General features: G+C 37.2%; 6 protein-coding genes across 10 annotated transcripts in view; 3 read left to right on the plus strand and 3 right to left on the minus strand.

The window, feature by feature from the left end:
- Window positions 1-15,302: 15,302 nt before the first annotated feature.
- On the plus strand, window positions 15,303-25,457 carry cyb5r4 (cytochrome b5 reductase 4). Its single transcript, XM_083558691.1, has 17 exons — window positions 15,303-15,473; window positions 16,982-17,100; window positions 17,299-17,452; window positions 19,308-19,408; window positions 19,606-19,690; window positions 20,458-20,493; window positions 20,658-20,724; window positions 20,969-21,026; window positions 21,189-21,282; window positions 22,109-22,141; window positions 22,413-22,535; window positions 22,656-22,796; window positions 22,918-23,067; window positions 23,211-23,361; window positions 23,914-24,000; window positions 24,159-24,320; window positions 24,537-25,457. Exons 1-17 carry the CDS (start codon window positions 15,419-15,421, stop codon window positions 24,589-24,591), a joined length of 1,671 nt encoding a protein of 556 aa, XP_083414817.1. The 5' UTR covers window positions 15,303-15,418; the 3' UTR covers window positions 24,592-25,457.
- A 2,936-nt stretch (window positions 25,458-28,393) lies between these two features.
- Window positions 28,394-38,162, plus strand: yme1l1a (YME1-like 1a). Of its 2 annotated transcripts, none has more exons than XM_083558666.1 (18): window positions 28,394-28,551; window positions 29,701-29,844; window positions 32,002-32,185; window positions 32,311-32,412; window positions 32,585-32,694; window positions 32,911-33,058; window positions 33,194-33,301; window positions 33,903-34,076; window positions 34,165-34,317; window positions 34,463-34,595; window positions 34,683-34,745; window positions 35,697-35,809; window positions 35,906-36,061; window positions 36,160-36,311; window positions 36,408-36,534; window positions 36,613-36,686; window positions 37,611-37,697; window positions 37,802-38,162. In XM_083558666.1, the coding sequence occupies exons 1-18, from the start codon at window positions 28,519-28,521 to the stop codon at window positions 37,943-37,945; spliced, it is 2,205 nt and encodes a 734-aa protein (XP_083414792.1). In that variant the 5' UTR covers window positions 28,394-28,518; the 3' UTR covers window positions 37,946-38,162. The 2 variants fall into 2 exon arrangements, with proteins under 2 accessions (XP_083414792.1, XP_083414793.1); XM_083558667.1 differs by having other exon boundaries at window positions 33,194-33,277.
- Window positions 38,163-40,112: 1,950 nt separating this feature from the next.
- Window positions 40,113-47,875, plus strand: pks1 (polyketide synthase 1). Its single transcript, XM_083553568.1, has 6 exons — window positions 40,113-40,413; window positions 40,496-40,649; window positions 40,774-40,934; window positions 41,121-41,324; window positions 41,945-42,126; window positions 42,220-47,875. The coding sequence occupies exons 1-6, from the start codon at window positions 40,365-40,367 to the stop codon at window positions 47,680-47,682; spliced, it is 6,213 nt and encodes a 2,070-aa protein (XP_083409694.1). The 5' UTR covers window positions 40,113-40,364; the 3' UTR covers window positions 47,683-47,875.
- A 1,434-nt stretch (window positions 47,876-49,309) lies between these two features.
- On the minus strand, window positions 49,310-57,139 carry fasn2 (fatty acid synthase 2; the record flags this gene model as incomplete). The annotated part of the gene is made up of 6 exons (XM_083552538.1): window positions 49,310-54,932; window positions 55,037-55,218; window positions 55,883-56,089; window positions 56,181-56,341; window positions 56,813-56,966; window positions 57,082-57,139. The coding sequence occupies 6 exons, from the start codon at window positions 57,137-57,139 to the stop codon at window positions 49,386-49,388; spliced, it is 6,309 nt and encodes a 2,102-aa protein (XP_083408664.1). The 3' UTR covers window positions 49,310-49,385.
- A 6,309-nt stretch (window positions 57,140-63,448) lies between these two features.
- The window catches only part of rdh12l (retinol dehydrogenase 12, like), a 127,161-nt gene continuing 119,212 nt past the window's right edge, over window positions 63,449-71,397 (minus strand). The window contains exons 2-8 of one of the 4 annotated variants that reach the window (XM_083552087.1): window positions 66,153-66,205; window positions 65,788-65,900; window positions 65,422-65,577; window positions 64,391-64,495; window positions 64,086-64,295; window positions 63,776-63,968; window positions 63,449-63,633 (exon numbers count right to left, since the gene is read on the minus strand). In XM_083552087.1, coding sequence (XP_083408213.1) covers window positions 63,531-63,633; window positions 63,776-63,968; window positions 64,086-64,295; window positions 64,391-64,495; window positions 65,422-65,577; window positions 65,788-65,900; window positions 66,153-66,166 — 894 coding nt within the window. In that variant the 5' untranslated portion in view covers window positions 66,167-66,205 and the 3' untranslated portion in view covers window positions 63,449-63,530. Of the gene's footprint in view, window positions 63,634-63,775; window positions 63,969-64,085; window positions 64,296-64,390; window positions 64,496-65,421; window positions 65,578-65,787; window positions 65,901-66,152; window positions 66,319-71,397 lie in introns of those variants that run through there. The other 3 variants (XM_083552085.1, XM_083552086.1, XM_083552088.1) reach the window with 3 other exon arrangements.
- ddx61 (DEAD (Asp-Glu-Ala-Asp) box helicase 61) overlaps window positions 67,824-71,397 on the minus strand; it is a 7,101-nt gene continuing 3,527 nt past the window's right edge. Inside the window, exons 5-14 of the mRNA XM_083565035.1 lie at window positions 71,269-71,397; window positions 70,735-70,881; window positions 70,488-70,582; window positions 70,182-70,304; window positions 69,941-70,069; window positions 69,708-69,824; window positions 69,538-69,601; window positions 69,358-69,459; window positions 68,916-69,118; window positions 67,824-68,746 (exon numbers count right to left, since the gene is read on the minus strand). The exon at window positions 71,269-71,397 is cut by the window's right edge and continues 1 nt beyond it. Coding sequence (XP_083421161.1) covers window positions 68,919-69,118; window positions 69,358-69,459; window positions 69,538-69,601; window positions 69,708-69,824; window positions 69,941-70,069; window positions 70,182-70,304; window positions 70,488-70,582; window positions 70,735-70,881; window positions 71,269-71,397 — 1,106 coding nt within the window. The 3' untranslated portion in view covers window positions 67,824-68,746; window positions 68,916-68,918. The remainder of the gene's footprint in view (window positions 68,747-68,915; window positions 69,119-69,357; window positions 69,460-69,537; window positions 69,602-69,707; window positions 69,825-69,940; window positions 70,070-70,181; window positions 70,305-70,487; window positions 70,583-70,734; window positions 70,882-71,268) is intronic.

Consider the following 71,397-nt stretch of genomic DNA (forward strand, 5'->3'; position numbering starts at 1 on the left):
ATATATATATATATATATATATATATATTTTTTTTTTTTTTTTTTTTTATATGGGTTGCACTGGAAGATCTTAAGTGGTCTGATATAGAGCACTGATCTCAACTCTATTGATCACCTTTGGGATGAACTGGAACGCTGACTGCACCCCAGTCTCCCTCACTCTACATCCGTACCTGACTTTGTTTAGACCCTTGTGGATGAAAGAGCTCAAGTGAAGATTAATATAACAGCAAATAGGGTATACATGTGGAATGAGATGAAATACGATCAAAAGATAAAAAAACACATGAATCTATGCTCGGGTGTCCATAAACCTTTGTACAAATAGTGTAACTGTAATACTATTAAACCATAAATAATATTTAATAAAATGTAGTAAAATTCAAAATGCTATAAAAATGCAGATTATTTTACACTACTAAATTTAGCTTAACCTGTACAAGCAGAAACATATGATCTTTGTAATCTGTTACTTAACAATTCATTTTCATTTTAATGTTTTTTCCTTTGTGATGTATTAAAATAAATAACATAAACAATGAATCCACACTATGGAAATCCACAGTTAATACAACGTACACAGACGTGATATAAACCGATAAACCACACAGACGTGGCTATAGGCATCTCCGAGGAGTCTTATAGGTTCAAAATGTTTGCTGTAGGCAGGTGATATAATGGTAGAAGGCTTATGTTGGACATCATTACAGACACTCTGCATTAGGGTCATGTTACTTATAGACATAGCGGGTGATCTGTGTGTAGACACGCTGGGATCTCCTATCACACTGAAAACTACAGATCCTTTTACAAGCTGTGAGTTATTGCATGATGGCAGGAAGGACAAACAGAGCAACAGGGGGGTCGGGAGAGAGGCGGCGGGGGGGGTGGGGGCTTGTTCGGAAGTTTGATCTGAGTTTAGGGGAAATTGTGGCATCGTGGAACGAGAGAAGAGTGTGTGCTTTGGATGAAGACGAGTGAACAGGCCGAGGTGACCTGTGTGTGTGTGTGTGTGTGTGTGTGTGTGTGTGTGTGTGTGTGTGTGTGTTTGTGTGTGTTTGTGTGTGCTTTTGTGTGTGCTTTTGTGTGTGTTTGAGGAGAAATTCAGTATGGTCCTGGCACCTCTGACCCTCTACTCCGCTACATCTTTATTTCATGGCTGACAGAGCGCATGCCAACGCCACATATGGAATTCTGCCTGCACCTGATTTATGGCCCTCAGCTGCTCCAGCCACTCCAGCTGCCAGCTGCACATCACATGGAGCTCTTAGTGAAGAAGAGAAGAAGTAAAGGAGTACAAAAAGGGAGGAGCTGTAGAGGTGAGGGACAAGAGAATAGAATGAGATAGAGATTTGCAAGAGAATAATATGAAATTGGACGTAAACTAAAAAGCAAAGCTTACAGAGATATTGGAATAATATATATTCTTTAGGAGAGAGAGAGAGAGAGAGAGAGAGAGAGAGAGAGAGAGAGAGAGAGAGAGAGAGAGAGAGAGAGAGAGAGAGAGAGGGGGAGGAAGGGAGAGGGAGAGGGAGAGGGAGGGAAACAAACCCCAATGGTAAAGAAAGTCATCTAAATGCAACATCCATGCTCACCATTGATCTGAAACCTGCTAGAAAAAGCAAAATGTTTGGCTTATTTTAGCCAATTAGCTGTGAGAGAGCCTATTGTGTGCGCACTATTGAGCAGTGCTCTGCTGAAAGTGCTTATTGTTGGCATGCTCAATGAGGGATCAATGGCATGCCTGTGATTGGATTAGCCAAGTAATCGATTCACTGCACTAATATATTAACAGGGTAATTACCACTCTCTCTGAAGGAAGAGCGATGTGCCATCATGTTATGCTGTTAAACTGTAGACAGTACAATCAACACTTACTGCTTAATGCCTGGAAATGTCAGCAACACTGCTGAGTTGACATGGGCTATGCTTAGCCTAGCTGCATGTTGATATATTTGGAAAAAAATAGTAATAATGGCAAAGCTTCATGCAGTAAGGAGATGTTTTAGCTCTAATGAAATGGAGAAATTAGATTATGGGGCAGAAAAAAACGATTTCATATAGCTATAAATCCTAATATTCCTCCAGACTCTTTATTCACCCCATATAACACAAGCGGGAGCATAGAACAGAACATGCCCTGAATAGAAAAGAAGCATGACTGCAGCCTGAACATTATACCCCAGTCAAAGCTTAAAGCATCTCAGCTGAACTGAACAGTGGAATTGACAATACTAATCAATTTATATGCACCACACACACACACACACATACACAATATTATTCAATATTATTTGTAATAATTGTGACTGTTGGAAAAAAAAATCTAGCTGTTTCCATAAGGATGTCCACTTTGTTGTATGTAAATAATATACATTTATTATTTTAAGTGAGACAAAATCTGATCATCAAACAATTCAAGTGAGTTTATTTATAGTAAATATAATAATAAAAAAATAAAATAAAAAACACAATGGATCAGATGTTGAGCTCAATTAAATATTTTGCTTAAAAGAAAGGTAATCAATGCAAGATCCAGTAATAATTTTAGATTTATATAACGTTCTTCAGGTCCAGTTAAGTCCATAAGAATATATCAAGTCCTTTTTAAAAAAGTTAAAGCATTTAACATTGTATACCACTTGGTGAAAACAGACTGGTATGCATCAGATATGACTTTCTAAACTTTTTCCAACAGTAAAAATAAAATAAAACCTCGAATAGTGATTAAACTAACAGCAATTAACAGAATTAACAGTAATGTTCAATGCGCTATTTTAGTCATTTTACACTCAATTACATACTTTGACACTTTAGATCAGGGGATATTGGGGTAAAACATTTTATTCCATTTTGGGAGAAACTAAAGAACCAATTGTGATGTCTCTTCTCTTGCACTAATTCGGTCAAACAAGATTCTGAGCGAAGAGGAATTGAGTGAGCTTCTGGGAGTTTTTTTTTTTTTTTTTTTTTTTTTAATTCAGCAAATCATTCTCAAACACTGTCACGTTTTGGAGCTTCAGCACTCCTGTTAACTGTTTAAAGGGACTTTGCTCCTTTGAAGAGCTGTGTCTTTTGTGTGGGGGTGGAGACTGGCTTAGCTGAACTGCTTTGTATTTTCTCTAGGCCTTGTTCTTTTGGCCACCATATGGGGAGAAAAAACAGCCATATAAGTACTTAAGCAAAGTTTATATTTGCCCAGGAATTTTCAGGGCTTTGCTTTACTTTAGTGGAAAAACAATAACCACGCAGACGGGATGCTGTGATTATAAGCACTTATGCAAAGTTCATATTAGCAATGGAAATTTTAACCTTGGCATGTCCATGAAGCTGTAGTCCTACATAAAGCTTGATGGTTTCGAAATCAACATTCCCCTCCTTGCACCCCCCATCTGCTTTGTGCTTCTGTGCTTCAACATTTGGAAACTTGTGTGCTGCAGAGCTGGAGAAATGCTAAACCACAATGACTGTTTTCATCTCTTCCCCAGACTGCTATCAGTTTGTACTTTTTAAACTCAATCACTGCTCAAGTCAGATGTATAATTTCAGAGCACTGATGTGTCTGATATTTTTTTTTATTGTTATTAACTACAGATCTGGTCTTTTTTTTTATTTTATAGATATCCATTAATTATCTACTTTAAAAAAGACAGCTCTAAACAAGTGTTGTCCTGGGGATTTATTTGGAGAATAGTTCTGGTTTGTGGTTTTTAACTCTATTTCCTCTTGGCCTGCAAACCAAGAGCTGCTCTGTTGTGTTGAAGACTGTGGAACTAAACCATCATTTTCTAATATGTCTTGAAAAAGTGTCAATTCTCTCAGTATTGAAAGTGAAAGACACTGTATATATCTAGTCATTAATATATCACTGATAGTGACTGAAGTCATAATTCATTTAACTATTTTGAAAATGTAAACATATTTGTTGAATTTACAGATGAGAATTCAACAAACCATTTTATACCATACTATAATTCTATAATACTATATTATTATAATATATTATAATATACTTCAGCTTAACATAATAACTATATAATAATACAGTAATTATATTATAATTTAATATAAAATAATTATTGAATTATAATATAATAAATTATAATACAGTGTATAAAACTATTAGAAATTTACAGTAATACTGACATTATTACTGTATGACAGTTTTCTTACATTATTACGTTGTTACTAATATATTATTTTGGTAATAATATTAATACTGTTGTGAGTTATTTTATTACTAGCTCATAGTTATTATGTATTTATATATTTACTAGTTTGTTTGTAGTAATTAATTTGTATTAGCAGGTTAAATATGTTCATTTACTAGTTGCAATACTCCAAATAAAACCCATTTGGAAATGACTTAAAGCATGATATTAAAAAATAGTTTCTTTTACACAATCAGCAGTGTGTAATGCTGAGATGCACTTTATTATATGTAATGATTTAATGAATGCTGGAGAAATTTACAGCTATGCATTGTTGTCCATATTTTTTTTTTTTATATATATGACATGTTTTAAATGCAATGCAACATGTCTTTCTCCTTCAACAAAAGCAGATTATTAGATTTTCCAAGCCTCCTCTTTTGATTATGTTTTTTTCTTATATTGTTGATACTTGAGCCAATTAGGTGTCTGCTTACATCATTAAGTTGCTTTGTTAAGAGTGCCAGTGTAAACACGGTGGCATGATCTGAATGAACAAATCTTATTTAAGACGCAAGAGAAGAAAATACATTTTCTACAATTATAATTAAACCATTTATTGTGTTTATTTGCAGATAAAATATGGAATGATAAATCTATACATAAAATATACTGTATGTGTATTATCATTATTATTATTATTATTATTGGAGCTTATTCATTTTATGAAACGAGTGTGTGTGTGTGTGTGTGTGTGTGCGTGTGTTTGTGGGCAGCACATAAGAGGGGGTGCCGGCTTTTCATGTCAGTCTACAAATTCTCACAGATATATTCCTTTCACACCACGATCTCTTGATTCTCTACTATTATGTCCTTTAACATTAATGGAAAAAAAAGCACACATTATGGCCATTGATGCCCTTCAAATGAATGCTTGTTTTCTGTGTTCTGGACCATCTGTCTGGCACCAGACACAGAGAGCCATGGCCATGGCCATCCTCCCTCCTACCTCCATCTATTCATGGGGCTTAACCAGGCGTGTGATGGGCCCAGAATACCAACTACTGGGCCTTCAGTGATCTTCACTGAGAGAGTGGAACCTGTGTGTCTCATCCCCACGTCCTACCCAAGGAGGGTAACCGAGACATGTTGCCACGGCGACTTGGGAGGTCAGAGGGCCCGCGTGAGAGGTGAAAGAGACACAAAGGGACGAGCAAGGGTCCATCTGGATGAGTGACCTGACATAATTAGATATTAATCCTTCACCAAAGTGTGTGTAGAGTTGGGTACTTGGGGGTACGGGTGGAGAGAGAGAGAGAATAAGAGATTGTCAGCGCTAAACGCTAAGCTGATTAGCCAGGCATGTGTTTGCTATTGGGCTGAAGTGAGCTTGGTGCAGTGAGGCATTGGACGAGTGTGTGTGTGTGTGTGTGGTGGTGGGGTGAGCAGTGTCTCTGGTATCATCTGTCTACTTGTTTCAATTGACATTTGTTAAAGGGGAGCCCTGAAGTGACGGATGAAGGAAAAGAAGGATGAAGAAGCGAAAGAAGGAATGACATTCTGAGATGCCATGGCGGACAGATGGTGGTATGTGGATGAGTGGGCCTAATGCCAACCTGGCACACAGATGTCCAACAAACACAATGTCCTTTAAGCAGGTACAAGTCTTAAGAATGGTGGCAGGGGTTGCCATCTGTGTCCTTAATTCTACTCACTAATGGTAGCGATGCCAGAAATTATCCCTCTATTACCTCCTGTCTCAATTGTCCACTCACTTATACTTTAGTTAGTTGTCCTTTTAAGGCATATTTAGCTATATAATTAGACTGAGAATAAAGATTATGATGGAGTTTATATGTCTTTCAGTGTGACATTAGTAATAAGTTTATTAATACCATGGCAACCAAGCCACTGTCTTGTGATGAACTGGTTTAAGGGTCTTGATCCAATTTGGTGACCCTTATGTTTGGGGAAGGATATTTGGAGGTCTTGTAAAGCTACTGGCAGCAACAGGTCAGAGGAACAGCATTAAAAAAATGTGTGTGTGTGTGTGTGTGTGTGTGTGTGTGTGTGTGTGTGTGTGTGTGTGTGTGTGTGTGTGTGTGTGTGTGTGTGTGTTAATAGTCGGTGTGCTTTTTGGTATCTCATGTAATGAAATGAGGTTTAATTTTCATAAGGAAAACAGCCACACGCGTCACTGCTGAACAATAGAGAGCCTGTTAAAGAGAGTAAAGGCGAGTTAAGCGCTCTCAGCTGTGCTTACAGTGTCAACCTGTTTACCTGCACGTTCACACTTGCAGCCTGGGAGCCTCTATTTATCTTCGGGGTGTGAAATTTCACTCCTACTCGTTACTATACATAAACCTTGTACTTATCAGGGACAGGGATTTTATTACTGTCTGTAGTAGGGGTGTGTTTTTTGTGAATGAGGCTGTTGGAGAAATGCACAGTGGCAGAGCAGCGAGTCTATTTGAGAGAAAACTGCAAGTTATTTAGGATGCTCATGCAAAGACAAAACAAACAGAAAGATGAATAGATGGTACTGTCACTTTGCAGAGTACAGCCCTGCTTCATTTGGGAGCTTTTTAATCGAAAATCTTCTAGAAATGTCATTTCATGCCTTAATTTTTTTAAGTTATAGACAATTCAAGGAATGATCACAATTACATCATTGAGTGCTGCAGGCTGTAGTACACTGCTGTTGTTTTTACTAAGCAGTCAGTGGAGGAGTTGGAGGAGGTGGTTATTTCATAGTAAGAGGGGTCTGCCAGCTGTACTCCTGCACTGCTCACATTAACACTCAGCTTGACTTCATGCCCAGCAGGCATAAATCACAGCTACACTGTGCTACTTCAACCAGTGCAACAGTTTTAGCTGTATTTTCTGAAACAAAGAATGTTAAGTATTTTAAATAATACTTTATCGCCACAGTAATGTGTGTAGAATACAGTAGAGGTGAAGACAAAAATCTTATGAGGAAAACCCCCTAGCCACCCACCCTCCACCCAAAATATGCCACATGCAAAGTAAAATTTGAAACAGTGTGTTCAACGGTTTTGTACATACAACCACTTCCAGCTGTGTGCATTTATTGCACTTAAATGCAAATGATTTACATTTCACCCAGAATGTCTGGGCAGACGACTGCACTGCGGTTTTAACTTGGTTTAGGAAAATCCTGTGTAAGTAATTTGGAGAGAACAGGCACCAAATGATTAATCTCATAATTAATTGAACAGAATGTACTCCTCTTCTGCTTTCTCTGCTGTTCTGTGGGAAAAAAAAGTAAAGGACAGTTGCTGTGTTTTTGTTGAACTAATTATAGTATTATTAGTAGTGTATAAATTAATTTCGTATTTATTAAAACCTGAACTAACTGTGTAGCTTAATGATGTTGATACATAAACTCTTAAATGGAAATCAATCTATTTTATTATATTCTTGCAAAAAACTTTATTTGTTATTTATTTATTATTTAGGTTATTTTAGATAAATGTATAGCCTCTACCATGCTATCTGTTTTTATGTTGATTTTTTGTTGTTGTTGTTGCTATTAAACTTGGATATATTTTAAACAAATGTGTCAATATGGTATTAAAAACTGTAAAAGTAAAATAATTAAGTAAAAAAATATTTTCTTTTATATTCTAAAAGAGTTCAACCATTTATATGTATTGTCTTATTCATTCTTAAAGCAATAACTTAAAATCGTAATATGCCTTCCATTTAATTATCATGGACAGTGTATTCTCTCTGATCACTATCTCAAAATATAAAAAAAAAAAATTGGTCTAATTTTTTTTATTTTTATAATTGGCCTTTCTGTTCTAGAATTGTCTGTTATAGTTATTTATTTGGCAAATTTCTCTGACTTATAGCCCGTCCGATGAACAACATATAAATTATAGAGTTTTGCATTGCACAAAATTTCAGGATTAATCCAGGTTTTCAATTTGCTCTGTCCATTTAAAAAATGCAATTATAGTAACTAGCGCTAGGCTTCTTCTTCATAATCAATCAACAAATCAAGACTTTCTCCTTTTTCATTTTGCCCCTTTATTGTTTATGCCCTGAAAGGCAACTCTCATTTCCAAAGTTCGGTTAATGAGGAAGAGTGTGTGGGAGAGATAATGACATTTGCTCGACTGATTATTATGCTCTGTACTCTTGATAAAGCCTGACAGCCAGCCTGCACGCTCCACGCTGAACAACTGAGTTCACCGAAGTCATCTAATTACCACAAGATTTGAATATTTAAGGTGGGCCATTCTGTTTAACCCATGACAATGTAGACTATTTACTGTCAATATGAAAACCCACACACATATACATTTTCTTTTGATATGACACATTATCTATTACAGCTCACATTCAGATTTCAATGACCGATAAAAACCATTCAAACTTAACATGATCACTGATTTATTTCGTTTCTGCTAATTAAAAGTAAAGTGCCTCCATGTGTTTTTGTAGGATTTATAAAAAAAAACATATGGTGTTTAAGTTCAAAGAAAGTTCCAGTAAATAAAAACACATTATGCCAACATTTTCCAAGGCTGATGGAGCAGCTTTTCATCTTCCTCAGGGGCCAGTGTCAATCTGTTGTTTCAGAACATGTGCCTTAACCCTTGCGGTTCTCCCACACACAGCAGAATCAAAGTTAGTTCAAAATGAGGCGAGGCCTCTATTCATCTCTCATAACTACTACCAGAGCAGATACACACCAGGACCTGGTGCAGAGATATTAGAAAATTAACCAGTTGATGTTACTAGTAGCATAACCATTATTTGTATGTGATGACTAAAAATAGCAGTAGTATGCAGTTTATTAGCTGTCAGTGTGAACTGACATGCTTGATATACAGTGAGGAAAATAAGTATTTGAACACCCTGCTATTTTGCAAGTTCTCCCACTTAGAAATCATGGAGGGGTCTGAAATTGTCATCGTAGGTGCATGTCCACTGTGAGAGCCATAATCTCAAAAAAAAAATCCAGAAATCACAATGTATGATTTTTTTAACTATTTATTTGTATGATACAGCTGCAAATAAGTATTTGAACACCTGAGAAAGTCAATGTTAATATTTGGTACAGTATCCTTTGTTTGCAATTACAGAGGTCAAATGTTTCCTGTAGTTTTTCACCAGGTTTGCACACACTGCAGGAGGGATTTTGGCCCACTCCTCCACACAGATCTTCTCTAGATCAGTCAGGTTTCTGGCCTGTCGCTGAGAAACACGGAATTTGAGCTCCCTCCATAGATTCTCTATTGGGTTTAGGTCTGGAGACTGGCTAGGCCACGCCAGAACCTTGATATGCTTCTTACAGAGCCACTCCTTGGTTATCCTGGCTGTGTGCTTCGGGTCATTGTCATGTTGGAAGACCCAGCCTCGACCCATCTTCAATGCTCTAACTGAGGGAAGGAGGTTGTTCCCCAAAATCTCGCTATACATGGCCCCGGTCATCCTCTCCTTAATACAGTGCAGTCGCCCTGTCCAATGTGCAGAAAAACACCCCCAAAGCATGATGCTACCACCCCCATGCTTCACAGTAGGGATGGTGTTCTTGGGATGGTACTCATCATTCTTCTTCCTCCAAACACGTTTAGTGGAATTATGACCCAAAAGTTCTATTTTGGTCTCATCTGACCACATGACTTTCTCCCATGACTCCTCTGGATCATCCAAATGGTCATTGGCAAACTTAAGACGTGCCTAGACATGTGCTGGTTTAAGCAGGGGAACCTTCCGTGCCATGCATGATTTCAAACCATGACGTCTGAGTGTATTACCAACAGTAACCTTGAAAACGGTGGTCCCAGCTCTTTTCAGGTCATTGACCAGCTCCTCCCATGTAGTTCTGGGCTGATTTCTCACCTTCCTTAGGATCATTGAGGCCCCACGAGGTGAGATCTTGCATGTAGCCCCAGTCCGAGGGAGATTGACAGTCATGTTTAGCTTCTTCCATTTTCTAATGATTGCTCCAACAGTGGACCTTTTTTCACCAAGCTGCTTGGCAATTTCCCCGTAGCCCTTTCCAGCCTTGTGGAGGTGTACAATTTTGTCTCTAGTGTCTTTGGACAGCTCTTTGGTCTTGGCCATGTTAGTAGTTGGATTCTTATTGATTGTATGGGGTGGACAGGTGTCTTTATGCAGCTAACAACCTCAAACAGGTGCAACTAATTTAGGATAATAAATGTAGTGGAGGTGGACATTTTAAAGGCAGACTAACAGGTCTTTGAGGGTCAGAATTCTAGCTGATAGACAGGTGTTCAAATACTTATTTGCAGCTGTATCATACAAATAAATAGTTTAAAAATAATATATTGTGATTTCTGGATTTTTTTTTTTAGATTATGTCTCTCACAGTGGACATGCACCTACGATGACAATTTCAGACTCCTCCATGATTTCTAAGTGGGAGAACTTGCAAAATAGCAGGGTGTTCAAATACTTATTTTCCTCACTGTATATTTAATTTCATTTTCTCCCGCTTATCCGTAATTCGGGTCGCGGGGGCAGCAGTCTAAGCAGGCATACCCCGCCTTCGACTGCTGCCCAATCCTCACAGCACCGTCCCTTACGGTCCCTCCTGCAGGTGGTGAGCCCACGGGAAGGAGGCCCCACGTCACTCCAACGTCACGGACCTCGATATTTCCCTCGTAAGGGACCCCCGGAGCATAGAGAGTTAAGGGCCTTGCTCACGGGCCCAATAGTGGCAGCCTGGCGATACCGGGGCTCAAACCCCAGACCTTAACCGCTGGAGCCACCACTCCCCCAAATAGTGGCTTGATATATATATATATATATATATATATATATATATACATACACACACACACACACACATATATATATCTGTGTGTGTGTGTGTGTGTGTGTGTGTGTGTGTGTGTGTGTGTGTGTGTGTGTGTGTGTGTGTGTGTGTGTGTGTGTGTGTGTGTGTGTGAATGCATTGTAAAAGTACATTCATTTTGCATGTCAATCAGGTAAATTCAGTAATTTTTTTTTTTTTTGCTGGAACATCAGACAAAGTTATTCAATGAAATAATTGCATGTTCTTTTTGTAAATTTTTCTGTAATTTTAATTCTCTGCAATTACATTTTTTATCTTCCTCTGCTCCGCCAAACACACACATACACACACACACACAAGAAAGAAAATTAGTTGCATCAGAAAGCAGATCAGCCGATGGTAGTCAAAAGAAGAAGCTTAAAGCTGTGAGTGACAGCTCTCATCTCTAGATAGCGAGTAGTCTGGACTCGGGTTTACAGGGGATTATAATGAAACATAACTGTTTATTCAACCTCTCTAGCCACACAACACACTCAAATCGCCGGTTATGTTAAAGTCTGTGTCTGTGTGTGTGTGTGCATGTATATCTGTCACAACTTTTAAAGCAGCGCAGCACTGGTTCTAAATGTACAAACATGCTGGAGTTGTTTTGAAAAGTTTAGGGAATCTTGTGCAATGATGTGGGTTTTGTGATATTATACAGATTAGAATTTATATTGTATGACAGGCAGTGTTAAATGGGTCATAAACATTTATAGTACATGGCATGAAACGTTGTAAAAGCAGCATTCTGATCCTAATTCTGGAAAAAAAGAGAGATTTATTTGACGTTAGTGTACATTCTTAACACAGTAATATGTTTTTTGCTGTTTCGCTTCAATTCATTTAGCCTGGGCTATGCAGCTGCAGTGTGCTTCAATACATAATTTGTTGAGTTATATTATGGGATTTGGTCTTGTCTTCTGGGGGCCAACTATGGCTATGAATCTGGATGTAGGAGATCCCACTGCTTTAATTTTACTATGGCTCAAGAGTTTCTTTGTAATTAACACACATTCCATTCATGCAGAACTCTCTTTGGAAGAATACAACATTCCAACACATCAGTCTCCACTTTTGTACACATCTATCATCAGTATGAGTGTGGTGAGTGTCAGAGCAAGACAATTTGACCGTGAGAAAACATTTACTGTTATATATCGATTGCATTTAAAAATCATTTTCCTAGCCAGGAGCAGACAGCATAAACAAATCAAAGCTAGAATTAAAGGTGGATAGTAAGAGCTGTGGGACAGCATCATGGGCTGTGTCATCGATCTATTTTTTTCTCCTCTCTGAACCTTAGGTCACAAGTCAGACATGATTTATTGAGTTCTGACCTACTCATCTGCAAGGTCTGCTATTCTCTTTCGGACTAAAGCCATTCGTTTCAAAGGACTTTTGCAGTCTTGGCAGCAACACCGACTTGGTCTGTGGTCACTCAGGATGAGGCAAGAGGTCAAAGGAGAGACCGATAAAACATGGGCTGTTGATGTGAGATGCCGGAAAAAATACATAAACTGAAAAAAATACAAGAAATTCATCTCTGTGAGTTAATAGCTCATTATGAGTGGGAAGTTGTGAAGACTGATTGTTAGCTATGATATCATATTTAAAGAGAATTTAAGCATATACATTTACATTCTTTGATTATTATGGAACTAAAACAATTTACTATAATTTGCTCAATATAAGATACAAAAAATATATTTTTATCTTAAAATCTTGTTGCATATTTTCTAAGGAACACATTATCTTAGACTGTAAGTAAACGGTGTTCTTTATAATCACTTCACATGTGCAATAATGAAATACCTGGCTCAAACAAATGCCCCTTATGGCCTTCTATTTTTGTGGACCTTCCCAGGTCAGACAATATAAATGTGTTAGGAACATCATTGTCTGGCAAAGTTATGAAAATAAAATATGCAATATTTTTCAACAACATTTAGACACAAAGTACTGAAAGTCAGCCGGCCCCTTTATCAATTCAATGTGCTCTGTATTGTTGCTATGGTGATCTAGTCCATGCTTACCACATGGTGGGCTGAACGCACGTGAAAGATTAGGTAAACCTTCCATTTAATTGTCTCTGATTTGGTTAGAGGAAAGCTCTTTGTGGATGTTACCAAATGATCAAGAGAGAAAGAATTAAAACAATGTTCTAATTTAAATTCAATCTGAATGAAAATAAAAGGAGAGCAGCTCAAGCACTTTAATATAGTTATCATTAAATCTGGGTTATAATTTATTTATGGAGAAAATAAAGGGTTTGCAAATAAGTGCTTAGCTGACAAACGCTTAAAGGATATACTCTGAAATGACTTTAAATGAGCAATAGTGGAAATAAACACCTGGCAAATTCTCAGACTTTTTGGAGTAAAAAAAGGGACAAGTGAAAACTTTTTTTTGTTTGTTTTTTTTTGTTTTTTGCATGGATGTGCTTGTGTGTAGTCTTGTTGCCCTCCTGGCCCTCTTGGGCTGGAAAACCAAGGGACAGTGATGTTTATGGAAAAAAAAAAAGAACTCTGAGCTGTCCAGCACCATGCTAAATGAGACGCGTGACTCATCAGATGAAACAGGGGATTAGGTGGTAATGATCTGGCAAATGGTTTTGAAATTGTAATTATCTACCCTGTGCTGTTGTGCTTAGACTTAGTGTGTGGGTGGGGGGCATATGTGTATGTGTGTGTGTGTGTGTGTGTGTGTGTGTGTGTGTGTGTGTGTGTGTGTGTGTGTGAGAGAGAGAATGAGAGAGAGAGAGAACGATGATGAAGGTTAAAATGTAAATGATTTTATCCAACTAAGTGCTTCTTTTAAAAAAAAAAAGAAAGTTCCCTGCTATGGAGTGGTGTTATCAGTATTGTACCGATGAATATAGCAGGCGTCGTCACTGAGCCATTGATCTTCACTAAGTGTAGACAAAGAGGATGCTGAGCAAAGATTGCTCTCGCTCTGCTCTCTCTAGCGTAAACACTTGACCTGACCAATCACTATGTTACCTGTGCTACTCCCCTCAGCAGTGCTTGAGCACTTTAGAATGTGCTAAAGGAGAGCCTCAGAAAGCCCTCTAAAGCCTCCCAGGTGTATTATATTTCAAATATGGCACAACACTGTGAAGTAATGCATATTCATTATCTCACTGGCCATTTTATCCATGTCCGGGGCCCAGAAACCCACTATAAAGCACGTACAAAGAACAGTCAGGTTCTTATCTTTAAAAGGCTGTTACTTTTTGTGAAGAACTTATCTGAGCTCTTATATGAGCCCCCCATTTTTTTCTTTTAAATCGTATTTTACAAGTTTGCCTCCTACTTCCTCCCATCTTCGATGTTATGTCATGTTTAAGTCAGTGGTGCACCAAAACCTAGAAATCCCTCTTCAAAACAATTGCACAAATCTCACATTCTTAGGAGCAATGATTCCCAAAATGAGTTGGGTAAGAAGAGGATTTAAAAATCAACTCATGCATGAAATGAAGTGTTGCTTTATTTTAATGGTTGACTGCCATCTCATGCATAGTGTTAAACTGCTCATAGGCTGGAAACTGGAGGACTACTGCCATCTTGTGGACAGCTGTAAACTGACTTTACACTGGTTGTGTCAATACCCAGTGTCCAGGAAAATAATCATATACATTATATATACACTATATGAACTATAAGATTTATTTTATGTGTTTTTTGTACATCCCATTCCACATTTAGTTCCTATTTGGTGTTATAATAATTTAAATTTCAATGGCATTAGTAAAGTCAGGTACTTATGTAGGGTGAGGAAGTCTTTATTTCCTCGCAATATTAAACAGGCCAAATTTCTCCCTATATGAAAATGTGGGTATATATATCCACGTTTAATATATCAGTAAATATATTTATTAAAAATGATCAATTTTGCTTAGTGTGCAGTTATTTCCTTCAGTCTTTATAGAACAGTGGTCATAAGTCTTACAATGCTGAGAATTGATTACAAGATTATAGTGAAACAATTAAATATTAATGTATTTCTTATGTAAATGGATATGTAAGTTCAACTATTACACTTGAATTGCAAATGCATCAATAGAATTATAACAATTTCACTAATGACTTTTACATTGACGTTTCTCTTAATGGCTTTTACCCAGATCTTATTGGTGATACTAAGCAGATTAAGTCATGAAGAAAAGCTCTGTACCAGGATCTACAAATGTCCCCTCTACACTCTTATGAAAGTACCGTTCCCATGCCACACTGGGTGACTTTTAATTAAAATGTGACTCTGCAACTAGAACGATAATTAACCTCACACAGATAATCTTCTTGATACTAACAAAAAGACAGAGTTTGGGTAAAATTTTAAATTCCTGACCAATGAGAAACATTCTAATGAATCCGGGCCTACACGAAAATTGATGGAATAATAAAAGGAGAAGAGGAGAAAGTGGGAAAAAATGAAGATGGAGGACAAGAGATGTTTTCCATGTTTGCTTTCATCTTTGATTGAAGGTCAGGTTGGATTCTTTCTTATTTAAATTCTGATTATCAAATGAAAATGGCATTATGGGCACAGTAGCATCAATTATATCATTTTAAATAAAAACTTGGATCAGAATGTTTCCAGGTGGGAAAGTACAGGAACCTACAGGAATAAAGAACATTTATTAATGCAATTGAATGCTCATTGTTTCTCTACAGAAAAAACATGAATAATGATATTAAAAGTATCAAAAGATTTCAAAGATTTTTTGTATTTCATTTGTCAGTGGATTTACTGCCATTCCACTAATTAACTTATATACAGTGGAACGACATGTTTAATGGTTGGAATTAAACACCATTACTGTTTTGCTTGGGTCTTATACATTAATGTGTTTTTCCAGGCCAGAGGTAAAAAAATATTACAGGAAAATGATGCACATTATTTCTAGGTGCTGCCTAGTAATCAAGTTCCTACTGATATATATATATATATATATATATATATATATATATATATATATATATATATATATATATATATATATATATATATATATATATATTACTGTTGAATCTATATTTATTGTACTGAATGAATGTAATGCATTTCTATATTTGTATAGTCGCATGGAATTTCAAGTATATTACATGTTACATGGGACATTTATTACATAAATGGGACTTCAATAAAATCTATACTGCATTTAAATGCAAAAGAAATCAATTTACTAAAATAGGACAAGTTTCAAATAACAACTAAAGAAAGCATAGATAACAGAGACAGTCTTTAAAAATATACTGTAGATATGCTGGGGATATAAGGAATGGGGAAATGTACACGACGTTTATAAAAGCGTCATAATTTGTATTTATGTCTCAGATACAAAGTGTGCTATAATTCCTCCCAATATAGTTTTAGGCTAAAAGAATCCTAAGTCTGCAGCCTAGTGAACCCGTATTGATTTATATATTGATAAAGACTACAAAGCACTATTGTATGGATAAGAGCGTCTGCTAAATGTCAAAAATATTTACATTTTGTTTAAAGTTGTTCTGAATATTAAGTAAATATTCTTTATAAGTAATTCCAGTGAGGCAAAATATAGTGTTATTGTGGTTTTACGCTAGGGGGCGCTTGTGCGTGTGATGTCGTCATATCTCTGCGACGTTTATTTGGGAACAGCAATATAGTGACGCCAGATTCTTGCGCCCTAGGTCGGTGTAGCTTAGCCTGGTGCTAACGTTATTAAATTAGACACAACTCAGTCTCAACAAAAAAATAATAATGTTGTTTACAAAATACATATGTGTGTGTGAGTTTTTTCTGTAGCATTTTATTTGGATTAATAACACGTGGGCGGTCTGAGAGAACTGGAGAGTAGCTTTAACTGGTCAGAAAATGGTAGATAAACTATTAGAGAAATGTCCCAACTTGATCTGCTTTAGAGGAAGAAACATTTCACAGCCGTGACATTTCCGCTTGAGTAAGGTTTGTTGCTTGCTCAGACGTCCGATATCCCCTGCTGTAATTGCAGTGTTTCCCCGGAATCTGAGCTGGTTTAGAAGAGCAGAGATGCTGAACGTGCCCTCGCAGGCTTTCCCCGCAGTAAGCTCTCAGCAGCGGGTCTCTCCGGCCGGCCAGCCCCGGAACAAGGTCTGGATCTTCTCCTCTAATCAGTGTATTGTCTGTTTCATCAAATGTCATCTATGTGTAAATGTACACGATTTTTTTCCATGACGAATACTTGTTGATCCTGTAGTCAACCAACTTTGACCACTGCTTGAATTGATATCAATTTTAAATAGAATAGTTTTATAATAGAATTCACTATAAATGTATTTGTATGAGTAGGTGGCTCTGAAGCCAGGTCACAGTCTTATGGACTGGATCAGGGTCACCAAAAGTGGCCGTGATCTGACTGGACTGAAGGGAAGACTAATCGATGTAACAGAAGAGGAACTGAAGAAACACAACACAAGAAATGACTGCTGGACATGTATAAGGGGTGAGGCCTTCAACTCACTCAGGAAACAATCATGTGACTGGACTTCTTGTTAACAAAGATCTGTTTGGTTTGTTTGTGACACTACTTACCCTTAACTTTTTTTGTTGTTGTTGTTGTTGTTGGAGGATAAACAGCTTTTATCGGTTGGTTATGACACAACAGGTTTTTTTTTCTTCCTTTTTTTTTTTTTTTTAAGGGAGCTATATTTTGTAGAATTTATTCACTTTGATCACAGACATGAGTTTATTGTCTATTGAAAAGAGTTAAGGTCCAAAGTTTTCTACACTACTTCAAAATACTGCTATATATTTAAACATGTTAAATTATTTTTTACTAAATTCAGCATGACAACTGTCAGCTACCGTCTATTAAAAACAAAAAAAAAAAGATTTTAAGTTGTTCAAACATAAAGCTTACTTACTACTTTATTAAATGAACCAATAATTAAAATTTTCTTATTTAATTACTGATGTGCTATTGAGAGAAGAAGTGACCATCTGTAAGCAACAGTATGGTTTCATGCTGAGGAAGAGCACCACAGATGCCTTATTTGCTTTGAGGATGTTGATGGAGAAGTATAGAGAAGAACAGAAGGAGTTGCAGTGTGTATTTGTGTATTTAGAGAAAGCGTATGACAGAGTGCCAAGAGAGGAGTTGTGGTATTGTATGAGGAAGTCTGGTGTGTCAGAGAAGTATGTGAGGGTGGTGCAGGACATGTATGAGGACAGTGTGACAGCAGTGAAGTGTGCAGTAGGAACGACAGACTGGTTCAAGGTGAAGGTCAGGCTCTGAGCCCTTTCCTGTTTGCAGTGGTGATGGACAGGTTGACGGACGAGGTCAGAGAGGAGTCTCCCTGGATTATGATGTTTGCGGATGATATTGGTATTTGTGGTGAGAGTAGAGAGCAGGTTGAGAAGAGCCTGGAGAGCTGGAGATATGCGCTGGAGAGAAGGGGAATGAAAGTCAGTAGGAGAAAGACAGAGTAAATGTGTGTAAATGAGAGGGAGGACAGTGAAGTGGTGCGGTTGCAGGGAGAAGAGGTGGAGAAGGTGGAGGAGTTCAGGTACCTGGGGTCAACAGTGCAAAGTAATGGAGAGTGTGTTAGAGAAGTAAAGAAAAGAGTGCAGGCAGGGTGGAGTGGGTGGAGAAGAGTGGCAGGAGTGATTTGTGAGAGAAGAGTATCTGCAAGAATGAAAGGAAAAGTTTATAGGACTGTGGTGAGACCTGCAATGTTGTTTGGTTTAGAGACAGTGGCATTGAGTAAAAGACAGGAGGTGGAGCTGGAGGTAGCAGAGCTGAAGATGTTGAGGTTTTTGTTGGGAGAGATGAGGATTAGAAGGGATTAGAAATGAGTTTGTTACAGGGACAGCCTATGTAGGACATTTTGGTGACAAGGTGAGGGAGTCGAGATTGAGATGGTTTGAACATGTGCAGAGGAGGGACATGAATTATATTGGTAGAAGAATGCTGAGAATGGAGCCACCAGGAAGGAGGAAAAGAGGAAGGCCAATGAGGAGGTTAATGGATGTGGTGAGGGAAGACATGCAGGTAGTTGGTGTGAAAGAGGCAGATGTAGAGGACGGGGGGTATGGAGACGGATGATCCGCTGTGGCGACCCCTAATGGGAGCAGCCGAAAGAAGAAGAAGAAGAATTATTGATGTGTTATTGTTGTTATAAAATTGTCTGTGATAATGTATTACTAGCAGTAATTCAGAAATTCTAAATGACATTTTGTCTTTTAGCCGGTTCTTGCAGTGTTCAGTGTTTAGATGTGCTCCAAAGCAAAGCTGTGACCAGAATTCATCACCAAACATTTGTTGTAACAATAACAACTATGTGTTTCTTTTACTACAGGAATGGTGTATAATGTGAGTGCATACATGGATTTCCACCCTGGTGGGGAGGAGGAGCTGATGAAGGCAGCTGGTATTGATGGCACTGACCTGTTTGATCAAGTAAATATCAGAGTTGTTTTTCTATTTTATTTATTTTATCACAAACTATACATATTTCCCAACCTGGTTTTGTGTATTTTGCTGTGATATTTTCCATAAGCACTTTATGAAGTGTGTATTGTTGCAGTATTGCAGTATATTTGTCTAAATAAACTTTACATATAATGTTGACAGAGTGTGACTTATGTCATTGACAGGTCCACCGCTGGGTCAACTATGAGTCCATGTTGAAAGAGTGCTTGGTGGGCAGAATGGTGATAAAGGCGAGCACAGCCATAAAAGGCATGGGCCAAGTCCTTATAAAATGTTTATTTGCTAAATGATCATAATTGTACAACCAGGACTGTATGCACTATTCAAAAGTATGTGGACACCTGACTCCACAACCAAAATGTCTGTCTTTCCTGAACTTTTATTATAAAATCCAAAGTACAGAATTATATAACCGTTAGTATCTGTATGCTGTAGATTTACATTTTTTTTTCAACTAACCTGCTTCAGCATGGCAATGTCCCTGCACACAAAGCAAGGGTTATTACAATATTAAAAATGATCTGGCAGATCTTAGGTATCTGCATTGTGTTTTAACCTCAATGCTGCAATCTTTTTTTAGTTGGAATAGTGACTAAATTCCACACCTCCTTAACAGTGATAAAACCCAAAAAAGTCCACTAATGCTCTTGTGGCTGTATGAGAAAAAGCCCCACGGCCACACCCCAAAATCTAATGTAAAGCCTTTTGAGAAGAGTGGAATAAAAGGGGCTAAATCTGAATGCTCAAATAGAATAAAATGCTAAAAAAAGCACTTGTGTGTGATGATTAGATGTCCACTAACGTTGGGAATATACTAATTTTTGTATCTCAAATTTCTCCTACCCAGAAAGTTTGCTAAACCATGTTGAATTAACACAAGTTGACCTTAAAAGATGTTTCATTATAATTGATTATGATATTACTATAGACTCATTACTATAGCAAAGAGTGACACATGACATTTTGCTGCAATATGTGCAACAGTTGACCCGTATAATGTTGGTTTGCTTCCACAGTGCAGCCATCTAAACCTGAGAACACCTTTGTGGATGGTAGGAATGCAAACATGTATTTGAAGAATATCCAATCATTTTTAATTATTAGTTGTGCTGAATGGATAAATAAAGGTGTATGGCCTTCTAAAAAAGTGTGTAAAATGTCACTATATTATTAATTTACACTGATGAGTAACAAGTGCTGATTATCTACATTACAGGTTTTGCTCCTCCTACTACTTCGTTGTTAGGCTCAGCGGTTGCTACAACAAAAGACAACCGGCCTCGGTATGCATTAGTTACATTACTTAGTTTTATACAAGTGGATTTTTACTTCTATTTGCCTATACTTGCAAAATATATTATCTCTTGTACACACATGACTGTGCATGGCTTTGATTTCAGTGGTGTTTTTTGGTTTATTAAACACAAACAAGCTGTAGGTGGTTCATGAGTTAAACAAAAGAATTACCAGCTTGTTTCAGGAAAAAAAAACATTGTGAAAATGTATTTTCCTCCTGTCTTTTCATAGATATGACTGGTTCCAGACAGAGGACACTGTTAGTATTGTTATTTATACAAAGCGCAAGGTCAGTCTATTTTATGTCAGTTTATTATACAATGTCACGAAAGAGAGAGATTCAGATGTGTCCACTTAATTAACATGTTTTAACCTTGAAATTATGATCTTATGTTATTTCTCTTGATCCCTTTTGCTTTTCTCTCTCCTTTCCTCCTTCTTTATGTTTCAGATTCCGAAATCTGGCTGTTCAGTGGTGGACTGTCAGGGAAACGTTCTGCGGTTGGAGCTGCTTTTAGGACGCTGGTCGTACTTACTTCACTGGAGTGAGTTGTGTGATCTTGATTTCAATATGTACACAAAGCTTGCATCCATTCAGGTGATGTCTCATTGATGTCTCAACATTATGTTTATCTAAAATAAGTGTGTTGATGTTCTGTGCTCATTTGTTTGTTAGTGCTGTATTTTTTCTGTGACTGACATGTCAGGGTTACATTGTTGGGGCAGTTTAATAAAAGACAAAAATATATAAATGATCTCGAGCATAAGCATTGAGTCGTTTTTTTGCCGTTAGCTCCTAAAGACAAAAGACACCTTTTCCAGTGATATTTAATGAGTAATCTGACACAGAATTAGTGAGGACAGTGGACTGGACTCTCAGTGAGAGACTCAAAAGCAGCCAAATGATGTGGTTGCTTTGAGTTACAGCAAATATTTGGCAGGTTATCTAAGTGATGAGTTTAATAAATGTGACTAGTATAAGCATGAATGGTGAAGCTTTGGAATCGGATTTATTCGAGCCGAATGGACACGATTAGAAGACGAGCAAAGTGGACAGACTAAAGGACTAAAGTGTTGCTGCAGTGGTCTGTTAAAAAAAACAAAAATAAATTTTTTTTTTGTCCCTTGGTATATTGGTGGTTAATTGAAAAGTATTGTGCATAATAAAGTAAATGGGTCAACGAATGTGAAAAGAGTGACATTTAAATGAAAATATTTTTAATTTAAATAAAGTCAACACAATGTATTAAATGTCACTGAAGTTTATCTTTTGCTTATATACATTTTTATGTAAGTTGTTCAGGGTGGATTTCAGGACTGTTAAGACCTGTTTGTATTATATATTTATATACAATATTGAATGTTTTTAAGGTCTTTCTCATGAAGTAGAAGAAAATGTTGTAGGTAAGTAATTTGTTTTTACATTACTATGAGATGCAGGTGTTTGTGTTTGCCTCCATTGTTATTAGCATTAGTTAAAGGTATAGTATGGTCAATAATAACGGCTTCAAAGTCTCTCATTAGCATTGAGATTCTCTTGTTCACCACTAACCCCAGCTTCTGCTAAACATCCACAAACAAATGTATAGTCCTATGACAGTGCATATCCAAACTAACACCAGCACTTGAAGATAAAAGCTCGTGTCCTGACAGTTTCCTCTCTGTTGTCTTGCAGTTCAGACGGTGAGTTCAGTTGGGAAAGTTGAGGTGAATTTGCGCAAAGTGCTCAAAGCCAAGTGGGCACAAGTTGGTCAACCCTTGGAATCCCATGATTCATTTATTCAGAGTAAACATCTAGGTAAGTGAACCGCCTGTACTCTGTTCAACGTCTGAATGAAAAATCGAGGTCATTAATCAATAACTTTGGGTGCAGCGCAGTTAAATGAAAGCAGCTGTGAAATTTGTTTCGGGGGTTTAGGCCTCTTCTACAGAGACTGTGTATTGGTTTCAAAGAAAGAAGTTACACACGACACGCAGCTCTTCTGTTTCCGCTTACCTCCTGGAGCACACATGGACATCCCTGTGGGGAGACATGTCTACCTCAAAGCTTCCATTCAGGGTAATTCCTCTATTCCTTTCTCAATTCAAGTCTCTAGTCAAATAACTAATATACTCTTATGCATAAGCTCTCTGCATTACTCAGGTCTAAACTACTCATACAAGTGTTTTCTTATAAACAGGCAGTGAAGTTGTAAAGCCCTTCACACCAGTAGACCAAGAGCTCATGCCCCAGATTCACTCCAACAACACACACAGCTCTGAAATCTATCTGATGATTAAGGTGTATCCTGATGGAGTGCTCACACAGCATTTGGACAGCCTCGACCCTGGTGTGTCGTCTTGTCTTATTTCTGAAAGCTGTTCATTCATTTACTGTTGAGCGTCCACTCAAGATTTCTTTGTCCACTAATGTAAATGTACAGCTGTATGTGTTTATGATTGTTCATTCACCAGTAAATTGTTTTTCTGTCAGGAGCCACTGTGTCCATGAGCGGTCCAGAGGGTCCCTTTACACTCAGGTGTCTGCATGATATCACTCATTTGTACCTCTTAGCTGCTGGAACTGGTTTCACACCCATGGCTCGCCTCCTTTGCCTTGCCCTACAGGACATCCCCTCTGTCAGGTGACATGTTAAACACACGTGCATATGAAGGGTGTAGTTATCTAACAGTGCAGAATTTCAGAATCAAAACCAGAGCGGGTTTTATTGCCGCATGTGCTCTCACACATGGAATTTGTTTTGCTGACAGAAGCTAGGTACAATAAAAATTAAATATGGATTTTTGGAAATAACTGTTGCCTACACTATGATGGGTCAGTAGTTCAGTTACTCTGACTTTTTTTTTTTTATATGCTTCTTCTGCCTTCTTTGCCTTTTTTTTTTTTTTTGTCTTTGCAGTCGAATTTTTTCATCCATTTAAGTTCCATTCAGGTTGGCAATGTGTGGAATGATAAAACAAACTTTTTTTTTTTTAATCATTCTAACCTTTTTTAATATATATATAATGATGCAAACCACCTTGAAAAACACAGCATGCACGTGTCTCTCAAAAATAATAAAAGACTATGTGATTCCGAGGCTTTGAAAGGCACTAAATGGGTTTATTTTTTTCTGTTTATCTGGTTCAGAGCAAATAATCAATTTCCTGTGTCTAATAAAGTTTTACCCTCTCAGGAGGACTAAGCTGATGTTTTTCAATCATCAAGAGAGGGACATTCTGTGGTACTCTCAGCTGGAACAACTGTGTGCAGAAGAAGAGAGGTAAATGCTTTTCAATCCATTTACTCCTTTCTTAAAAATGAGTTACTTTTCAGCATGTTGTAATCACTGGCTATGCATAAGAACTTATAAGATGTGAATGCAACATTCATATTTAAAGTTGCTTCAGTGCAGAAGCACTTAATCTCAGCTTTTATCAGATTTCAGGTTGAGTACGTTCTCTCAGAGCCTGCAGGCTCGTGGACCGGTAAAAGAGGAAGAATAGATGCCACACTGCTGCAAGCATTCCTGGACAGACCAGGAGACTCCAAGTGCTTTGTGTGTGTGTGTGGGCCAACTGGTTTTACTGAGCTGACAGTGCAGTAAGAATTTTCCAGTCAATTCCTGTGCCTACACTTTCTTTTACTGACACATATATACACAGTGTCTGTAATCTTTAGTGTATCAGGTTTTTAAATCACATTTTATTCTGTTAAAATAGATATAAATTTAGAATTCAGCAGCTGGATATAACATATACCTGCTATAACATATAAACGTCAACATAATAACCTTTTTTGTGATGTTTCTTCTTGCAGGGTGCTCAAGCAACAAGGATTCAGTGAAAAGGAGATTCATGCTTTCAAGACTTGAGCCCTATGAACTACAGTACTAGAGATTTCTATGCATCACCGACTGCAAAAGTCCTTTAGTAACCCCCAGTGATTGACTTGAGGTTGTCATTCAGCAAATACAAATGCTCTTGTCTGACACGTATGATCATCTGGATATCCTATGCACTTTCCAGGGTCATCTATCATTCGGTTATGGGCCTTATTTAATTTCACATGTAAACTGTACGAAAGGATTTGCCAGGGTTGAGCAATTGTGGGACATAGCACTGCCATGAAGTTAAAAGTGTATTTATCAAATTCATTTTTTATGTTTTGTTTTATAGAATGGTCATTTTGTCTTTACATGATTTAGGCCAGCTAAAGCATGCTGCCAGGGGATGCTAACTGTTAATGCAAATGAGAACGTGAGCCACTTTCAATTGATAATTTCATCTGTATATATTTATTCCACATGCACAGTGAAGTGAAACTAAAGAGCTCATTTTGAAAACAGTGCCCTAGTTTAAATATTTATGGTTTTTTGTGTAGTTATCCAATAGTTTAATATTATTTATTATTTTTGTTTTAACACATTGTTGTAGAAGAAAAGGTGTAATTGTTAGCCCAGCTCTTAAGTGTGAAAGTGGTTTCAGAGATGCAGGGATTATACCACTATCAGTAGCAGCATTTTTTTTGTTTGTTACTTACAGGACTGACTCAGACTTGAGTCTTACTTGGGCCCCAGATTAGTCTCATGTCAAGTGACCCAGTAATATAAACATTTAATTACATTGATAGGAAAATCGATCTGATATAAATGGGTGCAAGGAATATGGGATTATAGATAAAATAAAATAAATAAATAAATATTAATGAAAATTTACAATAAAATTATACCAAAATGTTTTTGATATGATCTTTTTGTTAGTTAAGTTTTTACAATGAAAATTGCACACTTTCTAAACAGGAGTGCGAAACGCAGGGCAGGAGGAACACAAAACTCTTTCTAGACAACTGAATGTCTCAATTGATACACTGATCAGGCATAACATTATAACATTATGATAGGTGAAGTGAATAAAACGAATTATTAATAATTATTATTTTGTATGTGGGATATTTTAGGCAGCAAGTAAACATCTTGTCCTCAAAGTTGACGTGTTAGAAGCAGGAAAAATGGGCAAGTGTAAGGATTTGAGCAAGTTTGACAAGGGCCAAATTGTGACGTCTAGACGACTGGGTCAGAGCGTCTCCAAAACTGCAGCTCTTGTTGGATGTTTCCGGTCTGCAGTGGTCAGTATCTATCAAAAGTGGTGCAAGGAAGGAACAGTGGTGAACCGTGGTGGTGAAGGCTGGTCCAACAGACAACAGACAAGCTCCTGCAGCTCACATTGCTGAAGAAATAAATGCTGTTTTTTTTATTTAGTTATTATTATTATTATTATTATTATTATTATTAACCCTCACAGTCCAGGGAAAGGTTTTCATTCAGCTGTTTATTCAGTCACAATAGCATGAATAAGGCTGGGCATGGCAGGCTGGAGCACTGTCATTGTTCTAGTTCATTCTAAGGTTGTTTAGTAAGACAGAGGTCAGGTCATTTAAGGTCATTTGTCCACAGGGACATCGTCATGCTGGAGCTGGTTGTGGCATTTTATTTTCATTGAAGATCAACTGTAATTCTATAAAATATAAAGACATCTATACAACTGTGCTGCTTAACCTTTTTTCCAGAAGAACCACTGGTACGTTTGTGTAATAGTCAGGTGTCTAGATAATTTAAAATCTATCGTGTATCTTTACCAGCAACATTCCATTCTAAAAATATCAATTCACAATAACAAAAATAGAAAATATAAGAAACATAACATATTCTTGACATTTTATTTGAAATTCATAGCGCTTTATGATAACATCAGGGATGCGGGTTAAGGTTGTGACAACCATTATAATGTCCACTAGATGGCAGTGGTTGTTACAATTATTTAATAGGCGGGTTTTGACTATAGCTGAGGAAGACGGCAGGAGCCTGTGTTGCCAGATCAGCGACACGGCGAACTTTGAACTTCAGGTCGACTTCATCAGTCAGATGCAGTAGTTAGATTAGATGTATTATATATAATATGTTAAAGGTTATGTAAATAAAGATAACTAATTGAAGTGCAAAGAGAAAAACTATACCCCCATTACTACTAAATGGACTGAATTTTTGGGGTTAGGATAAAAATGTTCTACAAGAAAATTTTATATATTATAATAATGAAATTGCTCCTGTACATCTACAGTGTGGATGTATTTTATAGCCTTATATATATATATATATATATATATATATATATATATATATATATATATATATATATATATATATATATATATATATATATATATATATGCACCTACATTTACAGAATTTTAGGTCCATATTATGATTGTTACACCATTTGTAGCTTCACTGTGCAAGCTTTATTGCTGTATTGCTTAATTCTCTTTATTTGGAGGCCTCACTGTGCAGGATGTTCAGCATCAACAGCCGAAAGATCCCTGAAGATACTAAGCAACTTAAGAACTATGATGCTGGATTTGGACTGTAATTAATATAAACAGTTTGCTACAAAAGCTTAGGGCTGCATTTTGTATGTAAAGTTATGCATGTAAGCTCCCATCACTGAACAGTTCACCTCAACAATCATAAAACTATAATGAACATAGACATTCGGTGCCACCCAGATGAGGATGGGTCTTCTTCCGAGTGTGGTCCCTCTCAAGGTTTCTTCTTCATACCATCTCAAGGAGATTTTCCTTGCCACTATCACAACGGGTTTTGCTTGCTTATTACGGATAAACTTATAAGGGGTAAACTTATACATTTAAAAGTATATATATAACCTACTTATGTGGTGCAGCGGTCAGAAGAATACTGTCAAATGTGCATTAATGGTCTAAAAGTTCCAGCTGTTATTCACACACACACACACACACACACACACACACACACACACACACACACACACACACACACACACACACACACACACTTATAGAATACTTCCAAGACAGTAGTTAAAGAAAAGCTTTCCTTTGATGATCCCACCACAGCAGGAGTCTTTATTAATAAGAGTCTAATCTATTTATATCACTTTTTTCCTTATCTTTTTTCTTTTTCTTCTTCTTTCGGCTGGTTCCATTGGGGGTCGTCACATCATGAACCTAAGAGAGGAAGAATAGATGCCACACTGCTACAAGCATTCCTGGACAGACCAGGAGACTCCAAGTGGTGTGTGTGTGTGTGTGTGTGTGTGTGTGTGTGTGTGTGTGTGTGCGTGTGCGTGTGTGTGTGTGTGTGTGTGTCTTCTTTTACTGACACATATATACACTGTGTCTGTAATCTTTTGTGTATGAGGTTTATCACTGAATCACATATTATTCAATTAGAGTAGATACAGCATTAGAAATAAACAGCTGGATAGAGTCCTGCAATAACCTAAACATATCTAAATGTATAAAAATAAACTTTTTGTGATGTTTCAACTTGCAAGCTGCTTAAATATCAGAGAAGTGTTGACCTCTATGAACTACAGTACTAGAGACTGCAAAAGTCCTTTAGGAACCCCCAGTGATTGACTTGAAGGTTGTCATTCAGTAAATGTATTTGTATTTACTGAATGTATTTACTGAAAACAATTCATATATATATATATATATATATATATATATATATATATATATATATATATATATATATATATATATATATATATATATATATAAATAATATTTCAATATTTCAGTTGTTAATTTAAGGCTGACTTTCTTGGCCACTTTGCTTTCTTGCTATAACTTTATCTGGCAACCCTGATGAAGCTAATCTCTAGCAGGCTAGTGTAGAGGAGAAAACAAAAGGACAGAGGATTGTATATCCGTTACATGCTCGGGGAAAATCTCCTCCGCTGTTCTGTTCTGAACAATGTTTTCTCTCACCACATCTTTCCAGCCTCAGGTAGGATGAGATCTGTCTGTGTGTGAGTGAGATGACTGAATGTGTGGATGGGAAAGCTGGAGCCTCTGTTGAGGTTTTCTCTCTGTATCTTAATAATTAGTGATTAAAAATCACTCCATTTTGTGTTCACTTTGGATTTATATTCTTAACACTTAAGGAAAATGACAGTGAATACAGTGAATCTGTGTGTAAAAGACCAGGTGGCTCTGGGGGAAGTTAGCAAAGTTCAGCGGGGACCTGGTGCGAGTCTGCTAGTCAGTAATTATGCAACATGTACCGGTGTTGCCTCAGATAAGCTAGCATGTCTAAATAAAACTAATATATATATATATTTATATACGATTAAGAAACAAACACAGAGTCTCACCTCTATTTTTGGTAGCATATATTGTTTATTTCTAGTCCCTTAGCCGTGTGAAGGGATTCAATATGTATATATTTAGTCTATATATAAATATACGCTAGTCATCCAGAAGCTCTGACAGCGTGCTTTCGTTCTACTGTCAGTTCACTAGCGGTCACTTCTGTCGAGGTAGAAACGCTGTTTTGCCCATAAAACTAGTTAAATAAACAGAATTCGAGGAATATAATTACTATACTAAGAATATATTTACACTGATCAACATACGATGATTTTCATGCACTGTCTCTTATACTTAAGGCTTCTCAGACTGTCCTCTGGCTGTTCGTCAGCACTTTACCTGTAAAAAACAAACAAACAAATACAATTGATATTTTGTGTATATACTTTAAATTATATACTTTAAACTGTTCGAATGCTAAGAACGTTTATTTCAATGTGTACGATTTAAGAGATTGAAATTTGGTGTAAATATTAATTAGAACCTACTGGTCAGTGACATTTTGTTTGTCCTATAACCGAATTGCTGTTGTTTATAAGCCCACCTGGTTTGTTGTATCCCACTAAAGTTTGTGGCCATTCAAGTGTCCAGTTACACCCAACTATACGATCTAAATATCTAAATAAAAATGTAATAACTGATAATCGGGACATGTTATTTCCACTATTGTAATATAGTTATCTGTCCTTACACTGTGTCATGTCCGAGTCCACTTGGAGAGATCAGGTGTAGTCTGAATTTCTGCCTCATTTTTTTTTTTTTCCCCTATTTGTTCTTTGTCCTTTAGGTAACTGTGCCACTGAGCCATATTATCAATGCTTTGCACTCGCTGAAAGCATCAGCCAGCTCCACTGCCACGGCTGCAGTTCAGAGTCTACACCGTGAGCTTTCAGCTGATCAGCACACGCTGCCTCACACCCCTGACGCACAGGTACACATCATCACCGTACACCACACATGACCCGCTTACCTAATCTAATGCCAGTCATAGCATACTGCGAAGAATAATAACGCTGTGGAAAATAGGGATATATACAAGCCGCTCGTGTATCTTAATCCAGGTTCCAAATTTCTATAGAGGACATTCACCTGTTTAACTTGGGAAGTGTTGGTATTCAGATGGTTCACAATTATTTCTCTTAACACACATTCCTATGGTAACTGTGCAATGTCTATAAGATCCTTACGATGTGAGCGTGAGGTATACGTTACGTTTCTGTCTGGGTTAACACATCTCCGGTTTACCGTCTTATTACCAAATAAGCTTTTAGCTTTGTTCGGAGTATATATACTTGTCTGTTTCCTGCATTAAACCGTCCAGGACATCGTGAGCATCATAGGTCACATCGGAGACCTCCTAAACCTCTCTAAGAATTAATTTCAGATCGGGTATGATAAAATCGAACAAGAAGCTGCTTAATATGAATGCAAATGGGCGAAAGAAGAGATTGTGTTTTAGAGTATCCAGTAAACTGTTTGAGGAATGTCTGAACTGAAGGACATTTATTTGTAAGGTAAAATCATGTTAATTTTTTTAATGTTTAATACGAAAAAACTTTAACACACTTTAGTCTACAGCATTTTTAAACCCCTCATCAACTGAATGACATAATATTGAATGGATTAACATCGACTCGTCTTTCTGTAAAAAGCGGCCTGCAAGTTTTATCAAGTTTAATCTTTAATATTGTTTTTATTGTTCGCACCGTTTTAATTGAATCCATCACAATATTGCGAGTGAGGTTTATTGCTTACCGTGCTGTTTCACCTTCATCCGACACCAGTGTTTTTTTTTTCCTCATGCTCGTGCATCACTGTGGTACTTTAATGTCACACAAGCTCTGACTTTACATAACTTCCAGGTAGTTTTCCTTGTTGTGTTTGATATAAAAAGCTCCCATGCCCTTGCATGACTTGGGACACACTTTTTTATGCTGCTGATTGACTCTGTACTCTCCGCCATTTTCCCAAGCAGCTGTGTTATCTTACCATCATGCTAACCAGTACCTTCAGCAGTCCAACTGATCGATAACGGCATTCGTTAGCAACGACTTTCATTATCGATTATTATCGATTAGCTGTTGCAGCTCTAGCTATAACCACCAATGGATTGTGTGTAAAGGAGTAAGCATTATTTAATGTCCCTGTCCACTTATTTTCCAACTTATGTAGATTTAATACTCATGTTTAACACGTTTTTTAACAAGTTGTGATATTTCTTAAAACATATATTTGGTAGAGGTAATGCCAAGTTTATATCCTGGCTGCAAAAATTATCATATTATATTGAATTAAATAGTGAAACAATATTTTGAATGGGGATACAGGATATAAACAGAGCCCCAATAAGTTTGAAAAGAACGTTGACATTTGACAAGTTCTGTTGTCTGAAATGCCATGCTCTTTTGATGTTGTGAAAATGTCTGCAAGACTTGGTTGTTTGGTGTGATTGTAAGTCAAAGCTCACTCCAGAAGTGTTAACTGTGTGTGTTAGAAGGAGTGTGAAGGTGACGATGGTGACTGACGGGTTTAGAAGAATAGGTGTTTCAATTCAGGTTTATCCGAGCTAAGTTTCAGATGATTGCTCGTCTTCTGGGCCAAAAGGTGGTGGTAGGGAATCATCTAAATTAACAAAGATAAACAAACAATGTGACAATGATGAATGTCATAGAATTCAATGGCCATATAAACAGACTGGCCAGCATTCAGACGGCATTTAAAGGAGGGTCTGAAAACAGATAACCAAACACATTTTTGTTAATCCCTCCATTATTGGGTATTGGTTATCTCTTCTTAAATTTTAACCTAGTATTGACCTATCTTCTTACTCTCTAGTGAGATAAACTATAATGACAGGTAGCAGTCTAGATATTTCTAGTGGGTATAGTATTATTTATGTGTCTCTTAACCAGGAACTGTGTGTTTCAAACAGAAATCTGAAGCACAAGTGTAGTCTTTGCATACATAAACTTGTAAATTATGTTTAAGCTTCTCATTGATGAACACTTTGTCTTGCATGTTTATATCCAAACATTTGCATATTTGTACAATATTTTGGTGATCCTGGTCCTTGATGACTCTCCTGCAGTTTAAGCAAATCCCTAAAGACCTGGGGATCTCTGAGCTGAGGCTAAGTGGAGTCAATGAGCTGTTAAAGAGGTTGCTGCCCAAAGTAGCTCCCACGGAGAGCCCAGACTTAAGAGTCTGTCTTCAGTCTTCAACATGGAGAACATCACACATCTCCACAGATTCTTTTTTTCACAACAAACATGGTAAGAGGTTCTACAGTCCCCAATGTTTATCGGATGTTGCTTTGGTGTTAAAATTAGAATTTTGGAGAAACAGTCATTTGTTCATAATGTGCTGGCTTGTTTGTTTTTACTGTTTGCTTTACCAGGTTTCTCTCGGAGAATACCAGGACTCTTTGGCTATCCACGCTTTCAAAGACAAAACTCCCGTCCTCTTCAGGTTGTTTGCTCAGATCTTCAGCACCTGCAAGGTAATGCAGAGATTTATTCAACAAGTTTTGACCCATATTTTCCACTGAAGGTCAGCCCTTGCTGTGATCTAACCCACATATGCCATCGGTTCTTAGTATGTTTTGTGTTTTAGGCATTTTCCCCCTAAACTGCACTTGTGGATGTATTGTGTATGTGTGTTTCTCTATAAAGCATGGGTCCAAACTCGAGGTTTCAAAACGCTAAGGACCAAAAGTAGACGCCTTCGGTCCAGCTATGAGAGTCCAGCAGAAACGGAAAGCTATAGCCCACCGTTCATGAAGGTTCGGCAGCAGTTTTTGTTATAGTTAATCGTTCTCGCACAAACAAGCGAGCAGTTATACTGAATTGTTTATATTCTTTTTCAGTTGTTTTGTGAAAGTCTGAGTGTTTATTGTGTATTTAATTCTGGTAATCTGCTTTAAGGCAATGTCCATCGTTAAGCATCAAATGGATTTTGTATGACTCTTGTCTCTTTTAAAAAATTTCCTGCTTTGCAGGGTCTTCTCATGAGGGATAAAGCTGATACTGGGAGCCTTGACCAGTTAATAACACAGAGGAATCTTCCAGAGAATCAGCAAGATGCCTTTAAGACTGGTTTTGCAGAGGGTTTCATGAAATCTCAAACCCTGATGCAGAAGACACAAGGCATGCTCCTTCATCTAGTCTTTCAGACTAAACATAAACATTGCTTTTGACCTACTTCAGTCTTACTTGCATACTTGCATATTATTGATATGCCTCACTAGTGTTAATAAGAGATGTTCAATGTTTTTTTGACAGATTCACTTAAGAGGACTCGTTTGATTTTGCTTGTCCTTTTACTTGTTGGCATCTATGGTTTGTCAAGAACCCCATATCTCTCGGGTAAAGGCTCCTTTTCTGATACTGGTTTGTTTCCATCTTACTTATTTTCAGCTTTTGCATGCGTGGCAAAATCTGTTTTCTTTCTTTCAATAGTGCTCACAAAGTTGCACACAAAGCTGACTGGTCTCAAATTAATTCTTGAGTGTTGTGCTGAAAATGATTTCAAATCATATCTCATATTTACGTATAATGTCGCTGATATTAGTTTGTTTAATAACTATATACATAAAATTTGTAAATTAATGGCACCAGTTTGCCAAGTAACAAATTCCTACATCACATTAACCTGTTCTCTGTATACAATAGCTTAACTATCTAACTGTTATTGTGTTGCTGATTTATTATTAAAATATATTATTAAATATATTTATTTATTTATTTTTCCCCATTCGATTAATGCATGTCATTTCAGTGATTTTTTTTTTTATTTTAATTTTAATTTTTTTTAATAAATATTTGACTTTTCTGCCTGTAGATCAGTAATTTTGCCTCAATGTAAAAAAAAAAATAATAATAATAATGAAAAAAAAAAAACTCCTAAAATCCATCAACTATTTTTCATCAGTAATTATTTTTTTTTTTTCCCCAACTTCACTTTTCCTAAATGTGTTTTATTCCTTTACAGTCCGATTCCGTTCTACGTCTGGCATGGATTCTGCACTGGATCCAATTCAAATAAAGAATGTCACCTTTGAGCATGTTAAAGGTGTGGAGGAGGCAAAGAGTGAGCTTCAAGACATTGTTGAGTTCTTGAGGAATCCTCAGAAATTCACTGCACTTGGTGGAAAGCTACCTAAAGGTATAAATGGAGATAAAAAAAAAATTGCCGGGTCGGTAAAATAAATGGATAGTGGTTTTAAGGCTTTGAGTTAACACCATGTTTGCAGGTGTCCTCCTGGTCGGTCCTCCTGGAACTGGAAAAACTCTGCTTGCCAGAGCTGTGGCAGGCGAGGCAGATGTGCCATTCTACTATGCGTCAGGGTCAGAGTTTGATGAGATGTTTGTGGGTGTTGGAGCAAGTCGCATCAGGAACCTATTTAGTGAGTATGAAGTGCTTTTAGGATTGTACAGACCAGCCTCTTTCGCCTACTTATCAAAATTGTTGTTTAAAAATTGTTACTGTTCAATCAGCAAAACATCTATTTAATTTTTTTTTTTTTTTTTTTTTTTTACTTTTTCTTGCAGAAGAGGCAAAAGCTAACGCCCCATGTGTAATCTTTATTGATGAGTTGGACAGTGTTGGTGGAAAAAGGATAGAGTCACCAATGCATCCATATTCACGTCAGACCATCAATCAGCTTCTTGCAGAAATGGATGGGTGTGTATGTCGTGCTGTTGTCAAAGTAATTATAAAAAATGACATACTCATTACATTTTTTTTTTGTTATATATTGTATAATTTCAGGTTTAAACCAAATGAAGGAGTTATTGTTATCGGGGCAACAAATTTTGCAGAAGCTTTGGACAAGTAAGTGTTTAATATTTATATTATGATTAACTTTCTATTATCTTCTGTTGCTCACCGATGATAATAGTATGGTTTCATGCCGAAGAAGGTGGATCTGTGATAGAAGGATATCTGCAAGAATGAAAGAGAAAGTTTATAGGACTGTGGTGAGACCTGCGATGTTGTATGGATTAGAGACAGGGGCATTGAGTAAAAGACAGGAGGCAGAGCTGGAGGTAGCAGAGCTAAAGATGTTGAGGTTTTCGTTGGGAGTGACGAGGATGGACAGGATTAGAAATGAGTTTATTACAGGGACAGCGCATGTAGAACATTTTGGAGACAAGGTGAGATTAAGACATGTGCAGAGGGGGGACATGGGGTATATTGGTAGGAAAATGTTAAGGATGGAGCCACCAGGAAGGAGGAAAAGAGGAAGACCAAGGAGGAGGTTTATGGATGTGGTGAGGAAAGACATGCAGGTAGTTGGTTTGAAAGATGCAGATGTAGAGGTATGGAGACAGATGATCCACTGTGGAGACCCCTAATGGGAGCAGCCGAAAGAAGAATATTATCTTACTATTATCATTGTTATTTGTAATAATTTTTAATAGGTTTTTTGTTTGTTTTTTATAAGGTTGTAGTCAGTTTTTCTATTGAGGGATATTTATTTCACTGAAAGGTGAAGCCTTAAAGGTTCTTGCATAATGAAGGACAAGAATGGGATTTCAGAAACATACTGGTAAAACCTCTTAGGTATAAGCGATCTGTTGGCAAACTGAGACTCTGGACACTAATGTTTAATGCATGTAGAACGGCTGCTTATTTTCTTTCATACTAATGCATATTACATTTAATATTTTTCATTTTATTATCATATTTAATTGTGAAAATAGGAAACTGAACATCTGAACAAAATCTGGAATCTAAAATTATTTCTGCTTAAAGTCTTTGTGTCTGTTTGTGTGCATTAAGTGCTCTTGTGAGACCTGGGAGGTTTGACATGCAAGTCACCATCCCCAGACCTGACGTGAAAGGACGCACTGAGATCCTCAACTGGTACTTGAAGAAAATCAAAGTGGACCCTGGTGAGAAACTATTGTAATCTAAAGGAAAAAAAAAGAATCATAAGAGTAAAAAATAAATAAATAAATGTATTAATGTTTTTTGTTGCATATTTCTAGATTTGAATGCAGAAATTATTGCCAGGGGAACGGTGGGCTTCTCAGGAGCAGAACTGGAGAACTTGGTGAATCAGGCAGCACTAAAGGCTGCTGTAGATGGAAAGGAGATGGTGACAATAAAGGAACTAGAATTCGCTAAAGACAAGATCCTCATGGGTGAGGCATCACACTATTTGCACATGTGAGAAGCAATACAGATTGAGCACCTGACTTTAAATCTGGCCAACAACTAATTTTTCACAATTTCTCAACAGGCCCAGAACGCAAAAGTGCAAAGATTGACAAGAAGAATAAAACAATCACTGCATATCATGAATCTGGACATGCAATTGTGGCATATTACACAAAAGATGCCATGCCCATAAATAAAGCTACTATCATGCCGCGAGGACCCACACTTGGTCATGTAATTATAGCAGTTTTTAAATTCTCAGTGCTATAGATATTACAAAAACTGTTTCAGGAGATTGCTGCATTTATGTGCTTGTATTTTCTCTCTCAGGTGTCTATGCTTCCAGAGACCGATCGCTGGAGTGAGACTCGTGCTCAGCTGTTGGCTCAGATGGATGTCAGTATGGGTGGCAGAGTGGCAGAAGAGCTCATTTTTGGGGATGAAAACATCACTACTGGTAAGTGTCTACTGAGGTAGATTTTATTTTTATTTTTTCTCTAGATCAACTCATTAAAGTATTGTTCATTCATTACAGGAGCATCAAGTGATTTTGATGGAGCAACTAAGATTGCAAAGATGATGGTTACACGCTTTGGAATGAGTGACAAGGTATGATTACTGATTAAAATGCTTAAAAAGCCTTATGATAGCCTATTTATTAAGAATTCCTTTGTTTTATTGTCGTTATTGTATTTTTTTGTTTTGTTTGGAATATTTTTAATGTTTATGATGCAAAAGTTCTTTTTCTTTTGTTTTGAGATTCTGTTTATTCAATCTTTTTTTTTTGTGGTGGAAACGGGCTTTCATATTTATTTTCATTTTTAAAGAGTAATCTGAAATATTTTTATTTATTTATTTATTTTTTTTTTTTATGTATTTGCATTTGATGCAATATGCACTAAATGGGTTTAGTTTTCACAGATATTCCTGTATGAAAATTCAACCAAATTTCTTTAATGTTTCTGAAAAGGAAACAAATGACTTGTTCTTATATAGCGGTCAGTCTTCACAATTGAGTGAGTTTGTTCACTAGGGGGCAGTGCTGTATGTTACTAAGCCAGGTATAGCGCCTAAAAGGAAAGGTGAGTTCTGTAATCCGCTGTAGGAATAATAAATACAGCAAAGGGTGGGGGACTCCTAGCCTATGAAAGACAGACGTTTGTTCTTATTTGTTCAACATTATATCATTTAAATCTGAGACATATTTCGCAGTATTTAAAACAATAATACTCTAAAATCCTTGTTAAACCTAGAGGAAGACAGTTCACGAAGTTAGATTTTTGATCAGAATGGTTCTGGGTGCTGAAAATAACATGCACATCACCTCCAGTCAATCAACATTCATCTAAAGTGTGGTTAATTTAACAGGACTAGCTTCAATGAAGATTGCAATCCAGAGCCTCAAAGCACTTCTATATGCTGTCTTTACCAATAAACCATCTCTGTGGAGCAAAGAAAACTTCTGTCCTGCAGAAACTTGTATTGTGAAACACTCATTATTTTTTGTTGTTGTTTTGTTTTTGCCTTTTCCAGCTAGGTGTCATGACCTACTCGGACCTGTCCAAACATAGCCAAGAAACACAAGCTGCTGTTGACAATGAAGTCAGAGTGCTGCTTCAGGTACCTTTCATTGTCTCAGGTCACTCAGTAAAGAATGCTTAAAATCTTAAGTACATATGCTGATGCTGCCTGTGGTTTTTTTCCTTCTTTTTCCCCCCCATCAGGATTCATATGAACGTGCTAAGAAACTCCTCAAGACATACAGCAAGGAGCACGCAAAACTGGCAGATGCTCTGCTCACCTATGAGACTCTGGATGCAAAAGAAATACAGTTGGTTCTAGAGGGCAAATCTCTAGAGCCCAGATGATATTGTTCTCATATTCATAACAGAGGTGATGAATGAGGGAAGATAGTGATTATAAATTCAGTTCTTTCACTATCAATCTGTAGTGTTTCTAACTTTCAGTTCTTTCATTTTCCATAATTGCAAACCAATTTCAAAGACATTTAAAGAGCTGTTTGGGCTGTCTGAGCCAATTAAGAAAAAAGTCTGCAGTTTCAGTTTCAACAGCTACTCAATTAAATCTACCAATGCATATTAGATGTTAGTCTGCTGAAAAAAGCTGCTTGGTTACATCCAATGATCCCACCTTGTGCTCTTTTTAATCACTGTTACAAGTTCTGTGTAAAACAGAGTGAAAATTAGAATGCAGGTTTGCTATTGTGGCCCAGTCACGACTTTCCATTCCACAAAACCAGACCTCTGTATTATAAGAGAAACTTTAAACATGGGTCCTCTGGTAATATAAGCAAGCACATTGCTTGTGTGTGTGTGTGTGTGTGTGTGTGTGTGTGTGTGTGTGTGTGTGTGTGTGTGTGTGTGTGTGTGTGTGTGTGTATATATATATATATATATATATATATATATATATATATATATATATATATATATATATATATATATATATATTCCAAAAGTTTGGACACACACCTTCTCATTAAAAGAGTTTTTTGACTATGAAAATTGTAGATTCACACTGAAGGCATCAAAACTATGAATTAACACATGTGGAATTATATACATAACAAATATTCTAGGTTCTTCAAAGTAGCCACCTTTTGCTTAGATTACTGCTTTGCACACTCTTGGCATTCTCTTGATGCCTACTTTGAAGAACCTACAATATGAAATATTTTCAGTTCACTTTTTTGTTATGTATATAATTCCACATGTGTTAATTCATAGTTTTGATGCCTTCAGTGTGAATCTACAATTTTCATAGTCATGAAAATAAAGAAAACTCTTTGAATGAAAAGGTGTGTGTCCAAACTTTTGGTACGTACTGTATAATATATATATATATATATATATATAATTATTATTATTATTATTATTATAAAAAATAAAATTACCAGCGTCTTTTAATTAACCATGGCCCTTCTAAATCAATTCAAGCTAGTTGTAGTGTATTTCGAGTTATCCTTCAATTTTGCAGACTGGCACAAACCTGCTTAATTTTTTATTTATACAAACATACATTTTTCAAGCAGTTTTAAAGTAAAAGTTTATTTTTATTTATCATTAATTCGCTAATTTCATCAAATATAAGCCAAGAATGTAATATCAGTATTACTTCATTAATAGGCTAAAGATCCATGTATCCGCTTGTTTAAGGAGGACCTTCCAGCAAAGTTTTTGGAAAATGAGGAAAGCAATTTTATTTTGAATACGTGTCCTTCTTTTACTGCTACAAAATATATAGTCTGCAGAATTAATACCAAGCTTTTTTTTTTTTTTTTACTTTTTTATATCAGCTGGCAGGTTATTTCGTTGTATAAACAAATTTGATTTTACTTCGTGACCTATTTATTTGTTTAATATTACTTTGAAATGGTGCTGATGGGAGTCATCTCTTTGACTGATTAATTGGGCCAGTTTTGTGGCTGGTATAGGAGTTGTGGTGGCAACCCTGTATATAAGAGTCTATGTAATAAGGTCTTTGTCTGCTTGGTGAATTAGTCCTCATAAGAGTTATTTGTCTAAATAAAAATGAGCAATGATGAATAACTAATAAAGTGTGCTGAAAATGGAAATAAGAAGTGTTGTGTTTTTTTTTTCCTGATAAAGTAAATATACTATATTCTAGCAAGATTTAAAATTCGAAATGAGAAACAACTAAGCAAAGAAACTTAGACATTTAATACAGCAAATGGCCAGGATTCAGCCAGGATATCCCCTTACCTCAGTAATAATAGGAGGCAACTGCTTTAAATGATCACTGCCTATACTGTCCCTAAAGAACAAATGAAGAGGAAACTGATCTTTCTTCCAGGGTAATTTTCTCCCTGGTTATTTCTCTTCATTGAGGCATGATAAAGTAAAAGCTCTTTTAACTGATCAGGATACTATAATGCCAATGTATTATTGTAAGTTGGAGAAAATGCCTCCATTATGTCCCCCTTATAGGAAGCGGCTCTAAATGCCTTTTTCTTTTTTTGTATCTTTGCTCAGCCATGCAGTTAATGGCTTTTGTTTCAAACCACCTTAATTGTGGGTTGCATGAAGAACCCGCATGTAACCTAATATCCCTCTCTTAAAAGAGACGTCTTTTTGCTTTAAACAATTCTTACAGCTGAGAAAACTTTATAAAGCCTCTGGGGTGTGGGACAGCCATGGATACAGGCACATGCACTCAGATTTATAACAGGAACAGTGAGGATGAAGGTGTATATAGTGTGGTGCCAAAGCTTATATCTGTTGAAGAATTGTTGGTGAGGCAAACAACATGGATGAAGATATTGCTGTTGTTGGCATTGGGTGTAGCTTCCCAGGAGGTAAGTGCCAGTGTTCTCCACACCGATTCTTTGATGATTTTATTGTATATGAATACTTATGATGTTTGTGCCATCCATGCAGGTGAGGGACTTGACAATTTCTGGAAAGTTCTTGTTGAAGGGAAAAATTGTGCTGTGGATATACCAGAGCAGAGGTTTGATATAAAACAGTGGTATAATCCTGATGACACTATTCTTGGCAAAATACAAACTACTAAAGCTGCTTTCATAGATGGGTAAATAATTGTTTTGCGTTGAGTTGAAATATATGTTGTATAAAGTAAAAGTTTTATTTTCTGAATTAAAACAAATTTCCTACAGAAAGATTAAATATGAGGCATTCTGCTTCTCTTCTACCAGGTTCAATGAGTTCGATCACAGGTTTTTTGGCATCTCTGAAGCTGAAGCTAATTTTATGGACCCCCAGCAGAAGCTTCTTCTGCAGTGTTCTTATAGAGCACTGGAGGATTCTGGCATTCCCATGGAAAAAGTCAGTGGCTCCAGAACTGGTGTTTATATAGGTAATAATAAAACCATATTTCAGTATATTTTGTTATTTATTCTATCAGCGTAAAGGAAGCTTTATGAGCCCAGCATAGAGCAGATATTATTTGGCTGGTGAGCAATTCTAAGTACAGCATTGTCATCGACACACAATCAGGTGGAGCAGCTGTGTATACATATGTTCTGGTCATACTGTTTTTCAGGGTTAATGAACAGAGACTATGAAACACTACTGAACAACAGTCCAAGTACAATCACCCATTACAATGGCACAGGGACAGCGATGAGTATAGCAGCGAACAGGATCTCATACACATTCAACCTCACTGGACCTTCATTTGCCATTGACAGTGCCTGCTCCTCTTCCTTAGTTGCACTCCACTCTGCATGTCAAGCAATCAGACAAGGTAAATCCTTTCTTAACTTACAATACTGCAACACTTCAGCCTCCTTTTAGAAAATGGTTGACTGAAAATACTGGAGGTAATAATAAAAAAAAAAAAGTAAAGACCCAAGCTATGTATATTGGGCAAAGGTCTGTGGCGATGACGTTTTGTAGCACAACAAACCTTTGCATTGTCTCCATAATAGCATTACTATTTGTGTGTGTGATTCTTGCGCTATCTGGTCTCTGCAATAAAGGCAGATAGCTTGATAGCCCCTGATAACTGGCATAGGTTGATTTTTTTTCCACAACCTCTGCAGCATTGTAAATAGAGCTTCTGATAATTTTATTCTTTAATGATGATTCACCTGATCATATTTAATATGAGTATGGAATGTGGAAATACTTTAGAAATTAGTTGGTGGGTCTTATTATCTTGCTTTGGTATACTTTCCTGAAATTTATTATATGAACTGTTGCGTTTGCCATTATTTTGTATGAGTTGGATTAGATTGTAAGACATAAAATAATTAGAATATTAATGTTAAAAGCTGTGAGGTGACCAGTAGTAGGAAAATATGATTTAGAGGTGTTGTAATATATTTTTTAACCTCTTTAGCACTTATTTATTCTTCCCTCTAGGTGACTGTGAGATGGCACTTTGTGGAGGTGTTAGCTGTATTCTTGAGCCACGGGTCTTTCTGGCTCTCAGCAAAGCTAAAATGATTTCCCCTGAAGGCACCAGTAAACCTTTCTGTAGAAGAGCAGATGGATATGGTAGAGGGGAAGGCTGTGGAATAGTTCTTCTAAAGACTTTGAAAAAAGTATGTTATGAATGATGAAGGTATTGATATATAAAATCCATTCAAATTAGCTAATCAAATGTAATGTTTTGAAATCTGTATTATCTGTTTAAGGCTCTTCAGGACTTTGACCATATTTGGGGCATTGTATGCAAGACAGCTGTAAATCAAGATGGCCACACTGTCACTCCAATCACAAAGCCATCGATGGTCCAGCAGGAAGAGCTCCTCAAAAGAATCTATTCAACAGGGACTTACATGATGGATGTCCAGTATATAGAGTCTCATGGGACTGGGACTCCAGTTGGAGATTCAGTAGAAGCAGAGAGCATCTCTAAAGTCATTGCCAAGGCACGGTCTTCAGAGGTAGGGCCACTCCTTATCGGCTCGGTTAAGAGTAACATTGGACATACAGAATCTGCAGCAGGAGTGGCAGGACTGATAAAGGTACTTCTGATGATCAAGCATGAAACCATTGTACCTTCAGTGTTCTACTCTGAGGAAAGTTCTAGCATAGATGTTAAAGCTCTCAATGTAAAAATTCCCACCAAAGCTGAGAAATGGCATTGCAATAGTTCCATGGAGAGGGTGGCTGGAATTAATAATTTTGGTTTTGGGGGAACTAATGCACATGCTATAATCAGAGAATACAAACATGGTGCATCATCTAACTTAGAAAGTTTTGGTTCAAGGAAATTGTTCCCATTGTCTGCAGCCACAAGCAAATCCCTTGAGTTGTGTATTGCTGACACTTATCAAAGAATCAGCACTGATAGCAAAATTGACCTAAGAACTCTTTTGTATACTTCAGCATGCCGAAGAAGTCACATAAAACACAAATATAGGAAAGTTTATGTTACAACATCTCTTTCAGATTTAGAGGAACAGCTGAAAACCAGCTTAAACATTCAGTTTGATGCTATTAAACCAGATCCCAAGGTTGTATTTGTTTTCTGTGGGAATGGGGTTACATACAGAGGAATGTGCAAGCAACTCCTCAAAGAGGAACCGGTTTTCAGGGAAAAGGTCAGAGAGGTAGAAAACGTCTTTCAGAATTACAGAAGTACAAGTATTTTACAGAAGATTGCAAGCAGCTTTGACAATGATGATTTCTCAAAGCCAGACATTGTGCAGCCCCTCCTTTTTGCCATTCAGGTTGCCACAGCTCACTTGCTAAAGCACTGGGGCATCAGACCGACTGCTGTACTTGGACACTCTGTTGGAGAAGTTGCTGCAGCCCATTGCTCTGGGCTTCTGTCTTTAGAAGAAGCAGTGAAAGTTATCTATTATAGAAGTGTTCTGCAAAGCAAAGTCACTGGAGGGAAGATGCTTGTTGTTGGTAATGTAACAGTGTCAGATATTTTGAAAATTCTTCCAGCATACACTGGGAAAGTGTGTCTAGCTGCTTTGAACAGTCCTCAGTCATGTGTTTTATCTGGTGAGAAAGATGCCATTGAAAGTGTCCACCAAATGTTAAACAAGTCTTTTAAGACAAAAAATGTGTTTCTTCATGTCTTGGAGGTTCCTGCAGCCTACCACAGTCATATGATGGATCCTGTACTGACACAAATTAGAGATAGCATTGGTTCTTTAAATCGACATGAAATGGAATGTGAGCTGTTTTCCACAGTAACAGGAAGGGCGTGTTGTGTCGGGGATTTTGTAACTGGTGATTACTGGGCAAGAAATATTAGAAATCCAGTTGCATTTCAACAAGCAGTGAGAGCAGTGGCCAGTACTGGGAAAAACATAATCTTTGTTGAGATTGGTCCAAGAAGGGCTTTGCAAAGAAACATAATGGAGACATTAGGAAATGATGCAGTAGTGCTCTCCCCAATCCAACCAGACAAAGATCAAGATGCACTACTTTCTGTTGTATCCAAACTCTTTGAGCTTGGAGTCAATGTAGACTGGGACCAGTTATACAATGGGTTTCAGTCAACACCAGCTTCATACCCAGTCTATCAGTTTAATTGCCCTAAAAATGATGTATACTTTGAGGAAGTAAGACAAGGTAATGAAGTAATGGCCCTCTTGCGCCATCCCCTGATTATTTCCCATAAAGAAAATAACAGGATTTTCAAATGCAGTTTGTCAATAGAGGCCACTCCTTACCTTTGGGAGCACAAAAGCAATGGAATAGCCATAGCCCCAGGCGCTCTGTATGCGGAACTGGCTTTGGCTTCTGTCATAGAATCTTTGTTCCCAAAAATACCTCTGACTTCACTTCAACTTACAATAAACTTTCAGAATTTGCTTGTTCTTAGTAAGAGCTCATATAGTCTGAAGGTGCAGCTTGAGCCTCATGAGAACAAGACTTTGTTTCAGATACGGTCTTCTTCTACAAAGCATGCATCAGGCACCATTGCTTATAGAAATGGACCAGCTGTGATGGACCACCAAAACATTGTCTTGGATGCTGTTCTTAAGAGATGCCCATCAGTCATAACAGAGGAACAGGTATATGTTACACTTAACCAAGCAGGGTTTGAGTATGGGCCCTACTTTCAACAGCTGGGTGACATCCAGTATGGAGAGGATTTCAAAGAAGCAGTGGCCAATATCAGGATACCAGATCAACTGTTTACTCAGTTATACAATTACTGCTTGCATCCTGTTGTTTTAGATTATTTTTTTCAGTTGACTGCTGTTTTAGGCCTGAGTAACAGCACTATAAGGCAAGGATTTCCCTCTGCAATTGGCAGCATGGTAATAACTGCACCTCTGTGTAAAGAAATGGTCATATATATGAGGCTTACTCAGGAGATGGCAGAATACTTTGAGGTATGTGGTTGCTTCACAGACAGAAAAGGACGAACACTGATTGAACTGAAAGATGTCAGAATCACACTTGTAGGAGACAGTGCCGTAGTTACTGACTTTTACTTCTTTCATAATGAAAGACTCACTGTCTCTGAATTTACCAGCATAGACAGGAAACCTAAAGCTGTTGTCTTTGAAGATACTTTAGGTATCTCTAATGCACTAAAGACATACTTACACACTTCATCTGTATTTATCTCTCCTACTAGTTTGTCTTCTTCGCAAGTTCCAGATTTTCTATTGCACTTGGATCATCATACAGCTGATATGGAGAAAGTTGTGTTTATCTGCAGTTGTCAAAACCTCAGCTTTCTTAAAACTGAGACAGTTTTGGAGCAGTTGGCTGACATTTGTGAGCTTTACCGCCACATAATTTTGACTTTGAAGAAGTGCAAACACTTGCGCACTCTTCATGTCATAACTTACAGATCTTCTGAAAGCACAGTTGATCACATTAGTCCAGGATTTGTGCTATCAGGCATGACAAGGGCCTGTGCTGCTGAGTTGTCGGAAATTTCTTTTCAGCTAATAGATCTTCCCACAGTGTCAAGTGAGGACATAAAAGCCCTGGGATATGTACTTTGCTCTTATAAAAGCAATGAGTTCCCAGAGGTCATGATAAGTCAAGGACAGGTCCAATCAACAGAGATAACACGAACAGCCCTTAATAAAATAGCCAAAGGTGTAAACTCTCTTTGGTCTGACTGCTTTTTCCTACTGACAGCCAACCCATATGAAATGGCTTGCTTATCAGCCATTCCAAATAATGAAGAACATGATTTCAATGACAGAAAAAATGTGGAAGTCCAGCTCGGTAAGATTTGCATGCACTCCTCAGACTATTTTCCAGTCAGTCAGTCTTGCCTTAAGTTTGGTCAGACACTATATTGGAGTAAACATAAACCTCAGAACCACAAACTTTTAGCCCTTGACTTTAGTGGGACTGTCACAGCTGTGGGAAAAGATGTAAGAAACCTAAAAGTAGGCGACCATATAGTCACCTGTTACCCCACTGTAGCAGCCTCAAAGGTTACCATTCCAGAGGATGCTTGCTATAAAACAAAGAGAATTCAGTTTCTGAAAGACATTCCTTGTGTCTCTTACATTATTCTTGCTTGGGAGATTTTGCACACCGCATCACGTATAGTCAAACAAAAGAAAACATTGTGTATTTTTTCAACAACTCCAGATTCCACTCTGATGAAGGTGTTAACGGTCACAGCAAACAAGTCAGGATGGAATGTTTTTACAGAAATGGAATTGAATGGATTTAGTCAATGTTCAGACCATTGTCCTGTTTTTGTCCTCATACCTCCATATGATCAGGCATGTGTGGCACAGTTAAGAAGTGAGGCCAGTGCAAAGCACATTTTCCTTGTTTGTGACAATGCACCTCCAAAAAGCATTCTTTCAAATGATAATGAGAATATGTGCTTCCACTTTGTTCAGTTGTATGACATTTTTCAGAAATCCCATCTCAAAACACAGAACTCTGTTGTAAACCAATGGATAAAAATGATGCACTTGGATAGCAATTTATCTTTACAAAGCAAGGTTTTCCAGCCTACCCAATCAGAATCAGAAGGGATCGGTTCATACTTCACTGCAAAAGCTCTGTCCTTGATTGTTTTAAATAACAATGGGTCTATGGCTGAAAGGTCTCAGATACATCTACACCCCAGACCTATCCGGCTCTTCTCAAAGACTGCAGTGTACATAGTTTCTGGTGGTTTATCTGGACTGGGACTTGAAACAGTCACGTTCATTTCACACTGGGGTGGGAAGTGCATTGCTACACTCTCGAGGAGTGCTCCATCTATGGAGACACAGCTGCATATCAACAACCTTAAAAAGAGATATGGGGCAAGAATACTCACTCTGCAGTGTGATGTTTCTGTGCCAGATAAGGTATTGGAAGCAATTACTGTCATTGGACAAAACTTCCCTTCTTGTCCAATAAAAGGAGTTTTTCACAGTGCTGCTGTGCTACATGATGGGCTATTAGAAACACTTAATAAGTCTCTCTTTGAAAAAGTCATGCGTCCAAAGGTCAGTGGTGCACTTAACCTCCACTATGCTACTTTGAATTGCAAAGTTGATTATTTTGTATGTTATTCATCCATCTCATCTTTTATTGGCAATGCATCCCAGGCGAATTATGCAGCAGCCAACTCATTTCTAGACACATTGTGCCACTACCGGCGCAACGCAGGACTTGCTGGACAGTCTATAAATTGGGGGCCCCTTAAATTGGGTCTTCTGTTCAACAAAGCAAATTTTCAAAAATTCTTAGAAGCCAAAGGTTTGATGACAATGGAGGTGTCAGAAATTCATGAAGCTTTAAAGCACTGCTTATTGGAAAACAAGCCTCAACAAGTTGTGTGTAAATTCAACTTCCGAAACCTGAAGAACAACGTTCTCTCTCAGAATACCTCTCTAAAAGTGCGACTAGCCGCCTTAATTGAGAAAGAGCTTGAAATTAAAGCTGTGATTGAGTCCAGAAAGGATCCACAGTCATCTTTTGATGATTACATTAGAGACATGGTCAGTGGTGTTTGTAATGTTGATGCGGATGACTGTGAGCCTGAATCTTGCCTTGCCTCGCTGGGCATTGATTCAATGCTGGCAATGACATTGCAAAATCAACTGTTTCAGGATATTGGGGTGAATATTTCACTTGCTACTTTACTCGATCCCAATATCACACTGAACTCACTGGCTACACTTCTAAAAGAAAGCAATGATAAAGTATAAACAACATAACGAAAACACATCTTTCTATCTTAAATATATGCTGATTATTTATAAAAAATTACTAAAAATGTATAGAGTTGATCATGCGATCAAATTGATTTGATGATTTTGGTATTTTTCACTTGCTTGTAAGGGTGCTTTGTAAAGGAAACATTCTATTAATTTTGCTATGTATTTTGTGAAATAAAATTGACAAATATGACAAATAATAAACAATGATAATAAAATATGAAAAATAATAAACAATGATAAAAAAAAACAATTATTTCTATTTCTTTATTTGTCTTTGTATTTCTTCACACGCACACACACACAAAAAAATTACAGTATTCTTATATGGAGCTACCATAGATCAAGCTACAGTAAGAGTTTGTGATATTCAATAAGGATGAATACATACCACTATTTAAAATAGTGGGACTGCCTGAGAAACAAATCCCTGAACAAAAATAAAGGTAAAATCTATTCTTGTTTGTTCCTTACTATAATAATAGAAATACATTAAAGAACAGGTTAAAATCACTAATTTCATCATTATATTTTGGATGTTTTTATATACATATATATATATATATATATATATATATATATATATATATATATATATATATATATATATATATATATATATATATATATATATATATATATATAAATCCAAGGGAATCTTAGATTTGAAATGTAAATGATCTGATGATAAGATTGATGATAGAGAACATTTAGCCCCCTAAAAAGCTCCTTATATTGAGGTGATTTGTTTGTAACAAGAGTTATGTGAAATGGAATATCATACTTTAGGATCAGATTGCTTAGATTGAATATTAACTGGTCAGTAATTGCAACAACAGTTGGCTGCTCCCTGCTTACATAGAAATGAGGGGGAAACACAAATATTGTACACAAATTATTTATTGTAAAAAGAAATACAAGGGGAATACAAAGTTACAAAAACAATAAACATATCTGTTACACGTGAAATCAGCATAAGTCGAGATATACATAAAAAAAAGGATAATACATTAAAAATAAGTATTTACAAATCATTCTGATCCTGGTTAATGAATGACACTTAGAGGTGTGGTGAGATCTGTGTTTCCCCTATGGCATTTCTGGATTTCTGCTGAATAAACCTTGACACTTGAAACAACTTGAAACATTTTAATAAATGAGCATTTGCTTTGTCAATAACTTAAGATGTTGAGGACAAACAAGAAAACATTTATGAAGAACAGTATCACAGTTGTGATATCTACAGTATCTTTGCAAGCAATACTTACACTGTTCTTTTAATGAGCATAGCAATATTATATCAAGATTGTGTGGAGATAAAAAAAAAAGAAAATGTTCAACAATGAACATAAATTGTACTGCATCTATTGCTATACACTACCTAGCTATTGCTAACAACTGCATATAACTGTATACAAATGTCTACTGCGTATCTATCTAACTGAATGATACCAGCATATAACATTACCCAAAAACTATACAGTTCATTTAATAGCCACAGCATTGTCCAGAGAACATTCAACAACATAACTGCAATATCAGTATATACACTGACATTTACTATATGCACAATAGTTTGCAAATATTCCAAAGAATATAAATTCCGAATGAAGCATAAATAACACAAGCACCTGCATTTAAACTGAAGATGCGCATATAAATATGCCCCTATAAACCATCAAATGTAATAAGAACTAAAATCCTGTTTTCTCCATAATAGGATGGAGGTCATTGTTTCTCTCTTGATTCCTCCCATTTTCAATTTCCACCAGTGTTTTTACTAAGTCTGACACTGTCTTCTCTGGATCAAGGAGTGTTACCAGGGGCACATTTAATCCTTTTTCTTGGAAGATGATGTTCTGCAGTGTCATGGCCATCATGGAATCAATGCCTAGTGATGACAGGTGAATATCGTCACTCAGCTCATCTTGTTCAATGTGAGTATTTTCACTTAGCAGTGATTTGATATATTCATTGGGGGAAGAGATTGTGTTTGTCTGCTCAAGTTTTGAGTTGATCATTTTAGCCTTTTTGAGCTCTTCTTCTACCAGTGCTGAGAGCCGCATAGTAAGAGATTTGTTTTGAGACAGAACATTATATCTAATGTTCTTGAAATGGAATCTGCACACAACCTGTTGAGGTTTGTTGATCAAAAGGCACTGTTCAAGACTATCATGGATTTCTGTGACCTCTAGGATCATCATTCCTTTTGACTCCAGAAATTTTTGAAAATGATGTTGGTTTAACAGGAGACCCAGATTTAAAGCTCCCCAGTTAATTGCTTGCCCAGGAAGTCCAATATTTCTGCGATACTGGCAGAAGGTATCCATAAATGAGTTGGCAGAAGCATAGTTTGTCTGTGAAGCATTGCCAAGGTAAGCTGAAATGGAGGAGTAGCACACAAAATAATCCAGATCACAGTGTTTGGTAGCATAGTGAAGGTTAATTACACCATTCACTTTCGGCCTCATGACTTTCTCATAGAGGGATTTGTTTAGGTTTTCAATTAGTCCATCATGAAGGATTACTGCACTGTGGAACACTCCTTTGATTGGTTTGAATGGAAAAAGTTTTCTGATCTGAGCAACTGCTTGATGCACTTGCTCTGAGATTGAAACATCACACTGTAATCTTGTGATTACACACTGACACTGATTTTTTACATTATTTATCTCCTGTTTTATCTCATCATTTGCACCACTCCTAGACAGGATAACAATATTTCCCCCACCTCTATGTGCAATGAACTTCACTGTCTGAAACCCAAGTCCTGATAGACCACCTGTCACAATGTAAACGGCATGCTTCTGAAACAACTTTTTGGCTTTAGGTATCAGTGGAATATCTGATGGTTCATCTTTGGTATCATGACTCAAGGCAATCACCGGCATGGTCTGGCATCTGAAGTATGATTCCGAAGGTAAGCAATCAATGTTTCCTCTTTTGGAATTCTGAATGGTGTTTGTTTCAATAGCTGCAAAGATTTTATCCAAACACATGTTTTTCAGCAAGTGTAGCACATGCGGTCTCCGTGCTGTAATTAACTGCTTTTGCAAGAGGCTTGATGTGAAAAGGATTTTCATATGTACATTATTAATATGACCCCTAAAAGCAAGCTGGCTAACAAAGGTGTTTGGCTGGCTATCAGCAACAACAATGACATCTTTAACACTTGTTATTTGACTTGCTGTTGTAATGACAGTTTCATCATGGGGAGGCAGAAGTACAATTCCTGCCATCTCACTGAAATCATGAGACATTTGATTGGGGTTTTTGGCGACAGTGACACTCCAACCTGATTTGACCGCCATACCGGTTAAAATTTTCACCAGAACCGAGTCAGGAATAGTGGAGAAAATGCCTAACTTCTTGTGTCTGACTTTAGGAAGGGCACAATGTAAGATCTCCCAAGCAAGTATACAGTAAGAAACACAGGGAATGTCCTTCAAAATTGAAAATCTCTTTGTTTTGTAGCATGCATCTGCTGGAATAACAACTTTGCTACTGGCAGTAACAGGGAAACAGGACACTATATGGTCTCCGACTTTTAGTTCCTTCACATCCTTTCCCACAGCTGTGACAGTACCACTAAAGTCAAGAGCTAAAAGTTTGTGGTTCTGAGAGGTTTGTTCGCTCCAGTAGAGAGTTTCTGCAAATTTAATGTCAGACACACTTACTGGAAAATAGTCGGAGGAGTGCATGCATATTTTACAGAGATCAACCTCCACATTTTTCCCTTGAATGGGTTCAGTACATTCATCAGAAACAACTGCTGACAGGCTTGTCACTCTGTAGGGATCAGAGGTTTGCAAGATAAAGCTTTCACACTGTGATTTGTGGACAATGTGATGTGGGCTGTCTAAGATTGGCGTGTGAGTAATCTGAGGCTTAAGGATCTGGCAATCTTTTATGACTAACTCTGGGTATTTGCTGCAAGGGTATGATCTGATGATCTCAGCCAAGGATTTAATGTCTTTAGTAGAATCTATGTCTATCAACTGAAACGAAAGGTCTGATAATTCTGCTGCACATGCTCTTGTCATTCCAGACAGTGCAAAACCGGGACTGATGTGGTTTACTGAGCCTCCTGTTGACCGGAAGGTTACTACTCTGATAGAGTTTTGGAAATGCATTGATTTCAGGCCTGCAACAATTTTCCGGAAAATCTCACAATAACTTGCCATGCATTCCAAAACATTATCTGCTTTATGTGAGCTTGACTCTGTAACACCCCACATGAACAACACTTCCTGCAAGTTTGTACTGACATTTTGAATGTTTAGGTCTGACAGAAAAACTTCAAATTCCCGTTCTATAAGTACCTTGTTATAAGTTAAGGAAATGTATTTTGAAGCTGGGTCTAAGTATGGTTTTAGGCCCGTAGAAATTCCTAAATTATCAGCAAAAACCAGTGATTTTGGTGTTGAGAGGTTATCATGCTCTGAAACTGTGCTGTAACTGTTGTGGTAAAAATACTCTTCTACAACACGAGAGCAATTCCCTAGGTAGGTAATGATTACATTCTTAAGTTCAACTAAAACCCTGCCCTCTTTGTCAGTAAAACAACCACAAATGGTAAGTTCCTCATTTCCTATATGAGTTGCTTTCAAATACACAACCATTTTCTTCTGCAACGGTTCAAACACAGTTAGGCTGCCTATTTGTGAGGGGAATCCAGGTCTTCCCAAGAAATGATATGTTCCTGTGACAGGAACAAGTTGCATGAGATAGTCTAAGACTACAGGATGAATATAGTAGTCATGCAGTTGGGGCATTATTTCATCAGGGACAGTAACAACTGAGTATGTTTCTCCAAGTTCTTCTCCATAATAAACATTTTCCTTGATTTTGAAAATGGAACCATACTGAAATCCACCCAAAGATAGGTTCTTATAGAACTCCTCTGAACTCACCACAGACTGGCACCTTTTAGAGACACAGTTCAGTGAAATGTATGACTCTTCAGGCAATCTTGCCTGTGTTGACTCAACTTTCCCTGACGCATAATTTACTGACACAGAGTGCACTTTGAACTGAAAGCGATGCCCTGCTGAACTTTCAGTTAGATCCAATTGTACTTTCACATCGGGTGCATTTCGTGACAAAACACATGGCGTGTGAAACCTTATACTGAGCTGCAGACAGCTAAGAGGCTGTTTTGGTTTTACACTTGTCATGACAGCTGCTAAGCCTAATTCAACATAAAATGCCCCTGGAACAATGGCAACACCTTGATGTTTATGTTCATACAGATAGGACAGTGCCCCTGAGGAGAGATTACAGCTGAAATCCAAGCCATTTTTACTTAACTGTGTAATTGCAGGATGAGTACTACTGTCAACAGAGAGGGTAGCTTCAGTAAGTACATCTTTCTTTACACTGTCAAACAGATACCTTGGAAAAGGAAGTGGTTCCATCTCACAGCCTTTGTAGAACTTGTCCCAGTCTATATTGACTCCCACTTCAAATAGTTTAGAGACAACACTCAGCATTGTCTCAAGATCTTTATCTGGCTGCACTGAAGAGAGCACCACTGTGTCACTCCCTAAAGTCTCAATGATGTTCCTCTGCAAAGCCCTTCTTGGGCCAATTTCAACAAATATTGCATTCTTGGTCTGTTTAACTGATTTTAGCGCTTGCTCAAATGCAACCGGCTCTCGGATGTTTCTTGCCCAATATTTACCGTTAACAAAATCTGTTTTGCACACCTTGTCTCCTGTCACTGTTGAGAATAATTCTGTCTCCATGTTCTGTGTATGTAACTGGCCTATACTGTTCTCTACTTCCTCCACAATAGGATCCATCATATGACTATGATAAGCAGCAGGCACATCCAAAACATGCAGGAACAAATTTTTGCCATCATCTGAATCGCATAAGCTCTTGTGCAAACAATCGATAGCATCTTTATCTCCTGAAAGTGTGCATGACTGAGGGCTGTTTTGTGCTGCCAAGCAAATCCTCCCAGAGTAAGAAGGGAGGATTTTCAACAAATTTGATATAGGCATGTTGCTTACAACAAGCATTTTCCCTCCCATTACTCTACTCTGCAAATTACTTCGATAGTAGATCACCTTTACTGCATCCTCAAGTGACAACAAACCAGAGCAATGAGCTGCAGCAACCTCTCCAACAGAATGTCCAAGAACAGCATCAGGCTTAATCCCCCAGTGCATTAGTAGATTTGCAATGGCAACCTGGACAGCAAAGAGGAGAGGCTGAACAATTTCTGGTTTTGAGAAACCAACCTCTTGTTCAAACTCAATCTCCAGTGTCTCTACCAGCTTGATTTTCATGTATCTTTGAAAAAGATTCTCAATCTCCCTTATTTTGTCCCTGAAAATAGATTCCACTTTTAGAAGCTGTTTGCACATACCTCTGTAAGTAACACCATTTCCACAAAACACAAACACTAGTCTTGGATATTGCTTTGCTGGGGCACTCTTTTTGTTTTGAGCATTCACAAGTTTCTCTTTCAAATCAGCCAAAGATAATATGTGAAATGCTTTTCTGTATTTATGCTTCCAGTGACTCCTCCTACAGCCAGATGTATAAGCCAGGCTGTGTAGATCAGTTATATTCTTTGTATTAATGTTTTCTACTGTGTCTTCTATCATCCTTGCCAGTGATTTCTCTGTAGCTGCAGAAAGTACAAAAAAGTTGTGTTGTTCCTTGACAGCTTCTTTAGGTGTTTTTGCCTGAAGATATTGTTTCACAACTGCATGAGCATTTGTGCCTCCAAATCCAAAGTTATTTATCCCAGCAACTCTCACCGAACCATTACTGGTGACCCATTTCTCAGCTTTGGTGGGAATTTTTAGATTGAGAGCTTTAACATCTATGCTAGAACTTTCCTTGGAGTAGAACACTGAAGGTACAATGGTTTCATGTTTCATCATCAGAAGTACCTTTATCAGTCCTGCCACTCCTGCTGCAGATTCTGTATGTCCAATGTTACTCTTAACCGAGCCGATAAGGAGTGGCCCTACCTCTGAAGACCGTGCCTTGGCAATGACTTTAGAGATGCTCTCTGCTTCTACTGAATCTCCAACTGGAGTCCCAGTCCCATGAGCTTCAAGGTATTGAATATCAGACAGGTAGGTCTCTGCAGAATAAATTGTATTGAGCAGCTGTTCCTGTTGGATCATCGATGGCTTTGTGATTGGAGTGACAGTGTGGCCATCTTGATTTACCGCTGTCTTGCATACAATGCCCCAAATATGGTCATGGTCTTGTAGAGCCTGTCAGATTATGCACATACGTTCTATTATTATCCACATTTCAAAATCATTGTGGCTGAATGTACATTTAATGAGGATCATCAATCATTTATGCAGTGAAATACTTTTTTCAAGGGCTTCAGCAGGATGACACCACAGCCTTCTCCTCTGCCGTAGCCATCTGCTGTGTTCGAAAATGGTTTGCTGGTTCCATCAGGTGAGATCATCTTTGCCTTGCTTAATGCCACAAATACTCTTGGCTGAAAAATGCAGTTAACACCACCAAATACAGCCAAGTCACAGTCTCCTGTTGGACAAAGCAGTCATACTAACTTTAATAAAGAATAATAGCCAAATCAGACGTATTTAACATACTTTTGTGACCTCTACAATTACTAACACAAACATACTGTATCAAATCCTGTAGATGTAATCTTAAAGAAATCGTTGCCATTCAAAAAATAAAAATAAATAAAAATAAAAAATGTTTAATTGGTCAATTTATAAGATCAATTTATAAGATCAATTTATAAGATAATTGATCTTAGTTATCAGGAATTGTTGTCTCTTTGACCATGCCCTTTTTTGCAGAGGACAATTATATGAACAAGGTAGCACAGACACATTTGTCATAAAATACTATAGAAAAATCAAAGAATATGGGCCACATGCAAAAACCAAAGACTATAAAGCTGTCAATGTTATCATTGAAAAGGTTTTTGTGCTGTTATCTTGCTCAATAATCCTTAAAATTAATTACATTTGAAGTGCTAAAAAAATGTGTAAAAATAGACTGAATGATTTCTGTTTAAAAAAATTGCCTGAAAGCATTTTACAGATACCTCATCCAATAAAGCTTACAGTATATAGGTTATTTAGTGTATATATTCATGCACATGTTCATAAATAGTGTCAATATTGCTTGAGTTGACTTATTAAAAGGAATGTGAAGTCAAGTCACGTTTATTTACCTTGTCTCATGGCTTGACAGGCTAGATGAAGGGCAACCAGAGATGAGGAGCAGGCGCAGTCAATGGACAAAGAAGGTCCAGTAAAGTTAAAGGTATAGGAGATTCTGTTGGCAGCTATGCTCATTGCTATACCAGTACCAGTGCAGTGATTAATGATGACAGGATTGACATTAGCCATGGTGAGTTCATAGTCTCTGTTCATTAAGCCTGAAACAACATGCAGAATTGTTTATTTTTATAAATATTATTGTTATTCTTAATGCATCACTGTAATAATCAAATCATGTTTGGTCACTACCCAGAAAAACTCCTGTTTTACTCCCACTGGCTTTCTCCAAGGGCATCCCAGCATTCTCGAGTGCCCTGTAAGTACACTGCAGAAGCATCTTGTGCTGTGGATCCATTTGCTCCATCTCAGCATCGGTAATGCCAAAAAATTTCTGATCAAAATTGTTGAATCTGTAAATAAAATGTCTGATATAAATTTTCATTTGCAGCCACTTAAAATGTATATGATGTTTTACAGTAGAATTGGACATTCTGGGCAGTTAATTAGTTTCTAAGAAATAGTGTTGGCTTTTCAGTATGAAACAATCTAAATCAGCAGAATGGTTTTATTCTCATAATGAATTACAAAAATACAGGATAATAGCAACACCAGCAATATTTGCCTTCTTCAATAAGAAAACAGCTTTTAATTCACAGATTAAGTGATTAAGGATATTATATTATGATAATCTAAATATATTAGAGGTGCACTGCTTGTTTACATTTCAGCATTTCAGTGTGATACAATGTGAAGCAGTCCATTTTAGAAACTACATAATAATTTATCTGTTATGATTGTTAAATGGCTGCAGTTTACTGTTTTTTACTAAATTTCAACAACTAATACTGTATATCCATACGCACGTTTTCTGCTAGGCTTACCCATCAGCAAATGCAGCTTTTGCAGTTCGTGATTTTCCAGCCTTATTGTCATCTTGATCGTACCACTCGTTCTGGTCAAACCTCTCAGAAGGTATTTGCACTGTACAGTTCTTTCCCTCAAACAAGACTTTCCAGAAATTATCGAGCCCCTCACCTACAACAGGCAGATTTAATTTAATTTGGGTACACAAAACAAAAAAACATTTATTTAAAAAAAATGCTTGCTGCCAGTTTGGTGTAAGCAAATCCTTTTAGTTTAATATTCTTACCTCCGGGGAAATTACATCCTATGCCAACAATAGCAATCTCTGAATCCTTATCTTTCATGATGACAGGTATCTGAAATCAATCTATTAAAAGCAAAGGTATTTTTCCAGCAGAAGTTCATTAGAATACTTTAATACGTGAAATATTTAAGTTAAGTATTTGCGAATGAATGACTGACCTTCATCATCATGGCAAATCTTTAAGAAGTGAAGATCGTCGGATGGTTGCTTCTGTTATAAGCACTTATATAAGCAAGTACCATAGATCATTTTTTATCAAACCACAGCAAGGAGTTTAGATAACATAACAAATAGTCAGATAAGATATACTATTATTAACAATTGGTGCCATTTTATCACATAATTTATGCTTGTAGAAACAAAGGCGGTTAGATGAAGCTGCTGAATCTGTGTTAAGGGTAGAGACAACAATAATCAGTCATTTTAAAAAAAGTTTTTTTTTTTTAACAAAGATAGTTAGCAGAGGCACATCTTCAGATTACTGTCTCGAAAACAGTAAACATTCAACGCTGCATAAATGACCTACCTTAGTGGAGCATACAGTATTATCCAGACATACAGACATTATGTAGTACATATTTCAGTCAGTGACTAGATTTTAGCATTTCAGTGCATGGTGCAAGTACAGGATAAGCTACAAAAATACTGTGCAATTCTTAAAAAGACTAATAATGCACTCATTAATTAAAATTGATTGGATAACTGAAGGAGTCCATTAAGATTTTGAATAAATGAATAATTAAAAATAATCATCAGACAACTGAACAAACAATACTTTTTGATCAAGGAAGCACAGTAATCTTTTGTAAGTATAAGCAACTCTCAGGACCAAAAAATGCTGAATTATCAGTATAATTTAACCAAATGAAACTGCTACGTTCCGAAAACAGCACACATTAACCACTGTCAGGTGAATCCCACTTTATGAAGATTTCAGACATTGGACTTTTAGGATAAACAACCTCTTATTCAATACTTAAAAAAAGGCATTCTATATATGATGCTTCTTCATCATTGAACATTTATAGGCTCTTGCAAGGAGGAGTTGGTGTTGAATCTAATGATCTCAGATGTTGAGATAATTTATGAGTTGCTCAGGAGCACCTGGTTCCACAACTCCAATTGACTGTAGAAAGGACACTACTCACAATCACACACTCATGGTAGTTCTTTCTCTCTGGTGTTTGTAATGATTTTATGATTTATAATCATCTCTTCGTGTCACCAAAATGAAGATAGGTTTCTTTTTTTGAGTCTGGTTTCTGTTAAGGTTTCTTCCTTATACCATCTAAGGGAGTTTTTCTTGCTACAGTCACCCCAGGCTTGCTCATCAGGAATAAATACACATAATTCGCATATATTAACATTTTTGTTTTATAATTCTTACATTCTGTAAAGCTGCTTTGAGACAATGTCTATTGTGAAAAGAATTATAGAAATAAACTTGAACTGAATTAATTAACATGCGTCTACCATGCCAGGGTCACTTCTGTGCTCAGAATGCTTTACTACAGATCGAGGATTTCATTCTTTTTTTATTATGGTATCAATGTAGTTACACTATACTGTATTCTTACAGTAACTGCTTTATCCTGAGCGGGATCGCTTGTAAGTCTGTGCACAAGGAGAAAGAATTCACCCAGCAGGCGATGATGTCAATTGCCTTTCACACACTCACTCACCCCGCTGTCAATAATTACAGTATACGAGCACTGATATTGTAAAGTTGTAATTTATATTTAGATGGTAAAATAATGGCAACAAATTATAAAACCCAAACCTCCACAAAACACTTCTGTGCTAAAAACCAGAAAGCAATGGATTAAAACTTAGAGAAATTAAATATTTATCTATATTTATCTATATTTGGTCTATATGTAACCAAATGTTAAGCTGCTCTTTACTACAGATGATCTTCTCAGAACTTTAAGTCTGTGTACTGAACATTAATGTATAAAACATATAAGTTGTAGTTCATTATATATACAATCTACTCAATTGTGTTATTTATGAATTTACTCAAGTATGTTACAGACACTAAATGTTAGAATTAAATCCTGGCAATGGAGACATCTAGGCTACTAGTTTGCTTATATTTAGAAAAATAGAACAAACTAATTCTTAAAAAACGTCTGGGTAGTTTGAGATGTAAGTGGAAAAAATGTAAATAAAATAAAAACATCCCTAGATAATATTCAAGTGATATCACTGAGGCTGAAGGACTATAATGTTTAAATTTTTTTATTTAGTGTTTTTTTTTTTTTTTGTGTTTAGCTTTTTGTTAACAGTGTTTCTAGTATTTAATTAGGGCCACTTTGGATTCAAGTACAAATATTAATATTTTGAGCACTAAACTGTGTTACACCCTAGCATGTTGTATGTATAAGTAGTATTTTGTTTTGCTTCTTAATCCAATTATATAGAGTTTAAGAAAATTTAACAAAATAATCAAAGTAATAAACATTATGTGAGTTTAACTATATTTATAGTCATTGTATAGTTACATTCCAGTGTATTTAAATGAGAAGTAAACCACAATAATTATGCTGTTATAGCAGTAAAATAATAAACTGTCATCCCTTAACATACTGAATTAAAATAATAATAATAATTCTTCTTCTTCTTCTTTCGGCTGCTCCCATTAGGGGTCGCCACAGCGGATCATCTGTCTCCATACCACCCTGTCCTCTACATCTGCCTCTTTTACACCAACTACCTGCATGTCTTCCCTCACCACATCCATGAACCTCCTCCTTGGCCTTCCTCTTTTCCTCCTACCTGGTGGCTCCATCTTCAGCATTTTTCTACCAATATAATTCATGTCCCTTCTCTGCACATGTCCAAACCATCTCAATCTCGCCTCCCTCACCTTGTCACCAAAACATCCTACATGTGCTGTCCCTCTAATAAACTCATTTCTAATCTTGTCCATCTTCGTCACTCCCAACGAAAACCTCAACATCTTCAGCTCTGCTACCTCCAGCTCCACCTCCTGTCTTTTACTCAATGCCACTGTCTCTAATCCATACAACATCGCAGGTCTCACCACAGTCCTATAAACTTTCCCTTTCATTCTTGCAGATACTCTTCTATCACAAATCACTCCTGTCACTCTTCTCCACCCACTCCACCCTGCCTGCACTCTTTTCTTTACTTCCCTAACACACTCTCCATTACTTTGCACTGTTGACCCCAGGTACCTGAACTCCTCCACCTTCTCCACCTCTTCTCCCTGCAACCGCATCACTCCACTGCCCTCCCTCTCATTGACACACATGTACTCTGTCTTACTCCTACTGACTTTCATTCCCCTTCTCTCCAGCGCATATCTCCACCTCTCCAGGCTCTTCTTAACCTGCTCTCTACTCTCACCACAAATCACAATATCATCTGCAAACATCATAGTCCAGGGAGACTCCTGTCTGACCTCGTCCGTCAACCTGTCCATCACCACTGCAAACAGGAAAGGGCTCAGGGCCGATCCTTGATGCAGTCCAACCTTCACCCTGAACCAGTCTGTCGTACCTACTGCACACTTTACTGCCGTCACACTGTCCTCATACATGTCCTGCACCACCCTCACATACTTCTCTGACACACCTGACTTACTCATACAATACCACAACTCCTCTCTCGGCACCCTGTCGTACGCTTTCTCTAAATCCACAAATACACAATGCAGCTCCTTCTGTCCTTCTCTATACTTCTCCATCAACATCCTCAAAGCAAATAAGGCATCTGTGGTGCTCTTCCTCGGCATGAAACCATACTGTTGCTCACAGATGGTCACCTCTTCTCTCAGCCTGGCTTCCACTACTCTTTCCCATAACTTCATGGTGTGACTGATCAACTTAATTCCCCTGTAGTTACTGCAGGTCTGCACATCTCCCTTATGCTTAAAGATCGGTACCAGCACACTCCTTCTCCATTCCTCAGGCATCCTCTCCCCTTCCAGAATCCTGTTAAACAATCTGGTTAAAAACTCCACTGCCATCTCTCCTAAACATCTCCACGCTTCTACCGGTATGTCATCTGGTCCAACCGACTTTCCATTCTTCATCCTCTTAATCGCTGCTCTCACTTCCTCCTTACTAATCCTATCTACATCCTGCTTCACCAACTCCACATCCTCCAACCTTCTCTCTCTCTGATTTTCCTCATTCATCAGCTGCTCAAAATACTCCCTCCATCTTCTCAACACACTCTCCTCACTAGTCAACACATTTCCCTCTCCATCCTTTATTGCTCTAACTTGCAGTACATCCTTCCCAGCTCGGTCCCTCTGCTTGGCCAATCGGTATAAATCCTTTTCTCCTTCCTTAGTGTCCAACCTCTTATACAGTTCCTCATATGCCTTTTCCTTGGCTTTCGCCACATCCCTTTTAACCTGCTGCCGCATCTCCTTGTACTCCTGCCTACTTTTCTCATCACTCTGTCGATCCCACTTCTGTTTTGCCAATCTCTTTCCCCTAATGCTCTCCTGCACTTCCTCATTCCACCACCACGTCTCCTTGTCTTGCTTTCTATTTCCAGATGTCACACCAAGTACTTTTCTAGCTGCCTCCCTCATCACTCCTGCAGTAGTTGCCCAATCATCCGGCACCTCTTTACCACCACCAAGCCCCTGTCTGACCTCTTCCCTGAACCTCACACTACACTCTTCCTCCTTCAGTTTCCACCATCTTATTCTTCTTTCAAACCTTACTTTCCTCCTCTTCTTCTTCGCCTCCAAAACCATCCTACAGACCACCATCCGATGCTGTCTAGCTACACTGTCCCCTGCCAACACCTTACAGTCTCCAATCTCCTTCAGGTTGCATCTCCTACACAGAAGATAATCCACCTGTGTGCACCTTCCTCCACTCTTATACGTCACCCTATGATCCTCCTTCTTCTTAAAATACGTGTTCACCACTGCCATTTCCATCCTTTTAGCAAAATCTACCACCATCTGCCCTTCCACATTCCTCTCCTTAAAACCATACCTACCCATCACCTCCTCATCACCTCTGTTCCCTTCACCTACATGCCCATTAAAGTCTGCCCCAATCACCAATCGTTCTTTCCTAGGTACACCATCTACCACTTCATCTAATTCACTCCAGAATCTTTCTTTCTCCTCCATCTCACAGCCAACTTGTGGAGCATAGGCACTAATGACATTTATCATCATCCCTTCAACTTCCACCTTCACGATCATCACCCTATCAGAAACTCTCTTCACCTCCACTACACTCTTACTGTACGCTTCCTTCAGAATCACCCCTACACCATTTCTCTTCCCATCCACACCATGATAAAACAGTTTAAACCCACCTCCAATGTTCCTGGCCTTACTCCCTTTCCACTTGGTCTCCTGAACACACAACACATTTACCTTTCTCCTCTCCATCATATCAGCTATCTCTCTCCCTTTACCCGTCATAGTACCAACATTTAAAGTACCAACCCGAACCTCTACTCTCCTACACTGCTCCTTTTCCTGCCGTCTCTGTAGACGCCTTCCTCCTCTCCTTCCCCTCCTTCGGCCAACAGTAGCCCAATTTCCACCGGTACCCTGTCGGCTAACGATACCTGTGGCGGTCGTTGTTAACCCGGGCCTCGACCGATCCGGTATGAAATTCTCATTTGTGATCCGCATATTTGATTTGGCACATGTTTTACGCTGGATGCCCTTCCTAACGCAACCCTCCCCATTTACCCGGGCTTGGGACCGGCACTAAGAGTACACTGGCTTGTGCCCCCCTAATGGCTGGGTTAAAATAATAATAATAATAATAATAATAATAATAAATATATATATATATATATATATATATATATATATATATATATATATATATATATATATATATATATATATCATGGCAGAAATGTACTCTCCGCTTTCCACTGCACATGACTGAAACAATGGTATAAATCCGCCCCCAAGTGGCCAGAGTTTGTATATGGTTTTTGTAAATGATTTGCAGATTCCGAGTCTTATCCCCTCTACTAAAGCATGTGCTCAAATGACTCCCTGATAGATCAGGTTTTAGACAAAATTGTGGAGTCAACCCAACTGCAAATTGCAATAAAAAAAGGAGACCTACCAAACACTAAGTAACAAATTCATATAAATATTTGTAATCCAAGATTTTGCTAATATAAAAATTTTATTAAAATATGTTGAGCATCCTTAAAAATCAATATGATACAACAGGCCCTGCAATACAGAAATTGTGTGAATGGTCATTAGTAAGCAAAATCAGTTAAGATTCATTAGAAAGTGTAGTGTACAAAGTCAAGCCCATTGAAGCAAAACTCCCTCCCTGACTTTCCTGTTGTTAAATTAAAAGACACATCATGTTTGTTAAGTCTTTTCTTTATTATATATTTAAAAATATACTTGGAAACTGTATTTGGCTGCTATAAAAACGAGTCAGCAGATTTTAATCCCATGTTATCTTGAGCATCTGGCAGCTAAGGTCCCAGAGTCGCTGCGCCATTTCATCATCCATAGCAGCATTAGAGCAACTTGCAGGTGCACAGTCACTGCAACAGTGGCAAGAAAGAGTCACTATAAGAATGCATTTTTCAGATTTAGGATGAAAAATATGACCTTGCAATTATCTACATTAAAAACAAAACTTAAAAATAAAAAAAACCATGTAAGATGTACCAGAGTTATCCTGACCTGTAATAGTTGCCACTCTCTGTCTCCAGCTCAGGAGCTACTGCACAGAAGATAGTAGTTTGAGCTCCCTGCACTGATGTTTTGGTAAAGGGCTTAATCAACCATGTGACTGCCTGTTGGGGTCGATTCAGGTGCCTCCACAGATCTGTCTGTACAACACCCGGGTGAAGGGCATATGCCGTCACTCCTGTCCCTGACAGACACAACACAGAAATGAGAAGCCCAAATTAGCATGTGCTCCAAAACGGACACAAACTCATTTTCTGGCCCTTATCAGAAAACTGCCAGATGACATTGTCTTGCCACTCACCCTTTAGTTTTTTTGCTAAGCAGCGTGTGAAGAGAATATTGGCCAGTTTGCTCTGGCTATAAGCTTTTGTTTTATCATAGCTCTTTTCACTGTTAATGTCATCCAGATTGATGGTCCCCCACCTGTGCGCCATGGATGACACAGTGATGATTCGAGCTGGAGCTGATTTTTTAAGCAGGTCATGTAATAGGAACGTCAGAAGGAAGTGACCTACAAAAAAAGCATGTGGATCATTAATGTCACATATTTGCTCATATTAAGCCAAACAGACAGGCTTTACTATATATAAGTTAAATTACTCTTACCCATGTGGTTGACGCCGATTTGCATCTCAAAACCATCTGTTGTTTTACCATATGGACACGCCATCACTCCAGCATTGTTAATCAAGATATTGAGTTGTTTCTCCTCTTGAGAAAAAAACAGTCAGTCAAGAGATATGGACAATAATTTAAATATATATATATATATATATATATATATATATATATATATATATATATATATATATATATATATATATATTTTTTTTTTTTTAATCTAACTATCGTTATGTAATTTAATTTTTTACCAAGAATAATTATAGGCACTTACATTCCCCCCCCCCAAAAAAAATACAAAGTGTACCATTTGGAACATGTTGGAAGCTATTTAGATTTTCTTTTAATGTGTTATTCATTGGTAAGTGTATTTGTTAATAAGCTATAATTATCATATGCACAATATGCTAATTATTGTCCTCTTTGAAAATTATTTTAGATATTTGCTTCTTTTTTTCTCTCCGCCCAATTACATACACAGCCATGGCCTTTCTGTAATTATCCACACTTGCACTCTTCCTAATGTGATCCTGCTATCCAAAATCAATCACAAGAAGACCTGTTTCTCTTTTCTGAGTACCAGTTCCTCTTAAAGTTTTCTTTCTAATGTTATTAAGAACCATTTGCTGCCTTCAGTTTGCTCATCAGGTGTCTTGGCTTAGATTTACGTGAATGTTTGACTGCTGTTAAAAGCAATACGCATATTTGAAAGGAAAGTAACAGCTAAACCGTACAGTAGAATCCCCACGATTATATCTTGAATGCAAAAAGACCCAGTTTCCACAGAAATGCTTTGCATGAGTCAGCTATTACGAAAAAAGTTACAACAAGAAACAGGAAACCAGCAAAAAGAGAAAAAAAATCTGCTATTAAATGAGAAATATAAACATCTTCAGGGTTCAGGGTTAGAGTTAGGGTTAAATTCAATTTTACTGGGAGATAATTGTATGAAAGTGTTTTAACATGCATGTGCTCTGAGTGCACCTAAATATAAACCTAAATATGTAGTTTCATACCAGTATTGATACTCTGGGCAAATTCTTTGATAGAGTTGCAGTCAGCAAGGTCAAGTTTTTTGCAAACAACATTCTGATTCCCAGATGTTTCGATGACCTCTTTCAGAGCTGCATCACCTTTCTCCATATCTCTGCAGGCAATGATGACCCGCATACCTGGAATCAGAGACAGAACTGACTTTTAATACCTATTTCCACAAATTATTGGTAAAACTTTGTTTCAGAGAATATAATCTTACATAGTTATTTATTTATGTATTAGTAGTAGTAATACATTTCAGTAATCCACCACAGGGTGAACAACAGTTGCTGGAAAGCATTAACATGGTGGAAAATCATTGCAGTAAATGGTACACCTAGGCATACCTCTTTTAGCCAAATCAATGGCAGTCTCTTTGCCAATCCCAGTATTTGCTCCAGTAATCAGTACAGTTTTGCCAACCAACTTGACCTCAGAGGACCATGGTCTAAAGTAGTTTCTGTGAAGGTAATTGGTCATAAATTAAAAATAAGTCATTTTGAAAGTTTCTTTTTCCTCTACATTTGTCTTGATTATCTTTTATAACTCCAATAAAAAGTATATTAATTCGTTGTCTCTGATGAACAGCTATGAAATAAGCATTGTATTAACCTCTCTCTTCTTGATTTAACATCATTTCTTGTGAAATATCTTAACTTCCAATAAGTTTAAATAGTTTTCAGACGGAAGCAGAACTAATTCTTTGCCATACCTTAAGGCTTGCATGATCACGATGAAGAGAACGTAGAAATCAATGTAAAAAAAAATGTAAAGCAGAAAAACCAAAGCAAAACAAAAAACCCAGGCAAACAAACAAAGAGCGAAAAGTAAAGTGACTTTTCTTGAATGGAGAGGAATCTCAGACATAAACAGGAAACGAAACTATTCCTTCACTCTGATTGGCTACTGAGCTTCTCGGGGGTGTGGGGGGGAGATGAATACTTTCTCATACTTTTGCATATTAATTTTTTTTAAATATATAAATGTATACACTTTCTGGCCTCTGTTGTCAACGTTTATGTAAATACATAACTAAAATATTTGTGTGGTGCCGCTAAAAATGTGCCCCATAATGGTGGATTGCTCACCACCAGAGGAAGAAGGTGCAATGTTGTGAGGAGATTGACTGTTTTAAAGATTTGAATTCGACAAATAACTTATTTTAAAAGAGAAACAATGATCAGACTGATTACACACACATGCACATGAATTTTTACCATTCACACGGATAACAAAAAGTTCATATACGTGATTCGGCTCAGTGTTTACCTAAAAGCTTTGATTCATCGAGTCGACTCATACTACACATCATTGCTCCACGTGTCGACGCTCCATGCAAAACCCTAAGGAACGACACACGAGAATTGTGGGCCGACTGTTTTAAAACAAGACACAGGAGTAATATTTTGTCGAAGTTGATTTTATTTAATTTACTCAATGTGGAACTTTTTATAGATCGAGCGATAGACAGATAATAATAGACACTTGCTATAAGTAGTAGTAGTAGGCAGTGCTTTCAAAAGGCTAGTAATACAGGCACAAGTTTAAATTTTACTGACAACGTACATAGAAATTATTGGGGTACTTTACCTGTTCGCCACTAGAGGCCAGTAGAGGATTCTCTTATTTTGCGGGCTTTATCCAGTGTTCCCAGGATAAAGTTAAATTGCAAAGTGCTTTGCTATCTACCTGAAACCCTTGGTTGAAGCATCAGCATGAGCTACATGAGCTGACCACCCCCTCCCCAGCTGAAGAGAGAATGAAGCAATTTTTATTACAACTGAACAATATGCTACAGACATTTAATCTTTACTTAATTATAAATTATTAGTGCCCGTGTTATTCAAATATAAGAGTCTGGTATTTATATTACTTATATTTATAGACAATGTGAAGAAAAATGGTACTTGTTTTGTCTTTTAATATAGTGTTCAGTATTACTAGAAAAATATGCAAATAAAGGCTATGCAGTGTGGACAGATACTACTGTGTAACAAATGTAAGAAATGAAAAGCGTAAAACCAATATTTATGATTGAGTTATGCAATTCCGCAGGATGATATTGCTCACATAACTGCTCATTTCTGTGAAAAATTAACCAGGCCTGCGTTCTTTTACCTTTTTTTTTTTTACCTGTAAATTTCCAATTTACCTACTATTAATACAAAAAAAAAAAAAAAAAAAAAGAGCAAATGGCAGAAAACAATACCTTAATCAAGACCATACATTATTCATGGTTACATTATTTGTAAATAATTGTATCTATTCACTGGTCACTTAAGAATTTTCATGTTCAATATATGATATTTACACTGTTACTGTCAGCTTCATGTATTAAGTATATAAACATCTTAATTTCAATAAAGCAATAAAACAAACAGAATGAAAATATGCTGGATACTTTATTTGTCTTCAAAAGAAATGAGACATTGTAGATGCTGGCACTGGCATCTGGAACAAAAGCTTTGGATAGTCTCCCTTATGCAGGTAAGTAAAAGCACAACTTCTACTCACAATGCATCAAAGATAATAAAATTTAAACAAACAAGAAAAAAGTGGGCTTGAATTGGCTCAGATTGGCATCAAACAGATTTGAGAACTACACACACACAGACAAGCGCTTTCATAACAATAACACTCGCCGGTCTGAATTATTACATCAAAACACAGAACAAAGAATCCTCTATTGGATAAACTGGTAAAATATGAGCTGGCTCAGACATACAAAAAGTCTTATAGGAATGCATGTCATGTTAAAAAAATCAAATATGCAAATAGAACAAATGTGAAAACCTGATTAATCTTGTGGTTTTTTTTTTAATACATTCAGGCCACTTAATTTTGAACCAGGGCTCCCACTGAGTGTTCATAAAGCACTAAAGGCACTTAGGTTATGCAAACTGTGTAAACAAGTGCTTATGTAAGATCACTGGAAAATATACAAATCACTTTCAGCAATACCAGCACTGTTTTTAAGGGGCAGGTTGCAGAGGTAGGTTTTATACATGACCATACTGAACTGAAGTACCTTTCAAAAAAAATATATATTGCCCTACCAATTTAACCTATTGGGAAGACCATGGAGGGAAGTTAAAAAAAAAAAAAAATTTTATATATATTTTAGAGCAGTGCTAATAACATGTTTGACAGTTGATAGTCTGACAGCTTAGAAAAGCCAGTGAAAATGACAAACTTGTATGAAAAATAATGGTGAAATTATGTAAAGGGGACATCACCCTTATGCCCAAGTTCAACAGAAGATGTGCAAAATGCCAGGCAACATCCATCTATTCTCCAGTAGTGAACCTGTAGGGTGAAAAAAAACAATAAAATAAACATTTCTACATTGATATTGATTGATGTCAATATTCATTTCCATATAAATATTGTATAAACATACACACTCAACACTAATTACTATTGGCAAGTAGTAGAAGTTAACATATATCCTGAGGAATATAGAGTACAGTCTCACCAATTAAGGTGCACCAAATGCAGCCTCCTTCTCATCCTCTTCCTCATGGTTGATGGAGTGGAACTCTGCCACATACAGGCTCTTATCAATGCTACCAGGAATGGGCTTAATGTCGGTCACAAGCTGGTCCTCGATGGATTTTAGATTGAAACGATCATCTGATGTGATTAAATTAATCGCCAGACCCAGATGCCCAAACCTGCCTGGTACAATAAAGAAAATAAGAGTCAATTAGTCAAAAAAGATTAATTTCTTGGATTAATCACCAATTAAGCTTAAATGGCATTAAAATAATGAAAAAGGAAATGTTTTGCTTGATTAAGAAAAGACAAGGAAAACTTTTTTAAAAGACTTGCACATACAGCATCCAACAAGAAGTGTAACACCAAGCTCAAGGTTAGCTGCTAAACAATTTTATACATGCACAGCAGATCTTTTTCACCTGATCTTCCAATGCGGTGTAGGTAAGTCTCTGCGTTTTTGGGAAAGTCAAAGTTGATGACCACATTGACAGCCTGAATGTCAATTCCTCTTGTGAAAAGATCTGCAAAAAGTCATTATAATGTCATTAAATAAAGCACCACTGTTGACAAGGCAAGTCTGAAAAGCCAAATATACTGACCTGTGCAAACCAGGTTTCTGCACAGACCATTTCTGAAATCATGGAACACACGGTTTCTGTATTCCTGCAATATATGCATTTATATTTGATGAAAATCTCATTTAGGAGTCAATCTATATGCACTATAGCAAAAAAATGATTATTGTAATGACTATCATGTACTTAATTACCTGCATCATCTTTGCATGGATATAAAAACAAGAGTAGCCCAATTGTGTGATCTTCTTAGCCAAAAGTTCCACCCTCTGTGTCGAGTTACAGAAGATTATAGACTGGTTAATCTGAAGCTTAAAAAGAAAGAACAAGAATAAATTATAAAGGGTAAATTTACAAATGAACAGTAACTCATACATAATGTATAAGTAATAGGAAATGAAAGTAAAATTTATGTTTGCTGTCCTACCCTGGAGAAAAGTGTGTTGAGGCAGTGCACTTTCTGTCTCTCTGTTACATATGCATAGTACTGAGTAATGCCCTTCAGAGTCAGCTCATCCATCAGGTTAATCTCGTAGGGCTTTTTCAGATGTTTTGACTGTACATAAGAAAATTAATAACACGACATGAGTTAAAACAAATGTAAGGAAACTATACACAAGTTGCTGTAACCCCCCCCCCCCCCCCCATTGTTCTCTTGTGCCACTCACCATGAATTTTTGTACAGTGATGGGAAAAGTGGCAGAATAAAGCAAAATCTGACGATTCTTGTCCAGAAATCCTATTATTTCCTCAATAATGACAACAAAGTCTTGAGATAGCAACTTGTCTGCCTATGAAAAGACAAAAGAGATAAAGAAACTTAAATAACAAATCTATGTATGGATTAAATTATGTAACACAAACCACATTAAAGACCACTGAAACGGTTTGCTCTGTTCTTTTACTTTGTATTCCTCAATCAGTCTGATTGTTGAACATCTCCAACCTCATCTTTGTGAGGTAAACAGTCCTACCTCATCCATCACCATCATGTGGACTTTGTCAGCTTTGGCCACACCTTTCTTCATAAGGTCCAGCAGCCTGCCTGGAGTGGCTATCACCACATGCACTAAAGAAGGGGGACGACAAGGACAATAATGACAAATTTTGAGTGGCTCACCAGAATACATTTAAAAAAAAAAAAAAAAACCCTCAGTAAAATTCTGAAACGCTCATTTGTGTCAGCCATCTCAAACAGTTGAGTTACCCATGCAGGCTTACCTGTCTCATCCAGCCGCATGATGTCATCCTTTAGATTTGTTCCACCAGTAGTGGCCATGACCTTCACTCCCCCCATGTGCCTACTCATGTTGATACAGATTTGACTCACCTGCAGAGCCAATTCACGAGTTGGCACCATTACTATGGCTGAGAGAACACAAGAAAAAGTATTATTCTTGTGCATAATGTTTAAACACAGCAGCAACAGAAACAGATTTTTCCCACAGCCAGACCTTAAGTAAGAGCTTTGACAAAAGCAATCTGGCATTTCATATACACAAATAATGTAAAAATGATGTCAGAAGCATTTGTGTGTATAAAAATGTCTCAATTTGTCCCATTTGCGCACCACGGGTAACAAATACATTAAATAATAAAAAAAAGATTATAGATTTTAGTAAACATACATACATCATATAATTACTTGGACTAAAATAGGTAAAAAAAAAAAAATTTTTTTTTTACCTAGTCCAATTTTTAGCTAAATTTAAGGCAGCATACAACATTTTGCTCAGTTTCCCCAAGCAATCTTACCTTGAATATGATCCTTTTTTAGGTCAATCCTCTCCAGGAGAGGGATGAGGTAGGCGCCGCTCTTCCCTGTACCATTTTTGGCCCGGGCCAGAATGTCCCTTCCTGATAGGGCAATGGGAATACTCTCCT

The sequence above is a fragment of the Silurus aristotelis genome (assembly GCF_946808225.1).
Source record: "Silurus aristotelis genome assembly, chromosome: 1".
Lineage (NCBI taxonomy): Eukaryota > Metazoa > Chordata > Actinopteri > Siluriformes > Siluridae > Silurus > Silurus aristotelis.

Excerpts from the sequence above, each read along its gene's own strand:
- cyb5r4 (XM_083558691.1), top strand. The coding sequence starts at position 15,419 with ATGAAGATGGAGGACAAGAGATGTTTTCCATGTTTGCTTTCATCTTTG. Across the intron at positions 19,691-20,457 it reads GGCGAGCACAGCCATAAAAG|TGCAGCCATCTAAACCTGAG; the intron begins GCATGGGCCAAG and ends TTGCTTCCACAG. Across the intron at positions 23,068-23,210 it reads TTTGGACAGCCTCGACCCTG|GAGCCACTGTGTCCATGAGC; the intron begins GTGTGTCGTCTT and ends TTTTTCTGTCAG.
- yme1l1a (XM_083558666.1), top strand. The coding sequence starts at position 28,519 with ATGTTTTCTCTCACCACATCTTTCCAGCCTCAG. Across the intron at positions 33,059-33,193 it reads CCTGATGCAGAAGACACAAG|ATTCACTTAAGAGGACTCGT; the intron begins GCATGCTCCTTC and ends TTTTTTTGACAG. Across the intron at positions 36,535-36,612 it reads GGATGAAAACATCACTACTG|GAGCATCAAGTGATTTTGAT; the intron begins GTAAGTGTCTAC and ends CATTCATTACAG.
- pks1 (XM_083553568.1), top strand. The coding sequence starts at position 40,365 with ATGGATGAAGATATTGCTGTTGTTGGCATTGGGTGTAGCTTCCCAGGA. Across the intron at positions 40,650-40,773 it reads AAAGCTGCTTTCATAGATGG|GTTCAATGAGTTCGATCACA; the intron begins GTAAATAATTGT and ends CTCTTCTACCAG. Across the intron at positions 40,935-41,120 it reads CAGAACTGGTGTTTATATAG|GGTTAATGAACAGAGACTAT; the intron begins GTAATAATAAAA and ends ACTGTTTTTCAG.